We start from the raw sequence: 72,089 nt of genomic DNA on the forward strand, positions 1-72,089 counted from the left end.
TGGACAAAAGAGACGGATTAAAACACCAGGGGCCTCATGTATAAAACTGTGCGTAAGATCCATACCAAAAGTCTACTTGCGCATAAAAGCCAAAAATGGCATACACCAAAAAATATGAAGACTTCTAAAACAAAGCAATGTTCCCTTTATAAATCACAGATCACCTGCAAGTGTGCGTACATGAATCATCCTATTATCCCACCCTGCAAGCCCATTCTCCCATCAAGTTTGTTTTTTATAAATCACAACCTTTGCGTGGGAACTGGCGTACGCACATTTCCTGCCCCATTTTGTGCATACGCATGCTTTATACATAAGGCCCCAGATGTTAAGAAACATGCGTTTCTTGTTCACTTGTGATCCAATCTACCAATTCGCACCGTAATACCAGGTGTAAATGTGGTGCCGTACATTTCCAAAAATCTTATCAGTTTCCCTCATTAGCACTGCACTTTAATGTACTCATCACTGATTTTCAGAAGAAAAGTAGTGCATACTAATTTCAACCGGTGAGTGTTTACAAGCGCGCTTCTCCAACAGATGCTTGACCAAATCAAGTCGTCTTTGTGGAGCAGAACATGTGCGCTCACTTAAAAGTACAAAAGACGGCTTGAAAGCAAATCGAGAGAGCACCTTTGTCTAGTTAGAAGTCAAAACAATGGCCAACATTCTCTTTGAGAGATGACGCTGTCGCATCAGTTTCACTGTTGTGGGGCTGCACTATGAAAAGAGTTTCTTTACAAGCATGCCGTTTGACCTCTGACCTCCTGCACTTATGACCTCAGGCTTACAGCATCCGACAAGTTCAGGATCTGAATGTCCTATTGAAAGATTCGGAGGCATTTCCAACAAAGAGCTTTTGAGGTTTAACTAGTGCTGGTTAAATGACACATCTAAAAACCCAGTCGTATCCCGAAGAGACCATTTGACAGCGCGAAACGTTATGCTCTCGTTTTGGATCCCCATTTGATGTTTTCAGCATATCTCGTTCCAATTTCTTTGGTGAAGCAGATGCACAGATTGAATAGGGATGGATCGCGACCAAGCGCAGCCAAAAATGAAAAACCGTTGACAGAGGACAGAATACAGGTATCCCTGCTACCGATTTAGTTGTGCTTTATGAGAAAGGTTATTTTTAGAGCTCAATACACCGCTCAAACAAAAAATATTTAATAACACGATTTTTCCCTAGTTGACCTGGAGTTATAACTAAAGTACCATCTACAAATTTGATTCAACACTTACAAAAAAAACTATAATACAGTGTCAGAAAGAAATGGTTCCTAACCATCACTTGGGTGATACCCTTTCAAAAAGTACACATTTTCATCTAAAGAGTACAAAGTATTGGTATCTCAGAGGTTCATATTGGAACCAAATGTATACACATGTATATGTACCTAAATACCGTATTTTTCGAACTATAAGTCGCTCCGGAGTATAAGTCGTATTATTCAAAAATGCATCATGAAGACGAAATAACATATATAAGTCGCAGTGGACTATACGTCGCATTTATTTAGAAAATTATTTCACAAAATACAAGCCGAAGAACAGACATTTAATCTGGAAAAGCAAGTTATTTAACTAAACAATAGCACACAGAACAGCAGGCTGAATAGGTGTCTGTACATTAACGTAATATTATCAGTTATTTACACGATACACAATAGCCTACAGAACATGAAAGGTTCAGGGTTTCCCGCAGTATATTTCAGTTAAGGCGGCCCGCCTAAGCTTGGAAACCCTATCACCTTAACTAGATTGTCCAAAAAATAAATAAATAAAATAAAAAAAAATCGCTGCACAAAAGGCCGTCAAGTGCATAGCAGAGAATAGCACGTACGCGCATCAAACCGCGAGCGGGGACGCGCGCCACACGGCCGAAATGAGAAAGACGTGGTCCGGACCGTCACTGTCTGGAGGATAAAGCCAGTTGATAAAACATTTCGGAGAATAGCGCAGACGCGCTACACACCGCGAGCATGCACGCGAGCCACATGGCCAAAATGAGAAAGACGTGGTCCGGACCGTCATTGTCTGGAGGATAAAGCCAGTTGATAAAACATCTCGGAGAATAGCGCAGACGCGCTACACACCGCAAAATTTTATTTATTTATTTTATTAAAATATTTTAATTTTCATCATGACGCATATGCCCCGCCCATTTGATTGTCACGCCCTTGGCCCCGCCCACCCTCACAACCCTACCACCTTAACTAACAAATTTTCTGCGGGAAACCCTGAGGTTGAATAGGCTAAATTAACCGAACAAGCCAACGATCATAAAGTTCGCAGGCTCGTCATTCCACATCACTGAATTCATTGAATTACATAAATACAGTAGCAGCATATGGCGGACTCTCGCGGCTGTAGACGGTAATGTTGTCTCTTGCCTCATACATGTCAAAATTAATTCATACTGACTTATAAGGCGCACCTGACTATAAGACGCAGCACCAGCCAAATTATGAAAAAAAATTGTGACTTAAGACCTTTTTAACTGTTTGCCCAGAAATCAGCTGTAATTGGAGTGTAATTAAATTGTTTAGTTGGTCTCAAGTCCCATTGAATAACATGGGGAGGCGGGGTTTATGACCTATACTGGGACCAGTCACTGGGGGGCGATCGCGACGTTTTGGCTTCACTTTTCATGGCTTGTGCGGCACGCTTGGTTTTGATACATGAATCTGGCAACCCGGGGTGTGCGCTTGCGCAGTTGTTTAAACCGCATTATATACAATGTACATGTAAACGAACATTTTAATCAGATTGCAATGTTTAAGGTCACATAAACTGTATTGTCGTGACCTTTAATCAGTTGAATTTAGTCAAAATGTGTATGTAAACATGTCGCTGTTGAAGCAGTCTAGATTATTCAGTGATGATAAGCTCATAGATTTGTATGCCAGGGAGAACAGATGCTAAAAGAAATGCATACCTGAATGCACTGTGCGTCTGTAAGCATAACATACAGCATTAATACCAACAAACCCATGTCTATAAGAAACTATGTTTCGGCTAACAACCAACATCTTAATGTCTCGAATATATCCATAAATATGACAATTACCAACAAACAAGAACTAAGCCATCTCTCATATCTGAGGTGTACTGTTCTAATCTTCAACAAAGCTATAAGACTCCGGTTCCTAAGCAACAGGCGCTCTGCAATAACGTCGAACGATTGCAGTCGTATCTGCAGTCCAGACACACAGGTGCATATTCACATGACAGTTTCTTCTGCAAGCCCTCCACGAGCAAAATACCTGCACTGCCTGCCATGCCATGCTTTACACACGACTAATCCAAGCTAAGAAATGCATCCGATCGAGCACGTGTATAATGTGGGTACAAGATATATTTCTCGGTTTATAATTGCCATCGGCAGGGTGTCGATTTGGAAATGTCAACCTGCAGAAGTCTTACAAATTTTCATTTGGTTGAGGGCCAAAAGGTTGTAGGAATACACACGACAAGAAATGATGAAACAAGCACGTTGAGGATGGGCATTTGTGCTGCTTATGACAAAACAAAGCATATGCAAATTTCACAAGCACCAATTTTCTTCTCTCCCAGCACGTCTTCCTTCACTGAAAGAGGAAGACACCATTTGTACAAAGCAGCACAAATAATTTGCAATATTAACAAGCTGAATAAAAATTCCTTGTGTCTCTAATCATGGCATAGAGGTTGATGAAAAACAACTTAAATCCCAAAAAATACAGAGGTTTTATCATTGAAAAACAACAGCAATTAAAAAAATACATTGCATTGATCAAATATTTACATGCATGCATCCCCTTTACATTAGCAGATCTTTACATTGCATTCAAAATGCACTGCTTTTTATTAGATTGTGGATTAAACCCATGACCTTTGAGTTGCTAACACAGCCCTCCCAATTGAGCAACATATCATTCCATTACTACAAAATCTGTTTTTCTAGCATACGTTAATTTTTAACAATAAGATAATGAGATATATCTGCATTCATTGCCTAAGATTTTTGCTTAAAGGGACAGCTCACCCAAAAATGGAAATAAAAAGATTCTGTAATCATTAACTCATTCACTTTTTTATTTTAATGAACACAAAAGAAGATATTTTGATAGATAATCGTAAGCACACAGTTAATGGTACCCATTCAATTCCATCATACTTGTTTTTCCTACTATGGAAGTCAATGGTTACAATCAGCTGTGTGCTTACTATCAGAACAAAGAAATTCATACAGATGTGGATGAGGATGAGAAAATTGTGACAGACTTTAAATTATTTTGTGCCTGGACAAGCAGGTGCACAACTAAGATCAGACACCACCAGTATTATACAATTTTAAGACATTATTACCCAAAAACCTTGTGAGTTGGATTACATTTTCCGCTATGCTTTCAGACGGACGTCTATGACATTCAATTCAGAGTTCTGAATACATCAAACATCTGTTGAAGGTCATTCGTTTTTTTTCACACAAATACTAAAATTCACTGCTACAAAGTAAACGCAGAATGAAAAGAAACAACATTTTCATTGTCATGTGAACATAGTGCGATTTAAAAAAGTGCGGGGTATGAGCAATAGCAAGCTACATCCCAATTATTACGCGTGTGGTCCTACGTGCTTTTAACTTTCCAGGGAATGGAGTCAAAATTGGGGCAGGATTATTAAAATAACATGTAAATACTTTAACCGAACGAGCGTGATGGGTTGAAAGAGTACGAAAAGAAAACGAATAACTATCTGCCTGCAGGCTCCTTGTATTGAAGTGTGTAATTGCCGTGATGAATAGCTGATAAGCCTTATCAGTACTGAAAAGAAAAACAGAATTACAGTAACATGCTCGCTTACAAAACACGCTCTATCATATTAACTTTCTGTACTCTAATGACTCTAAAAGGCATAAATAAAAGATACAAGGGGACGTAACAGATGGAGGTAGATTTTTAATTCCCACAACAGAATGCACATCATAACCGAACCGGTCTCTCCGAACGTTTCCTACTCATTAAAGTGCGGCTAAACTCTTTGAAGCCAAGGTTAAATCAACTATTTGACTAGTTTCCAAATCAAAATTCTGTACCACCAGTAATGATTTTTTAATAGAATATCACCCTTTAAGGACTGAAATTCTTAAAGTTTTGTATACACTAAATGCGGCCTATGATGACAATGTATTATGCAATAAATAAGCATTTCAATGTGTAGTATTCTATACCGTTGTTGCACGATCTATAATTAACTATACGTCATAATGGCAGATAAAAGCAATTTTTTCCACTTTCAGACATTGGCTGATTGTTCAAAAAAAGAAACAAGGGTTGCAGTTGGTACGCTCTGCCCTTCTAGGATTTCATTACATAATCATTTGAAACAAGCAGGAAAAGCAAAACTATCGGTAGCAGGGCTACATAAAAAATACTCGCAACTAATCGCTTGCAGAATAAAAGTTTTTGTTTACATCATATATGTGTGTGTATTGTGTATAATAATTATGTGTATATAAATACACACACACACACAAGCAGGTATGTAGATGGTTTCAGCAGTAACAACATAAACAAGCGGCTTCGTGGTCAACACGTAACTTCCGGTAAACTCCCCTAAGAAAAAATAACAACAAAACTACTTTAAACTTTTTTATTTATATAACAAGCAAAATAAACAGCACGATAACCTAGGAAACCAAAACATGTTATATATATGTTGTTATTTTCAATGAGGTATTTGTTTAAGAGTTCAGTTTAGCAACTAATCAGACCATTAAAAAATGTGAACCCGGAAGTAAAGTTCACCGCATGTGCGTCCGATGAAACGTTTATATTTCAAAAATATTTACATATTATATATACATTTATATATACAAATGTTTATATTTATATGTTAGTTATAGTATATATATTTTTTTTAAATATATACATGCATGTGTGTGTCCGTGCGTAATTATTATAGACAGTACACACACATGTGAGGTAAACAAAAAACTTTTATTCTGCAAACGATTAGTTACCATTACAAGATGTTATTCCAAGTAATCGTATATCAGTTTCGACAAAGATATTTTTTATCGGTGCATTCCAATTTATTTGGCTTTTTTGCTCCAATTTTGTCTTAAAATTGCTGGGTTCGGAAATGCTGGGTTTGTATTTGCTCTGCAGTTTAATGTGAGATCTTAGTTCCTGCCACTGGTGCATTAAGTCTGTGGGCGTAGCTAAATCTTTCTTAACGCGCAAAAATTTTCCGATTCACGATTTTATATTTCCTTTGGTGTGTAAGTGTGTATTAGTACATGTTAACGATATGCAAAAGGTACAAACCCCAAAGTAAACAATGACGTGAGTTATCTTCTTCAACGTAAATCTCTTTTCTACAACAAACACACAGATTGTAGGCAACAGTTTAATTCCTGGGATTGGTGATGTAGTAAAGACCGACATTATCATAATTCCTCCCGCTTTGGCCTCACAGCCTGTAAGTTAACTCCTGTTAGCATTGCATTGTGACTGAATCTTTCAAACATGGTAAGAAGCAACACATTTCCTGCTGACGTCAGAGGTATTCAGGCCAATCACAACGTACAGATTAGCTGGCCAATCAGGGACACAGTGCTTTTCAAATCTGTGCGTATCAGGAAGAGAGTCAAATCTGGAGCTAAAAAAATTACGGAAAATAATGTGATTTTTGTTAACCATAAACCATGCAAACACACTGTATTATACCAAATACACAAAATAACGTTGTTTTTTAGCAATGAAATAGGTGCCCTTTAAAACAACAACACTAAAACAAGTCCGAATTTTGGCCTGATTCTAGTTTATCACATAACCACCGGATTTGCATGATGCAAAGACAATTACGCTCGTATCAACTGGTGCCAGAAAACTCAATATTTTTCCTGTCATGAGCTCTTGATTGCCAAAATATGATTTATGACAGTCGATACAACACTAGTAGTCAAGGGCACAGCTGATGTCACATCGCTAATGCAAATGTTGTGGACTAATAAATAGTTTCCATCTGCTGATAGATTCAAACCAATAGAAAATCCGTTACTGTCACATGAGGACAAATTTTCCACACTTGCCATAACCGCGGGTCAATAAGCTGGAAATCAATAACATATTACGTTGCTGTCACGTAAGCTAGACATTTTGCAAGTGATGCATCATGATAATGTTTACCATGGCAACAGCTGGTAAGCTTACACACAGGCTATGTAAAGATTTCGGATGAATCGGCATCAATCAAAGGTGATTGACACTGACATTTAGTGTTTGTTTCAGGGACTAGATAACGAATATAAATGACTCATCTGTTAAGCTCAACCACATTTAGTTAAAATCACCAATGTGCTGGTCGAAAGCCAGGGTGCTCACTCCTCATCCCTAAGTGAGGTAAAGACGATTAGTTGGATAATACCGCTAATACAGATTATTCACACCCTCAACATCACAAGATGTAAAGCTAGACTAATTACCTGAGATAAACATTACATACATAGATGTACAGGCTAACCACTGATAGTAATACTTTCAAAACAATGCTTCTGACCTACAATTCAACCAACACCCATCACACCTGTCAATGCTGCTGCCCACATAGTCGCCCCCTCAAAAGGGTGCACGCTCTTCTAGAAATTTCTGCATTTCCATTTTTCTATAACGGAGTGCCAGCCAAAACAAGATAAAAAGAAACCAGACTAAACCACCTTTAGGATTTATAATAAACTATTATCATAAACAATGAACTTTACTCAGGCGTTACATCAATACACTGACCGGCAATGCACATCACAGCCAATTTTGACGTTAAGATATTTAGAAGAGATTTTAAGTATCAGCTGAGACTATTTAATCTAAATCTCTGTCAAAAGCGTTCCCATTTCTCTGAATAAAACTTAATAATGATGAAAAATCAATGCATTCTCTTCCAGAAAATACTCCAATAGTTTCCACTGGCTTAATGTGAGTGCTGCAGACATGTCAGGATTTTACATCTTAATAATAAAAACACGGAGAAGAATAAAAATGCACATGAGGAAGATGCTGTAATATCCTGCAGTTCTGTCTTTCTTTTAGCAGTAAAGAGTCTTGATTTGCATATAAATAACCTGTGACTAAAGCCCATCTAATGTGAACTCTCACCCTGACCATTAATATGGAAGTGAAAGGGTCGAGCCAGTTGTCGAACTGGAAGTCAGTCTCAATTTCTTGGACACAATGACATTTAATAAAGCTAAAAATTGCCTTCGTTCACCGAACAACTGGTGCTGAAAAACAGTAAACGAGGCAATCTAAAGAAAATTGACTTTCTGACACCACATATTCTGACACTTTCCTAGATAAAAAACATTCAATTCCGCCTTAAAATCCACAGCGAGAATTATCACCTCCTCCTAGCGTGGTAAAGTGAAGACAAAGTGCCACAAATCACTGATGTGATTTTTCCATCTTCAGCTCTATTACAACTGAGGAGCTGTTCTGGAAGCTTGCATGTTATGTAAGAACCTCATCTCTTTCTTTTTCTCATTCCCAAACAATCTGAGTGAGGAAAGTTGCCTGCTTCTGTAATTTATTAAATCTTTTCAATTTAATGCAAATAAAGACAGAATTTGCATTAGTAATCATTTCATGAAACTAAAGCTTCCTCATTCATTTTAACAGTACTCAGTTATTAATAAGCAACTAAAATGCAATGCAATTAATACATTTTCTTGCACGTGTTTAATAACAATGCATGGGTTATAGATTGCATAAGACTCATTTGTGGTTACAGATTTAATGCACAATCTGGTTTTGCATCACCTGATAATGCAATGTTACAATGCATCAATCAAATGTAGCGGCCTCGCGCTTACCTTCAATAGAGATCACATGCTCGCGGATCTGGTTCTGAAGGGCCAGGTCATCGATGCGCTCGATCAGGTCGTATATTGCATAAATGTTCGGGTGGACGGATTCGAACCGATGGATCTCGCCTCTGATGGCTGCTGAGTTGGACAAAACGGACTGCGCCGCAGGGCCCGATACGGTTCCCGAGCCGAACTGACCCGCCCCGGAGCTTCCGGACGATCCTGACCCGAACTGAGCCGGGATGTTTTGGGGAACCGGTGCGGGTACTGTACCCGGGGTGGGCATGGCGGGTTGGGACTGCTGGGAAATACCGGACACTGACACCGAGACCGGGACGCTCGATTGGTAATTCATCGTTGTGGACGGAAGAGGAAGGCTCTGGGAATAACACCGATACCCGTTATGCGCTTTTGGGGGATTGTTTTGAGAGCGCACGAGGAATCCGCACTGCAACCTCTGATCGGATGATAAATTGTAACAACTATTTGTGACGCATCAAAGGGTCTCCGGCGATCCGCGCGTCTTGCTCATAATACCCAAACTTCAGTCTGGATCATTGTTTCCAGCGACGCGTGTCCTGGTGTCCTGTCCCCTTCTCAGAATGAATGCCTTTCAATTGGACACACCTTTGTTTTGGGCGATCTGCGCTGTCTTCTGGACCGAATCTCTCAGTTTTGCTTCCCAGCCTGAAGCGCGCACAATGTGGCCGGTAATCGCAATGCGCCCGAGTCCATTGACTGACTGAATGCGACGGTTCTACTCTAAAGTCATAAACACATTTGAATCCCTTTTGGTCCAATAAGTCCCTCCCAGACCCCCACCTCCATCTACTAGCACTGGGAAGTTTGAATCAACTAAGAGAATCGGTTCGTTCGAGCGACACGTTCCAAAGAATCGTTGTTTTGCGTTATAAGGTTCACAAAAGTTCATGTGCTTATTTAATACTGTAAAATGCTGCTTAGAGCTACACTTTTTTCAGGGTAGTTACCTTATAATTTAAGACCAATAAAAATATTATTTTACTATTATATTATTTATTATTACGGATCAAATGTGTTGTTTATAGCTCCAACAAAACTTAATTCATGATATTATTTCCAATAATATTTATATCATTAATTGCATTAGGCTATTTATACTATAATACGATCTATGTTATTTATTAATTATACGATTATTAATAATAGTTATTATAAATGTTTATTTTCTTAAAATCTCTTATATCTCCAACATTGCGAATGTACATAACATTGATGATAATAGTTATAATAAGATAGTTAGAATGTAATATAGTTATAATAAAATATATTTTATTAAAAAATCATTATTAAGTATTTAATTATTTAATGTGTTGCTAAAATTAATAGTAGGCCTAATATCTATTATAAATGACAATTATTAAAAATAATACATAATATGTTTAACTTCCAAACAAATTCTTGCAATCCAGTGTTTACAAAGGCTTTGCCAATCGGTTCGACCGAATCATTTATAAAGATCCGGTTCAAAAGAACGAGTCCTTTTGTAAATAGAATCGGACATCGCTGCCATCCACTGTGACGTCAGACATCACGTAATTGTACATGAAATGGGGGAGTTGGGGGCGGGGTGGTGTAGATACACAGCCACTGATGCTTCATAATTATGTAACCAGATATTTTACTTGACAGTTTAATGCTTATAATTGCTCACTTCTTCATAGACGTACACATTCAGTGACTACTGTTCTTATCATGGGTTACAGTCACAGATAAAGACCATCATTTACAACAGCTATAATATACATTTCAAGGTTGGCAGCAATTGTTGGGTTTACTTTATAAAAATCTTTTCAGATTTTATGCGTACGCACTCCAAAAGCAATATTAGGGAACTGAAACTAACAAAGAAATACATATTCTTATTATTTAGCCTCAAATACTGTTGCGTAGCAATGGTATCAGATGTTGATGTTGATGGTTTTCTTTTCTTTTTTTTTGAAGATTACTTCCATGCTGTTTTGCTGAATGGTCTTACTGAGTCATTTGTTCAGGCTTCTTAGTCTCATATTTTCTTTCTTTGCTCACCACAAATAGTTTTTGTTCCTTAATATGTTTCATGACTTCACAGCTGAGTTTATACATTGTTATTCACAATGTGGTGTCCTTGAGAAATATACCATTATAAAAGATTTTCAAAACTGATATTTTATGCACCCGAATGATAAAGAAGAGTTGCTATTATATTAATTTAATTTAATTTAGTTTAGGTATTTTAAATAGCAGACATTTAAACTGCATTAAATGTGGCATTCCCAATCAGCTACATTTGTAATATTTTGGATTAAAATTGACAAACCCAACCATTCAATTTAACCAATGGTGGGTTGTTGTAACACATATACACCATCTCTGGCTTAAAGGGATAGTTCACCTTAAAATGAAAATTCTGTCATCTTTTACTCATCCTCATGTTGTTCTAAACCTGTATAAATGTATTTTTTACTGATGAACACAAAAGAAGATATTTTGAGAAATGATGGTAAACACACAGCAGATAGTGACCATTGACTTCCATAGTAGTAATAAAAAATATGATGAAATTTCAGCGCTGGGTAAAAAAAAGAAAATATCTAATACAATATTTATAAAGAGACAATGCTATATATATATAATATAAAAAAACACTATAAAAATGATGGGTTATTTTCAACCCAGCATTGGGACAAAAAGGGACGCACCCAACTCATTGGGTTAAATTATCCCAGAAAATGTCTATATTTGACCCAACAATAGATTAAAACAACAGTATAGGTTAAAGTACAATCCAATGGGTTGGGTTTGTCCCTTTTTGACCCATCGCTGGGTTAAATGCTGGGTTAAATGGTGGATTAATGTCAACCCACCATTGGGTCAAAACGAGTCCAGCCGTTGGGTTAAATTATCCCAGAAAATGTTTATATTTGACCCAATAATGGCTTAAAACAACCCAGCATAGGTTAAATTCATTCCTTTTTGACCCAACGTTGGGTTGAAAATAACCCAGCATTTTTTAGAGACACTTAGAAGTTTGTAGTTTTATTTAAACTCATTTAAACTTATAAATCCATTTATCTGACAGGATGATTTGGCTTTATAAGCCCTGTAATAATGATGTGAAATGAGAACATTCCTAAAATGACCTAAACTCCCTTTTGATTCTCATTAAAGGCTCACCTAGGAAATAAGTTATAGCCCAGTGGCCTTTATTAAAAGACATTGGGTTACTCCAGAGAGACAAATTATGCTAATACAGGTTTTAAATTATGCTGTATTCAAATTTAACACTTCTGAAATATATTCGGGCTTAATCTCTTTAGAAACCATCAAGAAGAGAAGAGAAAGGCAATGACATTTGTAGAGCCACATTGGAGCTTGGTGTCCAGAGACAGTATGATTGAAGTTCACAGATAGCAATGACTAACAGGCTTAGGCTTAATTGTGATTTTAAGTAACATGTCTCCATCTACTGGTCAAATGTGGAACTGGTATTTCGTGCCACAAAACTAGCATAAAACAAACAATATGGCAAAAAATAACACAAAAAAATGAACAGTACAGTTCTTGCAATTGGCTTTATGCCCAGTTGCACTACACCTGGATTAATCAGTTTGTCCAATAATGGCAGACAGGAAACAAGGAGCTGGCTGAAGTTCAGGAAGTTGTGCAGCTGGGCATAAAGCCTATAGCCGACTCACCACTATTTTACTAGGAAAAATTATTTTGGTAGATCTTAATTTGTTTGTAAATAAAACCTAATTATTATTATTATAATCTTATTATTGGGCATGTTTGTTGACATAACACATTAAAACATCCTTTTGTTTCTTAAAATATTTATATTATCTCTACTCAATATGGTTTGTATTATTTGTCTATAAAACTTGTTGTGATATAAAGTCTAGCATCTTAATTCAACAGTATTGCTTTTGAAATCAACTCAGCCCTGTGCGTCAGTTTATTGTGGTTCACTATATCTGTTTTGCAGTGAGATTGGCCCCTAAAGTGTGTTTAGATTGTCTGGATAACACAATAGAAAAGTTTTGTGCAAATATTAACTCTCCAAACTTTCATATTTATCCTGTGCGTTTAACTTTGTGTCTCAGAACAAGCGATTTTGAATTTGTCAAAAGCATTATTTTGTGGTTCCTGCGTGCCTGTGTGTCTTAAACACTTTTTTTTGGTCTCTCTGACAGTTTTCTCAGTTGCTATCTCTGTTTCCTGGCTTTTGATAGAGATACGTTTCAACAAAGGGAGGGGATTAAAAAAAAAAAAATATATATATATATATATATATATATTAGGGCCGGGCATAGATTAATCTAGATTAATCTCATACAAAATAAAAGTAATTTTTTGCATAATATATGAGTTTGTGATATGTGTAAATATTATGTATATTCAAACACACACACACACATACATATATATACATTTAAGAAATGTTTTATTTAAATATAATTTTTTTATTTATATATAATTTAGAATATATAAAAATATAAATAAATATATATACACATGTAAATGTTTCTTAAATAATTACATGAATGTGTGTGTATTTATATATACATAAAAATTACACACAGCACAAACTCATATGTTATGCAAAAATAACTTTTATTTTGTATGAGATTAATCTAGATTAATCTATGCCCAGCTCTAATATATATATATATATATAAAAAAACAATATATATAAAATAAATGTTCTCTATACTTTCAGTTTATTACCATTGTTTCAAAATGTTTTTTGTTTTATATACATATGCAGATTTCTTCTAAAAGCATTTTTTTGTATAACCTCTTTCTCATGCACCTGTCCATACAGTACATAAATGGATGTGATGTAATAGCTGACTAACTTTGGTCCATCAAGTGCTTTGTTGTATAAAGTCTCCAGCATATTGTGTTCATGTGCAATCTTGTGGTTAACCCAAGCACATATGTGACCCACTTTGTGAAAGCGAGGCCAAAGTCTTATAATTGATTTGGAGCATCAAAGTTTGATTGCAAAAATTTATTTCACATTGATATTAATCTTTGACATGACCTTATTCAAGGTTTTTTTTACATAATGTTCTTTATGTAAGACAATTTTAACAGTAAATCACACACAAAAAGAGTTTTCACATGACATTTGCCATAATCAGACATTTAGCCGTCTGCACTAACTAGACACCAGTAAGCATATCAGGAAACACAACAGCAAATATTTGACATTGATTATGAATGTTCTGCCTGCTACAAACTCTTGGTGCTCTGAATACAAAGCAATGGCTCACGGGTCCTCATCACTCTTCAAATGGCTTCCATCCTGTTCTTTTGCCCAGAAGCCTGAGGCAAACAGATTTGCCATGAATATGATATTATATAATCCTGTGGGTGTTAGCTTTGTGGAGCAAAAGACCTAAAGGCCCAGTGCTTAAATATTAAACATTTCTACAGAATATTCGGTATAGTTAGAATATTCATAAGTTTAATCAGTTCATCTGAAATTAAAATAAATTTTGTCCATTGTCCTTCTCATTTAAAGTATAATGAGCATCTAACATACAGGGGTAATGCGAGATAATTTGATATGTCAACCGATGTACTCAGTCAACATCCCACATTTAAGCCAACATCCCTTACAATAATGTATGATAATATCTGTCTCATGATGTCATACAGTACCTGCTGATAAAACACCATAGTTAAAAATTGGAGAAACTAACCTGTGTCCTGATTAACTTGTGTATTAATTAACCAGTTCTCGCCATGAATATAGCCATAGATGCTGAAAAAGTGTAAAGAATAAAAAAAAAAAGAAAGAAAGAAAGAAAAAGAAACACCATAGATGAGGATAATGGTAGCAGATGGTAGCCTATTAAAGGGATAGTTCACCCAAATGTGAAAATTTTGTAATCATTTTCTTTTATTTTGTAACAAACATGTATGAATTTATTTTGTTCTGATGAATATGAAGGAAGTTATTTTTAGTGATGGGAGAAACTGAGATTTTCTACGCTTCGAATCAATTGAACCAATTGCTTAAAAAAAAATTCACTGTTTCGAAGCGCCACCTGCTGGTAAAAATGGTGTAAAAGCAACAAGATCTCAGTCCAAACATTTTATGCTTATTACAAAATAATTGCACGTTTTCTAAAAATATGTTTTTAAGAAGAGTACATTATTTTACTTAACTAAGCCATTAAGTAAAATTATAATCTGTATTGTAAGTTTTATTTAGGGCAAATGGATCATTAACTCCATATTTAATTTTGCACATGTTTGTCATTAAATCTGTCTATAAACAAAATTTAGGCAAACTGTAGTGTTATCAATCAGAAGAATGAATGTTTTATTAACTTGCATAATAAAACTGACCCGATTACCATATTAGACACAGGTCAATGGGTTCACTTTAGTGATTAACTCCCCCTAGTGGTAAACCATTGGATTTTCGAAACGTTTCCAAACAGTTATGATGTAATGAAGCCTCTTTTGCTAAAATCACGTGACTTGGCCAGTTTGAACATGCTTTAAACCACTGATTTGAAACAAAAGATTCGTAAAAATCAAATAGCCCATCATTTGATATTTGAAGTAATGTTTGTAATGCAATCATGAGCCCCATTCACTTACATAGTAGAACTAGAGAATTGTATGGAAGTAAATGGGGTTCATGAATGGTTTGGTTACAAACAATTTCTCACAATATCTTCCTTTGTGTTCATCAGAAATTATACAGGTTTGTAACAATATGAGAGTGAGTAAATGATGACAGAATTTTCATTTTTGGGTGAACTATCCCTTTAAGTGCATTTTCTTAGATATAAGTTTGGCATGTACAGGACAATTATGACCCAGGGGAAAAAGTACACTTTCTATAATGTACTTAAATGAATGGTTTCAAGGACAGGGCTTATCCTAGTCCCAGACTAAAATGCATGTTTGAGCTGTCTTAATTTAAAAACATCTTGTACTGACATATCTTAACATATATTAGTGACATTGATGCACATCATAGTCTTAAGATGCACATCATAGTTTTTTTTTTAGTAAGGTTTATTTGTAAAACCTACCTGAATGAATGTCCTATTCAAACTAAGGCCTCGACCTGGATAAATCTAAACCCTGTCCAGGAAACCACCCAAAAATGTACTTTTACAAAATAAGTGCGCAAAAAAAGAGCACTTTAAGTAGGCCTAGATTATAAGATTGTACTACTTTTTCACCTGGGGATGCATTATATTACTGAATAAAATAAAAATCATGTAAAGGGCTTTTTGATGTAGCTAAGATGGGCCCTATTGTATGTTTTTTTTTACAGAAAATATAATACACATCTGATCTAAAATATCAAATAAATAATTCATTTCATAGTTTTAAAGGGACTGAATCAAATACAAAAACTGTATTATAATACCGAATCGTGTTCACAGGCCATAACAAACACAAAGACAAACATTTCGGGCTTAGCCCATCATCAGTGTCACAACTTCCTTTCTTTTTTACCATTATATTCATTTCCCTTGGAGTTACGCACCGGGCATATAATATAGACATTAGGCGCAGACGCCACTTTTTCTCACATAGTTTTAAAGGGGACATTTCACAAGACTTTTTTAAGATAAAATAAAAATAATAAATACACTTTTGGTGTTTCCAGAGTGCGTATGTGAAGTTTAAGCTCAAAATATCATATAGATCATTTATTATGTTAAAATTGCCACTTTGTAGGGGTGAGCAAAAATGTGCCGTTTTTGTGTGTGTCCGTTTAAATGCAAATAAGTTGATCTCAGCACTATATGGCAGTGCCGTGGTTGGATAGTGCAGATTAAGGGGCGCTATTATCCCTTTCTGACATCATAAGGGGAGCCAAATTTCAATGATCTATTTTTTTCCACATGCTTGCAGAGAATGGTTTACCAAAAACTAAGTTACTGGGTTATGATTTTTCACATTTTCTAGGTTGATAGAAGCACTGGGGTTCCAATTATAGCACTTAAACAAGGAAAAAGTCAGATTTTCATGATACTGTATGTCCCCTTTAAGACAACATTGATTTCATATGTGATCTTGTCTGTGAAATCCAGGATAACGTTTCATGATCTAATAAGTTTAGAAGCATTAAAGTTTGATTTCAATCATTGATTTTACAAATCAGAATTAAAGATATCAATGTTATATTTTTACAATTTTTTTACATTATGAAAGATGATTTTAGGTAGAAATCAGTATATCACAAGAAAATGACTTTAGCTTGGTCTGCACAGGCAGGGTCACATAATATGGTAAAATTAAGTTGAACATTATTAAATTGATTTTACATATTGTTCAAGTTTTAAAACAACCTAAAGGTCTCTTGAAAGCCCAAAGCTCACATAACAAAAACAACAACAGCAACATAATAATAATAATATAAAAGTAATAGTAATAATAATAATAATATTAAAAATTATTGTTATTTATTATTATTATTATTTATTAAATACTATTAATTATTATTATGTATTAATTGTTATTATTAGTATTATTTATTGATTATTATTAGTAGTATTATCTATATTCGTATGTTGGATTTGTCAAACCAATGTAATTGCAAAATCTGTGTTAATTTTATTTTAATTACAAATTAGGATTCAAGGAGATTCTTTTATTTTTTACTGTTTACAAGTAAATAATATGAAAACTTCGTTGAAAACCTAAGCCACGAGATTTTCATTTATTTTAAGGAAAACCGTCTTCACATTATGATACATTTTTTCCGAAAGCTTTTCATAACACCCCTCAGTTTCCCATTGACTGATTTCAGACCATCTCGTCTCTTTTCTACCAACGGTTCAGAACGACAAACGGGCCGTTCTTCATCTGATCTCAGATCAGTTCGTCCTGCGTGCTCGCTCTCAGTCGCCCTTCCCAGAATTCAGCGCAGTGACGACAATAACAAAACACAGCAGCAGAAGCGCTAGCGCAACCCAGCGAGACAAAAACTCGATGACAAAACTCGCATCTCATTACCAGCCATCCTAAATTAGATTTATTAACAGATGAACTACTCGTGAATTCACACGAGCTTATTTTGGATGGATTCGTGCGCTTTATTGGATTTAAAAATAAAGGCCCGTGTTTGGAGTGATGAGCGTTAGCCAGTTAGCACGACAGCTTCAACCTCTAGCTGACAGAAACCGTCACATTTCAGCCAAAAATAACCAAATATTCCGCACTGACGCGGAGAATGGACTGAAGAGAGCTCAGGTAAGATTGTCTTATACGAATCTGGCTTTATGTATTGTGAAAAGTTGATTTAGTATCAAATATTGATCAGTTTAAGTCACCTAAAAGGAAATGTATATATAACGTTAAACAGTTTGTAAGTTAATGAAAACGAAAACAGCCGAAGTAAGTTAGATGAGGGTTTAGTGGGTCGTTAGATCTCATGTCAAGATATATTTTCAGAGGATTGGTTGTCTTGGCGACGTTGTGACAGATATTTGTAAATAGTGTCACCCTGCTTAAAGAGAGACTAGGGTTTTAACGACCAAATGAAGACCTTGATGTTTCAGTAATCGCGTATGGTCTCTGGGAACCTTTTATCTATATTTAACGATAAGCATATGTTAAGAATATAGGGTGTTTGAGAGATCATGTTATCACAAAGGATAACGTTTCAACTGCACATTCAAGGGGAAACCCAACAATCAATATTAACACACAAAGAGTTATGACTAACATAAGTTATGGTCTACATTATATTTGGTTTACACGGAATCGTTTGCCCTTTCAGCCCGTCACCCTTCATTACAAAGCATTGGCAGTTACCCTTATGGTCCACACAAAGCAGGCAAACACACACCACGTGTTATTTCCTCCTTCCACAATAACTATCTACAGTTACGAAGTATACTGTTAAAGTTTTACATTTGTTCATGGGATATTGGGACACAAAGAGCCTTTTAACTGTGGTGATATTTACCCAGAGGCAACAACATGACTCAGCCTGAAAATGTCCACATGTCCGTGCTAATCGGTGTCCAGTTTTATGCACAATATAAGATCACAAAGAACCTGAATGTTTTGCATAGCACTTGTGTTATAATCTTAATAATGTTTCTTTTATGTCCCGGTCTGGAATGAATTCCCTGAAGACGGTGATTTAGCCTGTTAGCATTGTATAGGGCTTTCCAGGTTATTATCTAATGACAGTCTTGTATGTCATCATACATCTTGTTGCTTTTACAAACTTTGAGTGGTTGGCGTAACCAGTTAAACATTGTGGGGTGGTTTCCCGGCCAGGGCTAAATGCATGTTTGAGCTGCCTTAATTATAAAATATCTTGCACTGACTCATCTTAACATTCATCAGTGTTATTGTTTTGTCTCAAGATGTGTACCAGTATTGTTTTTTTGTAGGGTATGTTTGTAAAAATGACTTAACCACCGGTTTCACAGACAAGGCTTAAAGGGGACAGAAAATGAAAAACCATTTTTACCTTGTCTTTGTTGAATAATGGTAGTCTACCCGCATTCACGATCATACAAAAAGTCCTAGACATTCTAAACATCTCAGTCTCATAGACATTCCTCTTTTAGAAACGGCCCAATCTGAAAAACTGATGCTTATGACATCACAGGCATCTCACTGCCCCTCCACTTTAAAATAATTGGCTACATTTTTTGAGTGGCAGCAAAGTCAGCCAATCAGTAATGAGATTGCAAGTTAAGCCAGTAGGGGGAGCCAAATAGGTGCAAAACCACTTGTTTAAAATCCCCCACCCTAATAGAGCTATATGAGGGAGGTTTTTAGGAAGCTTCTAAGGCATTACAGAACCAAACAAAAATGTTTTTGTCTACATGTCACATCACAGAACAAGGATAAATACTAGTGATGCACCGATGTATCGGCCGCCAATATGTATCGGCCGATTTTTGATGAATTTGAAACCATCGGCATATCGGCAATAGAACGAGAAAGGCCGATACCGATTGTTTATTAATTAACTGCATAAAGAAATCCATTATATGTAAAAAAAAAATTAGTTAATGTTGTTAATAAAATAAATGCTGAATAGCAAAAACCACCTTGGAAGGTTGTCATGTTGTCTTATTATATTTGTTTTAGCTTAGTTTGTGCCTCTCTTTTTATGTTTGTCAGTTGAATGTTAATTAGATCCAATCCATGTTCAGTAAAATTATTTGATGCAGAAATAAACTAGCTAATAGACCAACTGTATTGTATTAGTATTGTATTCAAGTGTTTAATATCGGTATCAGCATCGGTATCGGCCAGAAGTTGTCTGTTTAAATCGGTATCGGCCCAAAAAAATCCTATCGGTGCATCCCTAATAAATACCCCGTTCAATCATTCTATGTCACCTTTAAGAGAGTCCTAGACTAAAACACATGTTTGAGCCGTCAATGGAAAATAACTTGCACTGACAGATGTTAAAATAAGCCAGTGCCATTGATTTTGAAAGATACACACCAGTAACATCTTTTTCTAAGGCATGTGTATAAAAGATGCTAAAACGCCTTAATTTACCTAAGGCTTAGTCCTGGCTTTAGCTAAGCCTTGACTGTGAAAGCAGGCCTAAATGTCCTGATATAACTAAGGGCTAGTCCTGGATTAATCGAAACCCTTTCCCGGAAACCGCCCCTAGATCTTACAGATCCAGAGTTGGGCATTTTGGGGCGGTTTCCCGGACAGGGTTTAGTTTAAGCCAGGACTAGGCCTTTGTTATATTAGTACCTGGTTTCACAGACAAGGCTTAAAGGGACACTCCACTTGAGTGCATGAGGTGCAATGATGTTACGCACTGCCTGAAAATAGTCCCCTTGGTAACTTTCAATAGCAGGGGACTATTTTCGGGCACTGCGTGATATCAATGCGCCTACTGCAGCCATGTTACGGCAGCAAAGAGCTTTATTATTATGCTAGAATGAGAGTATAGTTCCTAGCCATAACTGCCTAGAAAATCGCAACTTTTAATTTTCCGACGGTCTTCGTGCACGATGTAACTACAGAAGAGTCAAGTTTTAAATAGGAAAAATATCCAAACTCTTTGGTTATTTTTTTGCGCGATGCTAATGGTCTAATCAGATTCAATGGATTAGGCTAAGCTATGCTAAAAGTGGTACCGCCAGACCCCGAGATCTGCTGAATAGATTCCAAAATGGTAAAAATCAAATGTTTAACTCTAGGGGAGCTGGAAAATGAGCATATTTTCAAAAAAGTGGAATGTCCCTTTAAGGCTAGTCCTAGACTAATGCATGTTTATAAAAGATGCTTAAACATCTTAATTTAACTAAGGCCTAGTCTTGGCTTTAGCTAAGCCTTGTCGTTCGTTTTGTTTTCTTTGCGCACAAAAGTGTTCTTGTCGCTTCATAAAATTATTATTGAACGACTGATGGCACATGGACCTTTTTGGCGATGTCTTTCATTCTTTTCTGGGGAAAAGAATTGTGAACTGAAGTCAATCTGACAGTCACAAGCCTCCCGGTTTTCATCAAAAATATCTAAAAATGTGTTATGAAGACAATCAGAGCACTTATTGTTTAGAACAACATAGGGGTAAGTGATTTATGATAAAATTATCATTTTGGGGTGAACTATTCCTTTAAGTCGTTTTTTTCAAACATAGCTTACAAAAACAATACTGTGTGCATCTTGAGACAAAACAATGGCAGTGATATATGTTAAGAGTACAAGATGCTTTTAAATTAAGGCAGCTTAAACATGCATTTTAGTCTGGGACTAGGATAAACCCAGTACGCGAAACCGCCACTTTGTGTTTTTGTATATCATAGGCTTCAATTAAAGTCTAAGCATTGAAAAAGAAAAGTTATTTTTGTGGAGACACATCTTTTGTCATCTTTACTTAAATAAGCTTATCCCCAATCTGATTTTGTTTTGTGTTTTTGTCTGTGTGTTTTTTATTTTGGTTTGGACAGCCATAATTGACTAGATGAACAACTCAAGCTGGAGTCAGACTCAGCGGAGAATTCATCATGAAGTTGTATGTGTTTCAAGTCAACAATGGAAGCACGTTAACGTTTGACACTGAACTTGCCGTCCAAACGTAAGAGCTCAACTTTTTTGAAACAATGAGTGTTTGAATTTGATGTCTTAAAGGCACAATATGTACAGGGCTCCAGACTAACTTTTTTCACTAGGAGCACAGTGGCCCCCAACTGAAAATTTTAGGGGCTCAACGAGAAAATTTAGGGGCACACACCGTAAATCAACATGCTAACCAAATATTCACCTTTCTACTAAGTAATACACTGTATTACTAATAAATACTTTGATGATAGATGCAGAAAGTACAATGTGCTGTTTTAAATTCAGTGTCACATCACAAAAAAAGGTCAAATTTACTGGTCGCACAACATGTGCGACAAGATGTAAAATTCAGTGGCACACTCTCAAATTTTGGTGGCAAAATGCAACCATTTGGTAGCAGTCTGGAGCCCTGATGTAAGATTTTTCTAATGAAATATCCAAAAAGCACTTGCACAGTAGGGTGGGGGAAAAGATGATTCTTAGATGCATTGTGATGCAGACGATTCTGAACTAATTCACAAATGTCAAAAAGCGGTGACAGTTTAGAGATCACATGAGCACAAATACGAAGTAATAACAAATGTGCTAATTAGTAGTACGTCAAGAATCGATTCTGAATTGAATCGGGACCCTAAGAATCAATTCTTAATCGATTCATAAGAGTCCAGACAATTCCCACCCCTATTGCACAGTGTGATTTATTACATGCAGTTTATTACAATCGCAAAATTATTTTTTTTTTATTTTTAAAAAAATACTGTAAATGTTCTAATGTTATTGTTAGTATGTTTTTGTAATTATGAATTGTAAATTCTGTCCAGGGACAACGAATGAAAAATAGCCATTGGCTAATTCTGGTGCATTTACAGAAATGTTTTATTAATGTGCAATATCCCTGATAACTAAATAAATAAAATAAGTTCGGCATGTCTATACTTTTCGTTTATGTTGTGGCATAATTTGTTTTGCTGATACTGTTTTTAATTTTACACTCTTCATAGTGTTTTGGACCTTAAACATGCCATTCAGGCCAAATATAAGATTGCGATCCAGCACCAGGTGCTGGTGGTCAATGGAGGGGAATGTATGGTGGCAGAGAGGCGCGTGTGCAGCTACAGCGCTGGGACGGTGAGTGACCATTAGATTTACTCCGAAACACTGTGTGTAAAATCATCTATGTGAGAAACAAATTTTTCATGTTGCTTTCTGCCACATGCTACATTTATTATTTATTACAAAGACTTTGAATATGAAAATTACCTTGAAATACTAGGAGTCACATTGTAAGGTGGAATTATCTTGAATCCTGATTTGTTTTTTGTCCATTTTTCTCAGGACACCAATCCGATTTTCTTGTTTAACAAAGAGATGATCCTGTGCGACCGAGCTCCAACCATCCCTAAAACGACCTTCTCTATAGAGAATGAGATGGAGCTGAAGGTGGAGGAGTCGCTCATGATGCCCGCTGTCTTTCACACGGTCGCCTCCCGCACACAGCTGGCTGTGGTAAACTCATGATATTGATCAGACTCATCCTTATGCTACGTACCCACCAAACACGGGCATAGCTCTAGATTACTCGCGGGATTTAACATTGTGTCATGCAAATATTTTCAACTTGGGCAAAGACGCGTTTGAGGCGAATAGCGTGTGTTTTCGCGGCAAACGCGCCACCCATATCGCGTCTTTCGCATCGCCCCACGCAGGACGCATCTGGTGTGAACCCACAGTTACAGTTATATCACTTTCTGTATCAAAACTATCCAAAGTTTTATCAGAAGTCCCTTTTAGTTAAAATTGGATGACCTGAAAAGTGGTCCACAATTAAATAGGGAAGGCAAGTTTATTTATATAGCACATTTCATACAAAATGGTATTAAGACACATACGAATTTGAAATAACATTAAAAAGGAAACTTATTAGAAACAGCCAGTATCAGCTGCTATATGTTATTTATTAATAATTTAATAGCAATGTTAAACAAGTTATAAATGTAATGTCGGCTTATAACTAATGTTATATATGTTTTGACATCCGTTTACTGTTTTTTCAACTTTAAGAAGTATTGTTACACTGTAGTTACCATAAATGTTAACAAAAAATTCAACAATTCATTTTGAAAGTCCCCTCACCCACTTCTGTGTGGGGAAACGGCTAAAACTATTAATGCAAATTAAAGTCAAAGTAACACAGGCGTTTTTGTAAATGAAAGAGGCTTGCTTGGAATTGGGTTACCTGTACATGTCCAATCGGATGCAAATTACTTAAAGGAACAGTATGTAAGAAATTTTTATCAATTAATCATAAAATGGCCCTGATATGTCACTAGACATTAAGAAATCATTTTCATTTCAAATACTTATATCACTGACAACAGGGGTCTGGCCAGGATATTGTCATTTAAAAAGTGGAGTTGCAGCCCTCAACTGATGTTTATGTTGTCTTGTTGTGTATTGGCCACCAGTTGTGTGATTGCAGTACCAGTTTTGGCCACAAGTTTTGTGATTGCAATACAAGTTTTGGCCACAATTCTACATACTGTTCCTTTAAATTACGTTTTTTTTTTTTTAAGGAAATGTATGAGGTTGCCAAGAAGCTCTGCTCCTTTTGTGAGCGACTGGTCCATGATGAACACCTTCAGCACCAGGGATGGGCGGCCATCATGGCTAACCTGGATGACTGCACCCTGTCCTACCAGAAATTGCTCCTGAAGTTCGACACTGCTTATATAAATTATCAACAGGACTTTGAGGACATCAAATTAAAACTTACAAAGTAAATCTCTTCAACTATACAGATTTTTATCAAAGCTATATAGATAGTGTGATCAGGTTCTGGCTAGAGGGGATACAGCTACAGACAAATCTTGTGAGATGCTGGGTTTAGGGCTGGCAAGATGTAGCTGTATCCCTTCTAGCCACAACCTGTGTTATCAGGGTAACTTCATCGACTTGTGGGTTGGCAAGTTGAATAAAACTTTCTATTGGGAGTATGCAAGCACTTAAATTGTGTGGTATGAAAATTGTAGCCCTTCTATCAGACATTATAAAATGTAAGACGAATCACTAATTCTGCTTTCATTTTTCAGGCTGGGCACTGCTGTCTCAGTCATGGCCAAGATTCCTCTACTTGAATGTTTGACTCGACACAGCTACAAAGAAAGCTTGGAGAAATCCAGCACCCCAAACCCGAAAACCACTGATGAAGAGGATGAAAACGAGGGCGAAGGAGAAACGTCCACCCGGTCCACTATACATTGCCCCGCAGACTCGCAGAAGAATCTGAAATCGCCTTCACCGGTCTCTTGCGCAGGAGAGACATCATCCCAAGCATCATCCTCTCCTCAAGACAGATTAAAGAGCAGCTGTAGCCTAAAAGCAGCACTACAGGAAGAGGAGGAGTCTCCTGAGAGGGAACCCATGCCCTTTTTTAATGTCACGTTGTTGGATTGGATCAATGTGCAGGACAGACCCAATGACGTGGAGTCGGTAGTTAGAAAGTGTTTTGACTCAATCAACAGGGTGAGTGATAAACTAGATCTGCCATGTTGTAACATGTTTGTCATGTGTTGCTGGTTGTTTTTATGTCTTCAAACTATTTTATTGCATATTTTTTATAGCATCATTTAACATTATCGCATATTGCATTTGCATTAATACCCTGAAGCCCTAACAGGATCTGCCCTAAATCAGTCAGGACAGTAAAGAACTTGTTCTTAAAGCAACACTATGTAGTTTTTTTACCTTTAAATAATGTCTCTAAAATTATTTCAGTGATAGAACAACTTTTAACTGGACAAATTGTACTGTTGCTGCAACCTGAGCAACCTCCTAGCTGCTACAAGCACACTCTGAAAGTGGCGGTGGAGGGTAGGAAACACAGCCCCGCCCCTCCCCCTGCCTGCAGAAGAGTGTCTGATACCAGGCACTGTTGCGCTTTTCAACCACATGGGGGAGCTGTAAGTCATTTTTACAAGGAAACTACATAGTGTTGCTTTAAGGGTTGACCTGGATTGTAGATTTTCATAATTTCATCGCACATAGCATCACTGCATTCACATGACACAACTGGTCCCTGTGCATTTCTGTGCATTTACAGCTTGATCCACGAATAATCCAGCCGTTTCTAACTGAATGCCGTGAGACGATTACCAAACTGGATAATCAGAACATGAAGGCCATCAAAGGTCTTGAGGACAGACTGTATGCACTTGACCAAATGATAGCAAGCTGTAAGAAGTTGGTCAACGAACAGAAGGAACTTGCTCAGGTATATAGTTTTTATTGTAATTGTTTAGAAATGCTGCTAAAGTCGGTCAAGCCGTCTTAGTTTCACACGATTATTCCCCATCTCTAGGGATTTCTTGCCAACCAGAAGAGGGCAGAAAACCTGAAGGACACCTCAGTTCTGCCCGATCTGTGTTTGAGTCACGCCAACCAGCTGATGATCATGTTGACCAACCACAGGAAGTTGTTAGACATCAAGCAGAAGTGTACCACTGCCAAACAGGAGCTCGCCAACAACCTTCAAGTTCGTCTCAAGTAAGACTTTTATTTCTTTTTTCATTCACAAAAGTAGCATAGACTGTAAAAAAAAGATGGAAGGCGGCCGTTCGTTCTCTTCCATTGGTGAAAAGTGAAGCCGCCAGTGTCCCGATATGGCGCTGACATCTTGGGTTTTGAGTCTGCGTAGTAGCGATTTCGGGACCAGTCCTGCGCAGTAGGGAGCAGGAAGTAATGCCGCGAATCTCTCGCAGAATGCGCATATCACAACTGTCAATCATGACATCACACCACCATTTTTATAGCATTATATAGCTAACCAAAAACAAACTTATTTTAAAAACAAACACTTGAATTTACATCAGCGTGATAAAAACTACAAAATAGTTTAGTTGGTCTCAAGTCCCATTGAATAACATGGGAAAGGCGGGGTTTAAGACCTATACTGGGACCAGTCACTAGGGGGCGATTGAGACGTTTTGGCTTCACTTTTCAGGGCTTGTGCTGCACGCTTGGAAAGTAGTTTTAGGGTTTATGTTAAAAGGTTTAAAGGGCACATTTTATGCCCATTTTTACAAGATGTAATATAAGTCTCAGTTGTGCCTAGAATGTAAAGTTTTAGCTCAAAATACCTCACATATCATTTGTTATAACGTGTCCAAAATGCCCCTATTTGGGTGTGAGCATATAAGCGCTATTTTCGTGTTTGTACCTTTAAATGCAAATGAGCTACAGCTCCTCACTCCCTTACTAACAGACAGTAAGCACTTTCAGTGAAAAATATCTGATTCCTGTGAATACAGAGACAATAGTATGTTTAGCCAGATTATCTCTCCAATGTACTAAGAAAGAAACATTTAGAAAAGCTTTTGGATAAAATAAACCATTTATTAAGTGGTTGTGGGCGTGGCTTTGTTTGTGTGATGTCACATTAACAAGAGAATCAAACCAGCATGTCTAATGAAACTGCTTTGGTTTAATGGGGTTTAAAAAGAAAGGTGGATTTTTTTTAATTGTATGGTGGTGGTGTTCACACACTGCCAACACACATTTACGTCCAAACACCATGGATTTTGCATAACAGGTGCCCATTAATGAGGCTTGTTTTTAGTTTAGTTTACGTCTAGCTTAAAATGAGAATCAGAATTGTTGACTTTACCTGTAATATCGCTTTGCGTAAGCTTTACTTCTGCGTCCCCTCCATCAGATGGTGCTGCTACGTGATGCTTCACGCCGATCAGGATGGAGAGAAGCTGCAGGCTCTCCTGAGGCTTCTGACGGAGCTGCTGGAGCGAGTGAGGGTTGTGGAGGCTCTCAGCACCGTTCCACAGATGTACTGTCTCGCCGTTGTGGAGGTGGTCAGGCGAAAAATGTTTATAGGACACTACAGACAAGTGAGAAAAAGCTACTATAATATATGAAATTTGACTCAGGAGGAGCTGTTTGGCAGAACGTTAACCGTTTCTTCTTGTGTTTTTTGTTGTCAGTGGGCTAATGCTCTTGTCAAAGATGGAAAAAACCTCTATGAGGCGGAAAAGGTAAAAAGGGAAACGTTCGGGAAGCTTTTCAGTAAGTAAATTCTTCGTACTTTGTTTAACCATAGGGCTGCATAATGATTAAGTGCAACTAATCGTTTGCAGAATAAAGTTTGTGTTTACATCATGTGTGTGTGTGTGTGTACTTTGTGTAATAATTATTTATATATAAATACACACACGCATGTATATATTTAAGAAATGTGTGTATATAATTTATATTATATATAAATACTTATAGGGACACTCCACTTTTTTAAAAATAGGCTCGTTTTTCAGCTCCCCTAGAGTTAAACATTACATTTTTACCGTTTTGGAATCCATTCAGCTCATCTCCTGGTCTGGTGGTACCACTTTTAGCATAGCTTAGCATAATCCATTGAATCTGATTAGACCATTAGCATCGCGATAATTTTACACACTGTCCGAAAATAGTTCCCTGGATAACTTTCAATAGCAGGGGATTATTTCCGGGCACTGTGTAATATCATTGCGCCCCCTGCAGCCATGTTACAGCAGCAAAGTCCTCGATTATTACACCAGAATGAGAGTATATCGCAACTTTTAATTTTCTGTCGGTCTTAGTACATGATGTAACTACAGAAGAGTCAAGTTTTAAATGGGAAAAATATCGAAAATCTTTGGTTATTTTTTAGCGCAATGCTAATGGTCTAATCAGATTCAATGGATTATGCTAAGCTATGCTAAAAGTGGTACCGCCAGACCAGGAGATCAGCTGAATGAATTCCAAAACTGTAAAAATCAAATGTTTAACTCTAGAGGAGCTGGAAAATGAGCATTTAAAAAAATAAATAAACACAAACTTTTATTCTGCAAACGATTAGTTGCGATTAATCGTTATGCAACATTTGAGACTCACTGATGGCTTGAGGAGAGGGCTTCATATGTTTTTGTTTGTTTCAGGAAAATCATTTCTCAGAAATCGCCTGTTTCGTGGGTTGGATTCATGGCCACCCTCTTCATTTTGTGTGAGTCTTTAAACATTTTGTTTTTATACGAAATAAAACTTTGTTTGCAAGCTTGCTAATTTATATGTACGTTTTTTTTGTAATGCATTCTTGCATACATTTTTGGAGTTTTATACATTTTTGGTTTATACATTTAGACCCGAAAGCCTAGAAAGTTCGACTTTGAGCTTCCAGATATTTCTCTGAGTGACCTGCAGTATCTCAAGTCATGTTGTCCTTCCGAGGTTCAACCTTACCTCAGGTAAATCACATCATTGTATCAGTGTTACCACCTTCAGCCATATGATTATGAGTGTCATATATGTGCACACGGGGGTTCATTTCATCTAACAGTATGGTGGGAAAATAAACTTAAAGTTTCTACACAGCAATTTTTGACGGGGACACAAATAATACAGCCAAAATTGTACTTGTAAGGATTTGTTTACACCAAGAAAAGCCAATGGACCAAACCACTGTGTTTCTTACTTTTAAAACTTTTTTGCATTTGTATTGTTTTACTGCTTACACACAATTATTTAAACTGTATATGTTTATATGATTTATGTGTTTTTTAATGATAATTTTAGGAGGGGACAACCCTCAGATGGGGGGACCTTCCCCCCCAACCACCCTGGGATTTCTGCCTATGTATACACATTATCTGAATCAAATGCTTCTAATAAAGTTTTTGATGATACATAAAATTCAAAGTACAATCACTGCTTAAATATTAAGTCTTTGCCTAATAATCTTTCTTTTTCCTTATTAGGGTCCCAACACTGTGTGACTTTCAGCCACTGAACCATCATGTGGAAGTTCTCCAACAGCTGGTTCAGGCTGCTCAAAGTGTGGATGAGATGTCACAAACAATTACAGACCTACTAAATGAACAAAAGGTGCTTCACATTTGCTTTCATTCGTATGACAATTGATGTCTTGGACTATAGTGTAACTTGTATAAGCAATGTCATGATTATAGTCCAATAGAGTGCCGCAAGGATGACGTATTTTTGTAGTCTAACCCGGACATTAACGGGGTACTGGTTCTCTCACAATTTTAGATTTTCACAAAAAATAAGGTACGTGTTGAACAAAAGTTTATGACACTTAAACGTTTTGTCCAACAAGTTAGTCTTCATGGATAAACACAACTTTTATGACTTTTAAAGTCAAAATTTAGCTTTCTGTATTTCTGGGAAATGCATTTACAATTCAAAATTCATGAACTTTGCATTAATCTGTGAAGATTAACTTGTAAATGGCATAAACTTTTGTTATTTTCCATAATCCAATTTTTATATAATCCAAAAGTCTATGTGAAAAATGATTGAGCTTTCTGGCAAGAGAACCAGTGTCCCGCTAACTTCCAGGTTCGCCTACAAAAATACATCATCACTAAGCACTCTATGGCTGAAAGTTTTTATAGATTATGTGAAATATTTAACAAATTAACAATAAATATAAAATTGCATTTAGAACAGCTGTTATAAAATGTGTAGCTGTTGCAATATATTTTATGATAACGTGTATCGCCTGAATGCATTGTAGGTGTTGTTGGATAAATGCTGGATGCATTGAATCATTTGACTACTATTGTTATCATACAGTTTAAACTTGTCATATCGATCACATAGGTTTCCTGTAGCCACAGTGCTCACAGATCCAACGTGTTTACACCCAGATCTGAAAGCACAACTCCAATCACCTCTACCTCCACCAAAACATTGTCCACTCTCAGTCTAAAAGCATCAGACTGCCAACCCTTGAGTCTTCCTGGTCCATTGGAGGACTTATCACCAGACAGCATAGATGCCCAGACTTTCGATTTTGAAACCATTGGACACCCCAATATGGATACTGTATTACAGCAAGCCTCTTTGGACTTGGACTCCTTGGGAGGAAGTCCAGAGTCGGATTTTATGTCTGCAGTTAACGAATTTGTTATAGAGGGAAATTTGATGTCACCTAATCCTATCAGTGATCCCACAAGTCCAGAGATGATGGTGGAATCTCTTTACTCTTCTGTCATAAATGCAATCGACAGCAAGCGCATCCAGGACACTACTACGCTCCAGAAGGAAAACTCAAAGATTGCAACTCTCAAGCTGTCCGTGGATCAGTATCGTTCCGCTGCGGAAGAGTCCAAGAACAATTTAAGGAAAGTTAAAGAAGATCTTTACCACTTTCGGGGACTTGTTTTGAAGGAACAACGAGACTTCGGGTTTGCCCTGAAAACAACAACCATTGAGGTCCGAAATGTTCTTAACAATATCAAAGACCGCCACGAAGAGAATCTAAGAGAAACGCAACAAACCAATCTGCAGAGTCTGAAGGAAGATCACGAAAAGCAGTTACTTACCCTTACGGAAGAGCTAGAGGGCAATCGGAAAATTGTCAGAGATGTCCAGAGAGCGATGCTGGATCTTGAGGGACTTGTGGAGCGCAAGGAAAAGGAAATATCTCAGCTGGAGAACGAGAAGGAACGTGCTATGCAAGAGGTGCAGAACCTTCACAAACAGGCCTTGCAAGACCTTGAGGTGAAGATCTTGAAGCAAAGCGAAGAGCTGAAAGCTGCGTTGTTGTCCAAGGATGAACTTGCCAGACAGCTGGAGAACCTTCACTTTGAGATTGAGCGTGGCCAACAGAGAATCAAACAGGAGATGGAGAACGCAGAGAAGATTCACCTTCAAGAACTGGAGGATCAGTTGAAGCAACAACATGAAGCAGAACTGAAATCTATGAGACTGGAGAAACAAAGTGCACTTGACAACCTTGCCCAGGAGAACCAGGTGAAGCTTAGCGAGGTGATGGAGACCCACTCGGCCGAACTCAAGGAACGTGAGGGACGCCTAAAAGATTTAGATGCCCGTGTCACAGAACTTGCAGATGCCCGCTGCAAACTAGAAGTAGAGTTGGCGCTTAAGGATGCAGAGACCGAAGACATGAGAATGCAGTACGAGGAAGTCAAAAGTTCCCAGGAGGATGCTTTGAAAGCAGAGTTGGATGCTCAAACAACCGCCTTGCAGACGCAAATCGATACGCTAAATCAGCAGCTCCAGCAGAAGAACGAAGAGTACGAGTTGGGCCAAGCCAACCTTCGAGCCCTCATGAGATTAGAAAAGGACCACTGCATCTCTGAACTCGTGGATCGACACGAAAAGGAGAGCACCTTGCTCCGTCACGAGTTTTCAGCGCTCAAGCAGAAGTCACAGGATGCGGAGAAAGACTGCGAGGAACGAATTCAGAAGATCCAGGAGGACTTTGATGGCCAGCTCGATGCCTTACGGAGGGAAAAGGAGGAGAAGCAGAAGGCTTTTAAAGAGACAGAACAAGATCTGAGGACCGTTATCGGTGACCTGCAAGCAGAAAACGCCCTGCTGTCTGGAAGATTGGAACAGGAGAGGATTGAAGCCAAGCAAAGGGCGGAGGAGCAGAAAGAGGAGGCGGTTAAATCTGCATTACAAGAGGCCTTAAGAGACGTTCAACTCCAAAAAGAGGAGATTGAGAGCAGACTGTTAGGAAAAATTGAACTACTTGAAATTCAGCTTAAAGAGAGACAATCCACTGAGATGTAAGTACTATCAAAAGCTTTATTCTTGTTCTTTATTTTGCTAGCTTTGCAGATGTTTACTAGAAAGAAAAGTTTGGTGGTCTTAGGGAATGCAAGACCCCGCAAGAAGCGAGACACATTTGTGACCCAAATAAATTTTTTAATGATGAATTACGAGTAAGACATCATCTATTAAGATACATTTTCAAACCTTCTTCTACATTTCAGGGTGGCATCTTCTGTAGAGCAGACTGAGGTTGGTGTTGATGCCTGCACTGGGTTTCCCCTGCACAGCGGTGAGTGGACAGAGGAGAGGGCGTCTCTCTTGGCCAAAATGGAGCTCTTGGAACGCACAAAAAATGAAGAGATGCAAAACCTGAAGACCTCGCTCATTGCTGAGCAGCAGGTGGGGGCTCAAACATGATTTATAGGTCTGCGTCGCACCCATAGACTGTAAAAAAAAGGACGACACGATGTCGCCTCCGTCCATTGTAATGAATTGAAGCCAAAAATGTCCGACCATGTTACGTAAAAACGTTGTCCGTGGAGCCGCGGTATCAAACCTCGCACGCCCAATTCAACCACGCTAATCATAATGACACGCCCGTTTCTATAGCATCAAATTACTAGCCAAAATAACACTTATCACAAAATGAGCAATTGACCAGCGTGATAACAAGTACCTTAAAGGACCACCTTTCAGAAAAATTTATTGGAAGTGTAAATAATTGTTTTATTTAGAGCAGAGTCCCATTCGTTTGCATGGAGAGGGCGGGGTTTTCCTGAAACGCACGGATTTGAAAAGCTCTTTGTCCCTCATTGGCCAGCTAATCTGTACATTGTGATTGGCCTGAATACCTCTGACGTCAGCAGGAAATGTGACGTTCCTTACCATCTTTGAAAGATTCGGTTGCTAACGGGAGTTAACTTGCAGGCTGTGAGTCTAAAGCGGGAGGAATTATGATAATGTCGGTCTTGTCTACATCTCCAATCCCAGGAAGTAAACTGTTGCCTACAATCTGTGTGCTTGTTGTAGTCCAAGAAAAGAGACTTACGTTGGATGTTCACTTTGGGCTTTGCACCTTTTGCATATCGTTAACATGTCAACTAATACACATTTACACATCAAAGTAAATTTAAAAACATGAATCGGACAATAGGTGCTCTTTAAATATTGCTCCCCATCCTGGTCTATTTTTGTTTCGTTAAGTCGTTGAAAGAGGAAATGCATATAAGCCTGGAAACACGTCAGGCTACACCGTGCAACGCCAAAGGTCTGACGCAGAAGTATAAATCAGGCATAAATATTGTGACACAAAAAACCTAACATTTTTAACCTTCTTCTTGAATATAATTTTATTGTTGTGTTTATCCCCAGACCAACTTTAACACTGTTCTGACAAGAGAAAAGGTGAAGAAAGAGCAAATCATCAATGAACTGACCGAGAAGCTCAACAGCGTCATGCAGCAACAAGAAAAAGATAAAGGTTCAGGAAATAATTGAGCTTTTCTACATGTTTGTCACGTTTTTGAACAGCACTAAGATCTCAGCGTCACACACTGATAAATGTTTACGACATTTCACTCCATCTCTGGTTTTCCTCAAGGTCTGATTGAGACGCTTTCTGAGGACCGCGCCACCATCCTTCAAGAGAAGAAACAGCTGGAGGAGGAGCTTAACCGCATGCGAAACACCGTCCTAGTCTCCTCGTCCTTCTTTCCACCAAATCCCGCACCTGTCGTCACAGAAGCCCACGGCGCCTGTGGGCCTGCCCATCCTGAAATCCTCTCCCCTTTTGCCTCCGACCCGGAGAGGCTGGCATCCATGGCTGCGTTCAAGGATGAGGAGAGGGTGGAGTCAGCCGTGGAGGCCAGCATGATGACAGTGCAGTAAGTGGCCTCGCGATGAAGACTACATACATAATAAAAGTCACATGAAATGCAGTCTGATGTTCTGTATAGATATGTCTAAGTGTAGAGTTAAGAGTTACAGATCTTTGGATCCTCTGTGCTGAAAGATCTACCAACCATGGATGATTATCAAAACTTGATGGCAGGCAGTAAACGACCAACTTCAATATGTGTGAAGTAACTTTTCAACGACAGGTAGATAGAAAGGGACAAGACCATGAAGTTATTTTATGAGGAATGAGAAGATTTTTGTAGGCTACTTTAGCTTGTAGATGAGTTGTATATTATGCAAAAATAGTCAGAGTTTTAAGCTTTGTAAGTATTGGAATGGAAAATTTAATCGTAATTATTATTTAACAATATTTATATTTGTAGTTTCTAACATTTATTTTGCATATTTGATTTTAGTGACAACCCTATGCTATCTGAAGAAAAACAACGCATTTTGATTTTGGAAAGGGTAATTCACATTTAATTTTTTTATATTAATGCATTGGATGTAGATTTTTGTTGATGTTTTGATCATTACTCTTTGTATGGTACTGTAAGTCATTTATTATTGTGTTACAGACCTTACATATGAAGGAGGAAGAGAACAAAAGACTGAGTCAAAGACTGGTAAATGTCTTTCTTTCTGTGTGTGTGTATACACATTTAATGCTCATTCTGTCTTATGTCTGATATCTTGTGATAATTGTATGAGAACATCATTTAAATTGATCGTTTGTATTTGTGTCCTTTGTGCTCGTCTTGTATTCATAATTGACCACTTGAACAAGCGCAGCAGTAATTAGTGATGGTAATTAAAACAATACAGTGTTTACTCAATTACACAAGTCAAATATTAACACACAAACATACATTTGGGGGTAAAGAATGACAAGAAATCATATTTGCCAACTCGATATTAAAGTCGCAATGAAATTTAAATGAAAAACTTTTGTTTTGGAATATTGTTTTTTTTTTTTTTTTACAAATTAACTATCCGTGAGCTTCATTATATATAAAAAAAAATGGTATGTACCCCTCAACATCTTTAATCAAAAATGCAAATCTCCTCCCCTCCTCGAAACGATTTCTGTTTACATACAGTCGTATGGTATGGCAGGTGGGCGGGGTCCAGGAAAAGATTGCAGCAAATAGCAACATGACCCAACTTCAAACGAAGTTTGAATTCATGATGGATAAATTCCAGCCCTACACTTTTTTCAATTCAGAAGCTGAAATAAAAATAAGGCAATTGCTACTTCGTTTCATGCCGACTTTAAGCAAAAATCTGTATAGATTACTTTTTCTTTAAAGAAACATGCCGACTTTTTGGGACTTTAGTTTATTCACCATATCCCCCAGAGTTAGCCGTCCATACATACCCTTTACGTCTTCGTGCATCCCGTAACCCCGTCTGACGCACCCACCGTTAGCCTAGCTTAGCACAAAGACTGGAAGTAAATGGCTCCAGCTAGAATACTGCTCCGAATAAGTGACAAAATAGCTCAGACTATACAAATCACAACATATAAATAGAAAAATATTGGTGTTATTTTGTCACTTATTGGGAGCAGTATGCTATCTGGAGCCATTTACTTCCAGTCTTTGTGCTAAGCTAGGCTAGCGGTGGATGCGTGAGACAGAGTTACGACATGCAAGGAAATGATAAAGGTATGTATGGACCTATCTAAATCTGGGGGTTACGGTGAATAAGCTAAAGTCCCAGAAAGTCGGTGTGTTCCTTTTAAATAATTATACAAATGTGACCCCATCTGTAAAAACGGCCAGCTTAAGTAATTTTTTGTGATTTACACATAATGTAAAGAACATTTTGAATATTGATTTAATATTGACTGAGTAATATCATATATGATTTGATTGAGACTTTAACCTGTATTTCACAGGTATAAATATTTATATGCATAATACGACAGTGATATAATTTAATTACAAATATTATAAAATGAACACATGATCGCGCATGAGAGCAATGCAGCTTATGAGAGTCCTAACAGCTCAGATCATATTTGTGACCCCGGACCACAAAGGGTTAATTTTTTTAAATAGATTTATACATCAAATGTACATATTTGTCCGAAACACAACTATTTGAAAATCTGGAATCTGAATATCAAAATATTGATAAAATCGCCTTTAAAGTTGTCCAAGTGATGTCCTTAGCAACACATAATAATAAATACATTTTTGATGTATTTATGGTAGGAAATGTATAAAATATCTTTTTGGGAAGATGATTTTTACTTAATATTCTAATGATTTTTGGCATAAAAACTGTATTGTTGGGTACAAATATACCTGTTTAACTTATGACTGGTTGGTTTTGTGGTCCAGGGTCCAATATACCGTACAAATATATCTTAAAATCCTTATGTATCATCTCATTATGATCCATTTTGAGAAGCAAATCGCTGTTGTGGTTGTTTACTGTTAACTAAATGCATGCAAATCAGTGGGCTGTTTTAACTCCCTACCACTAGATGGCAGGCTTATCGCATTTGTTTACAGTACACATTATTTCTTGCAAGCATAATATGTGTTTTTTGTAGAAAGCAACTATTGGATTGTACAATGACTTAAATGTATTTAATTCGCAATATAACAATTTCAGTTTGTGATGGTCGTGAAAATGTATGCATAATTTCAAATCCAAACATTGTCTCTAGTGCAAAAATCGTATTTAATTTTTTTATAGATGTCACAGAGTATGTCGTCCGTATCATCAAGGCACTCAGAGAAGATCGCCATTCGAGAGTAAGCATTGTCACAAATTAATGTTAATGATCTGCTATTTTCCACATCATTTTGAAAGCCTCTCCTTGTTCTGTAGTTTTCAGGTGGGCGACTTGGTTCTCATCATTTTGGACGAGAGGCACGATAATTATGTTCTCTTCACGGTCGGACCCACCCTTTATTTCCTGCATTCAGAGTCTCTTACAGCTTTGGACCTCAAGCCAGGTCAGTCACACATGCACACGCCTGCTGTATTTAACAGAGAGATGCATTTGCCACACATTTTTTGCGTATTTTTGCATGTTCTTGCCCAAAGTGCATGCTTAAATGTGTTATAAATAATAAACAAAGGTGTTGTTACCTTGGAATTGATTTTCTGTATGCTTGCAGTACTTAATTAATTTTAGACGACATGCATGATCACAGAAGAAGAGACTGATAGTAATAGTAGTATTTGTTATTGTTATTTGACAACATATTTACATTTTTTTCTCAATAATTCAGCGACCGGAGCCACACGGCGGCCGTGGGTTTTAGGAAAAGTCATGGAGAAGGAATATTGCCAAGCCAAAAAGGTATTACTATGTTATTTCACATGTCTGCCTTTAATGTAGTGACTTTTATTATTTTATGTAGATTGACTTGAGATCAGAAATTGTTATACATTTTAAAAACCGACACCGTTTTAATCAATCACTTTTTGTTTTATTTTGGTTAATATGCGGGTTGTGTATTTAAACAATTCAAAAACACTTTAAATGTTGATTACATTTTTTTTAATCAGTTTCTTAAGGTTGTTTTCATAATCATTAAAGCAGGCACTTTTTAAATGTTTTTTTTGGTGTTGTTACTTAAATTTAAATATATGTCTTATTTATTATTGTTTCTCTCTAGGCTCAAAATCGGTTCAAAGTTCCTCTTGGCACCAAATTCTACAGAGTAAAAGCCGTACCGTGGAATAAGAAAGTGTAATCTTGTAAAATTATCATATTGTAATGAGCTCACTGTTTTTATTGTTTTGTTTTTTAAACAGACTCGCTCATCTTTAACAAAACCATTTTCCGCCTGATTGTTTTGCCTCTGTTGCAGCCCGTTTTATCTCATTTTTTTTATACGCAGAGGATTTGTAAATGTGGACCAAATGATAATAACTTTATCAGCGTATGATGGCACGAGAGCCATTGCGAAAAGTCTGTAAAGCTAAAACGAAGCATATTTGGATGTTATATATATATTAGTTCATCATCATTATCAATATATTGGGGGGGTGGGACACTATCACGATCCGCTTAATTATTAAGAAGGTTATGAAAATATACATTTATTGTAAATGTTAACAGAGGAATGGTCATGGCATGCATATAGATATATTTTCTTTAATTTTCTCGTCTGGATATGCGTTGTAGTCGGACGAATCGGTATAAAAATATAACTGCTGATTGTCACTCACAGCACAGTATGACCCGCCTGTTTATTATGAAGTACGTTTGGACGGCCCGGCAGAGGCCAGATCTCGCAATCCTTCAGATGCACTTTCAAAAAAAGATGACGTTTTGTTGATTTTAAAAGGGAGGCGTTTGTGCTGTCAAAAACAAGCGTTTGGATGGATGAAAAACAGCACATATCTTCTCTGTTGTAGGACGTTGAGATATAGAAAGTAATATTTCATGTTTGTGAATGTGTGTCTTTATTGAATTTAACGATGACATTGTATATTATCCATTACACCAGTAACGAAAACATGACTGTATTGTAAAAGAATTTAGAGTTTTCAAAACAATAAAGGTTTGATCCCAAACTCCTCGCTTTGAAGTGCATTTCCCACAATTCAGCGTCAGATTTATTCTGCCGTACGTTGGGGAAGTGTTTGCTTGCGTAAATAAAATAAACACGTATGCTTTTAATTGTGGTGAATGATTTTTATTTGAACAATTTGTATCAAGGGATGGATTGATAAACTAACATAAAAAATCTGCCAATGGTGTAAGCAAATATTTATTGAATTTAGTGTTTAAGAAAAATGTTCAAGATTTTTTGCTTGTTCTTTTATGCACAAAATCACTTAAATTTTATATTTTTGGTCTAAAAACAAGCTTTTTTTCTTGGGTCGTTTTGCTCATCAAGAAAAAGCATCTTAATTTACAAATTTTAGATATTTTTACTGAAAACAAGACTGAAAAAAATGAAATATTTTTTTTCCTGAATATAATTTTTTGCAGTGTGGGTTTTAAATATTGCTGTTTTTTTTTAAAAACAAGCACTACACTGAAAAAATGATTTTCAAGAAAAAAAATTCTTAGTATTTTTGTTTTGATTTCAGTAAAAATATCTAAAAATTCTTAAATTAAGATGATTTTTCTTTATGAGCAAAACGACCCAAGAAAATAAGTCTAGTTTTAAGACCAAAAATATCAAATTTAAGTGATTTTGTGCATAATACAAGTGAAAGAAAATCTGCCAATGGTGTAAGCAAATATTTATTGAATTTAGTGTTTAAGAAAAATGTTCAAGATTTTTTGCTTGTTCTTTTATGCACAAAATCACTTAAATTTTATATTTTTGGTCTAAAAACAAGCTTTTTTTCTTGGGTCGTTTTGCTCATCAAGAAAAAGCATCTTAATTTACAAATTTTAGATATTTTTACTGAAAACAAGACTGAAAAAAAATGAAATATTTTTTTTTCCTGAATACAATTTTTTGCAGTGTGGGTTTTAAATATTGCTGTTTTTTTTTAAAACAAGCACTACACTGAAAAAAAGATTTTCAAGAAAAAAATTCTTAGTATTTTTGTCTTGTTTTCAGTTAAAATATCTAAAAATTCCTAAATTAAGATGCTTTTTCTTGATGAGCAAACGACCCCAGAAAATACGTCTAGTTTTTAGTCCAAAAAACCCAAATTTAAGTGATTTTGTGCATAAAACAAACAAAAAAAATCTGCCAATGGGGTAAGCAAAAAAATCTTGAACATTAAATTCAAGAAAAATTCAAGACAAATTTGCTTGCCCCATTGGCAGATTTTTTGCTTATTTTATGCACAAAATCATTTAAATTTGATATTTTTGGTCTTAAAACTAGACTTATTTTCTTGGGTCGTTTTGCTCATCAAGAAAAAGCATCTTAATTTAAGAATTTTTATATAATTTTACTGAAAACAAGACAAAAATACAAAGAAATGTTTTCTTGAAAATCATTTTTTGTAGTGTACACAAGTTGCGCCGTGCATCAAACCCATTTTAAAGTGCTTTTCGAGTTGGGTTTTACGCATTGGAGGCCTGTTAAACCTCTAAAAACGGTTAATAGATTTTCTTGCCAAAAATATTCCCGAATTTAGTTTCCCCTCCCGTGCAACTGCATGAACCGCTATGATCATATGTACTTGTTTACATACGTTTTGCAATCATCGTCTATTGATGCTCTTGAGTCACTGGCAAGACTTCCAACCGAGCAGAACGGAAGATTTTTAAAAAATTATGCCTCTATTGTGTCAACTAAACTAACAAACACCAAACAAGTCTGTACATGTCAGGAATTAATGGGATCCATTTATTGCCATTGTCTATTGCTTATGTAACACGATCCGTCTAAAATTAAACCTCCGGTGCTGAGGTATCGAGGTTGAAGGAATTATTCCCAACTTAGACACGTTTCTTTGTCGCACAGTCCTCGTCGTTGGCTTTTGTTGGGGGCATTAGCTACTGTCGTGTGCTAATGTTGGCATGCTCACGCAGGCAACAGACTTCAAAAGGGCTTCAATCAGGCCCTGGGAACGGTAGTACCCTCATGGAGGAACACGGCGCACCAACATCACTTTCCCAGTTCACAGCGGGGAGCATAGCAGCTCTCCGGCGAGTCTTCGGTACCATGTGGGCCTAGGGGTGTTTCGGCAATGTTTTGCTTTATTTGCTCCGTTTAGCATAAGTCGGCTGTCACATTTGGATGGCGTTTTCATAAATTGATGGTGTGATTCGTAGTATCTCGGGACAGGATTGAATGACTAAACGCGAGATGCTGAGGTTGCTGGTGAGGAAGAACCATGTGGAATGGACAGCCTCTCAGTGTAAATGTTTACAGCCCCCCACTGTGGAGCCGGGACGTATCCATACCAGACAAAACGGAGCTCGGCGCTGGCGTTACATCATTCCAAATCATCTTTGCTTTGCAAAAAAACAGATACTACATCAAAGTTAACAATCTGACGATCTTGTGTGTGTCTTTGCATTACTATAATTGTTTTTTTACCTTAGGCGTTTTTGTTATTGTTATTTAAAAGGAACGTGGACAAGATGTGAAATTATAGGAGGTGGGGATAAGTCCAGACTTAAACTCACTTGGACCTGTTTATTTTTTAAGGTGCTTAACCCATTCCCCTCCAGCCTTTTTTTTTTTTTTTTTTTTGAAAAGTTGCCTGCCAGCCTTTTTGTGATTTTCACAAAAGAAATGCCTTCCAGAAAAATTTTCTTCTAAAAATGTATAAACATACAAATATATTAAATTAAAGAACAGACCCTCTGCTTTCAAACTAACAACAAACAAACAAACTGGGGAAAAACATTTAATCCTATCCATAGCTTATAAACTCTTAAATAGGGGAATTTTTCTTCAAAAATATATATTTTTTTAGCAAAAAGCTGAAATTATTGCATTTTTGTGAAAGAATTTTGTTAGAGATCAGATTCAAAATGACAGTGTTGGGGAAAGTTACTTTTAAAAGTAATGCATTACAATATTAAGTTACTCCCCAAAAAAGTAACTAATTGCGTTAACTAGTTACTTTTCATGGAAAGTAATGCTTGCATTACTTTTAAGTTACTTTTGTGTTACTTTTTCTTACTTGGCTAAGGCTTGATCTCTTTCAGGCCTTGCAGGTGTTTTTTATGATCGCAAAAATGTCAAACTCAGGCCTGCCATCATCGTTTCTGACTCAAACTGTTTCCGCTCAGTCGCACAGAGTGCGTAATTCTACGTTAATATGTTCAATTTAATTCAGTCCATTATTTTATTTTTAAATTGAATGAATTAAACTGAAAAGTAACTCACATTACTTTTTTAAAAAAGTAACTCAAATATTAATGTGTACATTTATAAAGTAATGCGTTATTTTACTTGTTACTTCAGAAAAGTAATATTATTACGTAATGAACGTTACTTGTAATGCGTTACCCCCAATACTGCATATAACCATAAAAACTCATCAGGAATAAGTTTTTTCATGCAAATGTTTCTTTTAATTGACGAGATAACTCGTCAATGGCGGCGTAAGAGTTAAAAGTGTATAATTTATCAATTACATCCTATCAAACCTTTTTATTTTCATTTAAATGACTGTAACAGCAGTTAATTCTGCTATAAATGTAAAGAGTTTGTGAACTAAATTTGCAATTTAATGAAGCTGTCATTTTATAATTGTACGGTATCTTATTCTTTTGCAAAGCCATACCTTGAAAGTAGACGATCAATCTGTATCCTGCAAGGTTATATTCGACATGCGGCTATCACATAAATAAACATTTATATAGCGTAGATGTATAAGCTGCTTTTAGGTCGTGGATTTCATAAATGTAAATGGGTGACTTTACTGCACTTGTATCTCGACTGATTTCAAGAGGATGGAGATTTGACTTCGGCAGTCCTCTTTAAATCTGATGCCTATAATAACATATTACAAAACTATGTAAAAACGCTAATATTCAGCCATTGTTGGTTGATAAAGGAGTGGGAAATGATCTCGGCCATGTGTGTCAACAGATCAAAATAAAGAAATTAAACGACATTCTTTACATGAGAGGACCCTGTACAGTGAATAGCCGTAATTCCATCAGATTTCTTTCTTTGTGTCGGAAAATTGAGCAACAGATTTTGGCTTTCCAATAAACTGCCTATCCAAAGACCTTTTATTGACACCAACCTTCAAGGCAAACATGTTTCATTTGCTTTGAGAGCCATAGACAACAAGATGAAGGATTGCAGAGAGAGGATTCAGTTCTTGTGTGATGATATAATGTTGAGTTCATTTAAATTGCATATTAAAAACACCTTTATGTCATCTTTGAATGTTTCAGGATGTGATGACAGACTTTTAGTTAAGTAACATTAGTCTAGATTAATCCCACCATGCATAAGTATTTACTGCCATATAAACTTTAACCCTAATCACCTTACATTACAATAGCTCTTAGCTTCTCGCAATCCTTATTTTATTACATCTATTTTGCCAACCGTACTGTTTATGAAGGAGTTCTGGCATATTTGCAAAAAAATAATAAAAACTTGTATACAGAATTGGTGGTCTTGCGGTCAGTACCTTCATAATTACCATCCCAGACAGCAGATGACTCCGGGCCGGAGCCGAACCGGATCCGCTGACTTTGACTCTGATCAGATGCAGATCCGGCATGTAGTTGTAGTTGTCTGCTGTCTGGCATGGACCTACAGCTCAGGGGTTCTCAAACTTTTTCGCCGTGCATCCCTTCAAAGAAAATTTATGACATCATAATGTTTTTAATAAAAATAAAAATTTGAATTAAACAAAAACATATTACATTATACATTTTAGTGCTCTTGGTTAGAAGCCTTATTTTTTTAATTACTCAGAATTTATGATAAATTAATTTCTTTTATTAAATGTCATTAAACTGGGGCCCCCCTGGCATCATCTTAGGCCCCCAGTTTGAGAACCACAGCTATGGGTTGGATTTCCAGGGATCATGCTTACGGATAATGTATGCTTGAATGCACTGATTTTGGATAAAAGCTATGCTAAATGCAGTAATGTGAATGTCGTATACCATGGTAAAAGAATGAAAGTATATTATTCTGCTACTAAATATCAAAGTATTGTTTTGTAGTCATGACCCCAATTTAAATATTGAATCGAGTGTGATGTCTGAAAATGTTAAAAGTGATTCAACGTGCTATGTTGAGCTCAACGTTAGCACCGCTGTTGGTCACAGATGCCACATGTTTCTCACCTTTTGCGTCTTGTGTGAATGTGGCTTATGGCCACATGATGACAGAAGGTGTAATACTTCAGCCTGTAATGATATATAATTACAGTTTGCTCTGCAAATGTTGCAGTACGTGCCACAAATATTTATAATTTTGCTTAAGATTCAGTAAACAGCTATTTCAGATGTAGCATTGAAGGTGTTTGCATTAAGATACTTTTTTCTTCTTGAAGAGAAAGATCACTGTGTGTGTGTGTGTGTGTGTGTGTGTGTGTGTGTGTGTGTGTGTGTGTGTGTGTGTGTGTGCGCGTGTGTTTGTGTGTGTCAGCCAGATTGACAGACAGTAGGATGTAACTTGATATTCAGTGCCATGGAAGAGAATAAAATATATATTCACACCACACCAGATGATTCACTTAAAACTATCAAAAAAAACTCAGTGTTGTTTGGCAGCCAGAGAGAGTTTTGTTTTAGTACATTATTATTTATTTTACTACTTTATTGTGTAATATTGTAACATTTGTTTTGTGATTTCACTTTATAGAGAAAAATAGTATTAGGGTTTATTTCTCAGAGGTTTCACTTTTATAACTCGGCAGACTTAACATAGCTATCAGTTTCTTGTAAGACTCAGCCTGGTTTTTGTTGCTTTTCTTAAAGGAAAACACCACTGGTTTTCAATATTTTACAATGTTCTTACCTCAATTTAGACAAATTAATACATCCCTATCTTTTTTCAATGCGTGCACTTAATCTTTGTACAGCGCCTTGTGAATGTGTTAGCATTTAGCCTAGCCCCATTCATTCCTTAGGATCCAAACAGGGATGAAACACCAAACACTTCCATGTTTTTCCTATTTAAAGACTGTTGCATGAGTAAGTATGGTGACACAAAATAAAACTTTTGTTTGGGGCCATAGGAAGGAATGGGGCTAGGCTAAATGCAACCACATTCAAGAAGCACTGTACGGAGATTAAAAGTGCATGCATTGAAAAAAGATAAGTATGTATTCATTCATCTAAGTTGAAGTAAGAACATAGTAAAACATTGAAAAACTGTGGTGTTTTCCTTTAAAGGTCCCTAGGAAATTAAATTCATAAAATATAAATCAAAAGAAATGAAAAGACAAATCAGCATAGTTTGGATTTTTTATGTATTTGAAAATCTGAGCATTGTTGAGCTCTCTTCTAAAACTTTACAGGAGACAATTGAGATTTTTTATTTTCCATTTTTAGTTTGGAAGAAAACCAGAGATTACTTCATGTAAGCTTGGTGTCTGATAACAACTGAGATATATGTATTTTCCACTGTGGAAACATAAATGTGCTTTTTACCTTTTTTTTTTCTACAGCCTAAAATGAATACTGACCATCAATACTGTAGTAGCCTAACACTTATCGTTTACTATAGTAAAATTCCTAGATATTGTAATGTCTTTTTTAAAGCTTACCATAGTAAATGTAAGGAATAATTGAGGGCAGGCCGTTGAATTATAAGAAAATAATGCTTAATTAATTTTCGAATAACTCAAAGGACCGGAGTCAATTATTACCACTTATACCACGGTTACCACAAACATTGCTCTGGTGCTAATTTTTAAGACATTTGACAGGTTAGGTGTGCGGTTATTGAAAAATAATCAACACCCATGGAACATTCCTCAACCAATCAGAATAAAGCATTTAACAGCCCCGTGGTATAAATTAAAATATACTACAGTATTTACTACGCAATTTAAAAAATGCTGGGTTATTTTCATCCCAGCATTGGGTCAAAAAAGGGACGAACCCGTTGTGTTGTTTTAACCTATTGTTGGGTCACATATAAACATTTTCTAGGTTAATTTAACCCAACATTTGTCCCTTTCGACCCAATGCTGGGTGAAAAATAACCAGGGTTCACTTCCCACCCCTTAGTTAACTTCAAATTCAAGGACCTTTCAAAGACTTTCCAGGTCTAATACCCTCAAATTCAAGGCCTAAATGTGGGGACACATTTCAAGTGAGAGCAAGATTACATCGTGTTACCTTTTAAGATACATTGTTACAGTTCCCTTTCGAGGGAGCTCGCGCTGCGTCACTGCGGTGAAACTTTGGTGAATCCCCCTCCAGGGGTAAGTGCGTCTGAATGTGGGGGTAAAATTCAACCAATGGTGAGGCTTAACGACAAAGACAGGGTGACGTGAGAGCCAGGAAGTATATCGCTATCTGAAATATTGCCAAAGACGGCGTTACAGGGCCCAAGAAGTATGGCAAGGGAGACCCGGCGTCTCGTTCCCTTCTCAGTGAACAACAGTTACATACGTAACCCGAAACGTTTTCATGTGTCAAACACAACTATGCAAAAAAGCTTTTTGATATGAATCAACATTCGCATACAGAAGATATAAGCATTTAAAAAGATCCGTTTGGCACGTGTGCCTAAAAAGTCTAGAATTTTTTTGATATTATCCTACACTACACAGGGAATAATATAGATTTTTTTCCAGAAAACTGCATAAAATAGATTCAAGCACTTTCAATGACCTGTATCTATGTATGTATATTTTCAAAAACTTCCCAGGGCCTTTAATTTTTCCCCCCAGATTCACAAACTTTCAAGGATTTTAAGGACCCATTGGAACCCTGAATAACCCAGTGCAGTTTACTACAGAATACAATAATATACATTAACAAAATGCAGTATTTACTGTACTACACCTGTGGCCAAAAGTTTTGAGGAAGAAAAATATTTATTTTAAACAAAGTGTGCTGCTTCAGTGTTTTTAGATCGTTTGTCAGATGTAACTATGGTATACTGAAATATAATTACATGCATTTCATAAGCGTCAAAGGCTTTTTATATTAACTTTAATGCTGGGTTGTTTTTAAACCAGGGCTGGGTCACTTTTGGACAGAACAGACTGCTGGGTTACTGTCAATCAACCATGTTGAAACAACTCAGCAGTTGAGTTAAAACAACCCAGCAGTCCAATAGTGACCCAGCCCTGGGTTAAAAACAGCCCAGCATTATTTAAGAGTCAATGTTTGCAGTGTTGACCCTACTTTTTCAAGACCTCTGGAATTCACCCTGGCCTGCTGTCAATCAACATGTGGGCCATATCCTAACCAATGGCAGCTCAGTTTTTGCATAGTCAATCACAGTTTGTCAGAATTTGTGGGTTTTTGTTTGTCCTTTTGAGGATTGACCACAAGTTCTCAATTGGATTGAGGTCTGGGCGTTTCCTGACCACAGACCCAAAATTTTGATGTTTTGTTCCACGAGCCACTTAATTATCATTTTTGCTTTTAGCAAGGTGCTCCATAATGCTGGAAAAGGGCATTGTTTGTCACCAAACTGTTCTTGGATAATTGGGAAAAGTTGCTCTTGGATGAAGCTTTTGTTCTTAGGCAAAATTGTGAGTGAGCCTACATCCTCGGCTGAGAAGCAACCACACACATGAATGGTCTTAGGATGCTTAACCGTTGCCATTACACGGGACTGATGGTTGCGCTCACCTTTTCTTCTCCGGACAACCTTTTATCCGGATGCCCCAAACAATCCGTAAGGGTATTCATCAGAAAAAATGACTTTACCCCAATCCTCAGCAGCCCAATGTCCTTATCCCTGATTTTTTTCCTGGAAAGAAGTGGCTTCTCTGCTGCCCTTCTTGACACCAAGCCATCCTCCAAAAGTCTTCGCCTCACTGTGCGTGCAGATGGTGGTGCCAAGATCCCACAGCTGAATCAACTTTAGGAGACACTCCTGGCACTTGCTGGACTTTCTGGGGAAACAACTGAACCTCTCTCCTTGAAGTTCTTAATGATTTTAACAATTTAAGAGGAATAGGAATCTGTGTTAATCTCTACTGCTCTTTGACAAATATTGGATAACAGTTTCGCATAATTACCAGCGGCAAAAAATGGACGTTTGCACCTGCGCAGGAGAAATGACAGGGTCTCTGATGGACTGTATGTTTTTTTATGATGAGCCTCTTTATGCCGCTTGCAGCTCCATTATGGCATTGTTGGATAGCTTGTTTACCTGCTGATAACATACACGGGTGGATTGAGGAGCGCCGATCCAACACGCACTGCCAGAATCACTCAAGTCTCATTGTATAGCGCGCGGAGAAGAATGGCACGTTCACATGAGGGGGGCTGCAAATGCTAAATGTGAAATCAAACTATAGGAGCAATAAGAGATGGGCACAACTTTGCCAAGTTTTTATTTTTAGCCGCTGGGTTGCTTACACACACTGAGGTGGATGCGCGCCTCCAACGGTTCTTGTTTTACAGTCGTTTCATCTGTATATGTTGACAGTTTGTCAGGCTTATCAAATGTTTAATTGAAATCGCAAATGTGATTAAAACGCACACTGGTTGAACCGTTGTGTTTTAATAAAATACAGCACAGGCCAGGAGGATTTCAGAGGACATGACATGTTTTGTGTTCGTGGTAGAAATAGAATTTAATACTCGGGTATGAAATGCGATCATGCTCGACCGGAGATGCTCGCAATTTAAAAAAAATAATTTTTCTTAAGAAAAAAAATGCTTTAATGACAAACAAAGCCAATTAATAATCCACTAATTTAATTTGGGTGTTAAAATGAGAATTTTCACCTAAAATTTAGAGCCAAATTATAGGGGGTGAAAATGACTTTTTAAAGATGGCAGCGTTTTTATTTTATTTTTACTCAGGGATTGAAAGGTCTTTTAGTAATATCTGTTCACTTTAGCAATGTTGGATTAATGGTGAAAAGTCAAAAATGAGAAAAAGCAAAGTTTGCATGCCTGTTACTCAATGAATTCAATATATTTGAATATACTTTTAGATTCTGGTTCTAAACTTTTTATCTACCCTAAACTATAACAAAAATTCTGGGTTATTTTCAACCCAGCTTTGAGTCAGGGACAAACACAGCCGTTGTGTTACTGTAAATCAATCCAGAAAATGTTTATAGCCTATTTGACCCAACAATGGGTTAAAACAACCCAGCATTTTGGGTTGATAAAACATACATAGGTTAACGTACAACCCAGATGGTTGGGTTTGTACCTTTTGATCCAACATTGGGTTAATAAACAGCATTTTTTCAAGTATTTTGATATAATTCAGCCTGACCTCAATGTTAATATTAATACGTAACTTTTAAAAACACAAAACATACTTTTTTGTACGTTTAAAAAGATTCTAAAGCGTACAATGTAGGCGAATTTGCAACATTTAATCGTAGCATTATTATGCTTTTACAGCTACATAACGTAAAACATTTCAAATTTTTCATACCATAAAGATTGCTGTATAATTTCCCTTTAACCATTTTATCGATAATGTGATCCCCTAACCCTACCCCAAAACCTGATCCTAAACCCAAACCATTTTTTATACAAAATCTTTAAAATATGTAATGTATACTTTTTATATTGTGCAACATAACGGAAAGAAATTTGTAGGAAAATTTTAGTAATTTAAAAGATATTTTAAGTCGCTAATACAGTCCTACCCCTAAACCTAAGGCAGTTAATTAAAATCATGTACTGTTAGAAATAAAAAGCATAACAGAAAGACAATTGTAATCACAATAATTTCTTTATTGCGAATTTCCAAAAAAAGTACCAAAATGACGATGTGCTGCAGCCGTGCATGGCCATCTCTTGAGTATAGTTAGTACAGAAAAGTATTCAAGTTATTAATCCACCATAACGTTAATCCAGCTTCTCTCTGTCAAGGCACGCATTTCAAATTTCAAACTTACATCGACTAATAGACGGCAATGTCACAAATCTGTGACGTTACACGCAAAAGCCAATAAACGTTTGATATCACTGCCGTAAAGCAATGTGTCGTAAAGCTTCTTGAGGCACAATATTTGAATTCAAATTCATAACGAATGCGAGATTTGACGTTTATGCTCGCTGATGAGAACTAGGATCAAGATCGCTGGATAAAGGGCTGAACTTGGATCTGTTTCTTGCAATTTTAAGAATTTTAAAGAGGTGGATTACAGCGAATGAATAAAATTAACATCTTTTGTGAATTTATGTTGTGTTTGGTGTAATTGCTGCATAGAACAAAACATAGCAAATTAAAGGGGCAATAAGTAGGATTTACCCCCATCTAGTGGTAGAATTGTATTTTGCATTCAAACGAACAGTCCTCTCTTGCTCCTCCCCTTTCCAAATGCGTGTTGCAACTACCGTAGCCGTTTTGTAATCGCTGATCTCCTTGTCCGTTTCAGCTAGTTCACATGTTCTGAATGAAAACGCGTTGGTAGGCTAGTGCGTTTTGTCCCTCTTTGCGATTATAGTTTATCAATATGGAGGAACGATATGGATGCCTCCTTGGACTTACCCGTTCAATGTAAGTAAAGAGGAGAAATTCTAAGCTTACAAAGAAAAGTCAGATCACTGGCAGAGGTCATTTGACACCAACGAGGACATATTTATGAATAAAGACATTGATTTTGATTAATAAAACACTTAAAACCCTACTTACTGTCCCTTTAAATATTACAAAATGGTTAAATGATTACAGAAATTTTACTCATTTTAAGGTTTTAAAATGTAGTCTTATTTAATATTGGGATATTCCATGAAAGTCATGAACAAGTCAGAAAATACGTCTGAAAACGGTCATTAATATGAGTAAGAAACACATGACCGCGATTTTAATATTTATGAATAGGGACCAACATTTTCAACAAACCCGTCCGCAACTCGGACCGCAAAAAAATATATATACTGTACACGACCCGCTTCCTGGCCCGCATTTTTTAAAAGTAGTAATAGTTATTGGCATCTTTATTTCAAACGACCCGACAGACTGCGACCAAAATATCATTAAAATTATTTCAGGATGACTCGTAAGCGCGGGCTCATTTTGGATCAACCCGCACATCACTGTTTTACACGTTTCTGTGTGTATTAAAACATAAGTAAATGTACATGTGGTACAACCACACTTAATAAAAATGCACACGTATTCTCATGAGATAACGTTGAATTAGGGATGCTAAACAATTAATCGCGATTAATCGTTAGCAGAATAAAAGTTTTTGTTTACATCACATATGTGTGTAAACTGTGTATAATAAATATGTATATATATAAATATGAACACATTCATGTATAATTTTAAGAATTTTTTTTTATATATTAAGTATTTATATTTATATACAATATAAATTATACATAAATATACAAATGTATATACACATGTAAACATTTCTAAAACATATACATGCATGTGTGTACATTTATTTATACAAATTTATTATACACAGTTCACACACATATATGATGTAAACAAAAACTTTTATTCTGCTAACGATTAATCGTGATTAATCGTTAAGCATCCCTACGTTGAATTCAATGTTTTGGACGCTTGTATCCAAAGTGACTTTTTACATTTTTATACATTTTTATCAGTATGTGTGTTCTCTGGGTTCAAAGTCAAACCCATGACCCTAACGTAATACAGTATGGCTCCATGTGCAAATTGTAACTGTGCAACCAATGTGGTTCCCTTTGCACTATCTAAAATCAAAATTATTAGCTGGGGAACGTCAAAATTTTGTTTATGTTTGAAAATTAAACCTCAAAAAGTCAACTTTGGCACCCCAAGCCATTTCGCTTAATGTGACTCGGCTAAATAGCATATCATATGAAAATAATTTAAATAAAGGTCATGTGGTTGACAAAACATTCAGCGATTGTGTAAAACAAAATGCTAGTGAAATAAAAAGTTTAAGTAATTAAATAAATGTAACATTCATGTAAAAAATACAAGAACAGTGCATTGAAAAGTAAGAGGGACTTGACATTAGCAGGAAGGGAAAGTTGATTCAGAGACGAGGCATGAGCAAAGATTAGAAAAACAAGAATTGTTTTCTCTTCTTCATAAGTTTGTGGCCCAAAGGATTTATTTGATCAGAAACTTTGAGATTAACTTTTATTTCCCAAAATGACATTTGCAAAGTGTCAATTACTAACTTTATGGTCACCGTTTTAAATGACATTTATGCATTTGGCAGATGCTTTTTTCCAAAGCAACTTTCAGTGCATTACAAGGTATGCATTTTTTTATTTTCCAAAACTGTACCCAAAAGCAGTTTCAGTTTGTGTTAGTGGACTTCACAGTAAGGTAGTTCCCTATTACTGTAAACCAAGATTTTTTTTTTTACAATAAACTGAGACCAAGACTAAAGTCAATTGCATTGTTTTATACACGAGACCTGAGCAGTGTTATAGGACGACCTGTGGCTTTTTCTGTCACTTGAGATCAGAGTGGAGAAACCGAACATGTTTAGGGGTGTGTGTGTGTGAGAGAGAGAGAGAGAGAGAGAGAGAGAGAGAGAGAGAGAGTGTGAGTGTGGGGCTGTTGATGGCAGCTGCTACTGCTTTGGATGTAGAAACGGACAGATTGTGCGTTGTGTTGGTACAGCCAGTTCGCCACCTGGCACGCTGTTTCTTGTTAGAACTTCTTGCTGTTTCTGTTCTGCTCAGAGAGACACGGATGCGAGCGGTGACAACTTTTGTTGCATGCCACGTTCAAACCGGCACCACAATTAAGGCCAAAGGGACTTTGCACAAAAAAAATCACAACTACTATACTGGAATAATTCAACTTTCAATGCAGAGAAGAGCTCACTGGGGATCCAGACAATGCACGCAAATTCACACAGAACGATTATGGAGATTTTTGGAACTGGATGTCTAGGAAGAAAACTTGTGGCCGTTGTTAATTAGACGTGGTTGCTAAGGAAAGCATCACTGTTACTACACTATTACCAGAAATGGTCTACACTCCATGTATGGTTCCTCAAAGAACCTTTCAGCCAAAAGACCATTTCTTTCATACCTTTTAATGATCTAAAGAACCCCTTTTCACCACCAAGAACCTTTTTTAAAATAGATGTTAAAGGTTCTTCATAGAACCATTTAGCCAAAAAAATGGTTCTTCAATGGTATCACTGTGAGGAACCATTTTGAAACCTTTATTTTTAAGATTATATCATTTTGAACAATCCTAAAATAATTTGATTTGAGCCAGTAAGCAACCACCTAGCAACGCCTTGGCAACCACTCAGAACACTATGGGAATGGATTAGCATTTTTTAAATAAAATGATAAAATTCGTTTCATGTGTGATATTGAATCTGATATTCACAATTCTCGTCTTTGTGTAAATGATAATTGTTTAGACACCCCCACGCCCCAGCCGTCCAGCCCACCCAAATGCAAACCCCCGCATCCCGGGATGTGATTGACAGCTAGAGTGCTAATGTCTCTCTCTGCTAACAGACCGACGCATCCTTCTTATTAGTTAGTCATTCCACACTATCGCACCCAGAATCTGTATCTGTTATTTCACATTTTAGCCCTGCTATGCATATGCACAGCGCCCAGACCGACACTCTCGTTTCCTACATATATACACGACCAAAAAAAGGAAAAAAAATTATTTTTAAATTCGCTTTCCTGGTCTTTTTTTTAGTATTACTTATTACTTAATCCTGTGAATTATTTTGGGTCTTGCATTGTGCCGTGCTTTAATGTATTTGTGTAATTGATGCTTTGAGATTGAAGATTTGGGAAAGAACAAATATAAATTTTTACATTACAACCTGCTATTAGTTTATTTTATCATACCCTTCTGTGAATTTTAGATTGGATAAGTTTTATTAGTATAGTATACAAAGTCCTAAAGTAAAAAATCATTAAGAGAATAGTTTTAGGTCATCATATATTCATTATTAAATATCTTTTTTTTATGTTATTTGCATTATTACACTATGTATTTAGGTCAGTATCATATACACAATGTGACCCCGGGCCATAAAACCGATCATAAGTCGCACTGGGTATATTTTTAGCAATAGCATTGTATGGGTCAAAATTGTCAATTTTTACGCCAAAAATATTTTGGATATTAATTAAAGATCATGTTCCTTAAAGATGTTTTGTACATTTCCTACTGTAAATATATAAAAATATATTTATCATTAGTAATATGTGTTGCCAAGGACTTCATTTGAATAATTTTAAATGCAATTTTCCTCAATATTTAGATTTTTTATTGGCACTTAAGACTAGTTTTGTGGTCCAGGGTCACATATATTTTGAGTTATGTGAAGCTTTTTAATGAAATAATAAAGATTATAAAGTGGGCCATGCTATGCTATACTATACTATACTACATTTCTTTATGTTGTAAGTAAACTAGACTTGTGTTTGATGTGTCTAAATGTTTACCCAACAAACTATTTGCAATATTCAAAGACATTATATCCAACAAATTAGGTAATAAAAGTTTTTTATGCGATTTGTTTAGCAAAAATCAAAAGACTTTATTAGTTAACTAAATTGTGTAACATTAATGCTTTACATTTAATTTTTGCTAACTTTTGCTAACTTTTTAGGAAACGCTTGGCCCTGTTGATTGATTATGATTATATCTATAATTGCATTGTTCAGGCCAATAATCTCATCTGTGGGTATGAGAAGTAAGCCATTTTATTTACTCGAAAACTTTACATTTCCAGAAGACAGTAAAGCGTTTATATCCCTTTAAACTGCGCGGAAACAGAATCTGTGAAACGCTGGGAAAGTTTGTAGCCGCTGGGTAAAAAAACATAGTTGTAAAAGACAAACTTCTTCTTTGGATGACATGAAGGCACAAGAGTTATTCTGTTGAGAATGAGTGGCTTGGTGTCGCTCAGTGCCAGTGCGACTGTGCCATCATGACCCCTCTTTTTCACTGCCGCCCCGCCTCATTTCAATGGACAGCGTTTTCTATTGTGTTCTCCATCAAAACAGAGGACAAAGTTAGTCAGCAAGTTGCATAGCATTCCTGCATTCAGATTTCTCAAGCCTCTTTTGGAAAATGTTTGACAATGACAGCTCGACCCGGCCGGACCACCGGAGGTACGTAAACTATATTGTTTTTTAATCATTGCCTGGTTTATGTTGAGTAAACATATACAGTATCAGTGTAAAGTTTGGACACAGTGAGTTTATGTTTCTCTAAATCTTTCAAATTGATCGATTGATCTAAAGTAGTGGTTCTCACATTTTTGGTGTGCGCCCCACCTGTGCATGCCTTCACGACCCCCAAAGAAAATTCATGCCATAAAACAAATCTCAAATGTATAATTTAAAACAAACATATTAAATTATACAATTTAGTGCTGTTGGTTAGTAACCTTATTTTTCTGAGGTTTAATTTACGATAAATTAGTGTATTTTATAAATTGTCAAAAACTGGGGTCCCCCTGGCACTATTTCGCGATCCTCAAGTTTGAGAAACACTGATATAAAGCCACCTTACTTAGGGCCTGAAATGCTCAAGGGTGAAAATGTACAAATATTTTATTGGATGTGCCTTTTGTTTACACGGTGACAGCGTTTTTGTGGCTTAAAAACGCTCCAAAGTGGAAAGCTCCACCCTCCAGAGTGGAAATCTTAAAAACGATCTACCCTCACGTTCCCGTCTAAAGGGTAAAGACGCAAAAGTCTGCTCACGGTGGGTCTCGTCGCGTACCCGTTTACGTCACAGGTAGGAAAATAACAACAAACATGTCAAATTATTTCCATACAACGGACCTTCAAGTTGCCATAGATATAAACATACAAGAGTCTTTCTAGCAGTTGTACGAAATATTCACAGCTAGTATTTCTGATCAGAGAAGGCGCATTAATTACCTCGCCAATTCATCGGAGGCAAACCAGACGGCATTGGACGAGACATGGGAGAACAAGGAAGAAGGTTGCACGCAGGCGTGCGGACTTGGTGTTGTTGTGTATTAGTGCTTCATATCGCCACCTAGCCGCCTGGAGTGCATACTACATCAAATATCACACACTTTTGCTTCACCATATGCACGCAGATTTCCTCCTCAAACGCTTGTATAAACGCGGAATAAAAAGTGATAATGCAACGCCACTTTTGTGGTTTCTTTTCAGATCGTATAACCTTAAATTTAAACTAAAGTTTAACATTTCTATTATATGAGTGAACAGAGAAGCATACACAGGAACTGTTTAATAAAGCAATAAGCCCCGAGAAGCAGTGGGTTACCAGTGCATTTTATAACAGCTAAGGGGCGTTGTTAGGCACAACGCGAAGCGGAGTATAAAATGCACTGTAACCTCACTGCTTTGCGGGGCTTATTGCTTTTATAAAACGGTTACTTCATATGCATAACGTTAGCAGGATTTCATAAAATAAAACACAAATAAGTTGTTATTATACTAGTACAAATATTACTCTTCCGCCAAACAAAGTAGTTCCTCAGAATCAAGTGTGACTGAAACAGAGCGCAGTTCCCAACCAACACAGACGCAGCAAAGACACAATGAAAATATGATTTAAGACTGTGGTGTTTATTTGATAAATCACCATTCATCTAATTTATACATTAACATTAATATCATGCAACTGTTGAAGTGATAATTAAATATGCGTGGAAGCATGCTTAACTTTAACTCTTTCCCCGTCAGCGCTTTTTTTTTTAAGTTGCCACGCAGTTTTAGTTTAATGCCTTACAGAAAAATTATCTTCTTTAAATAAACATAAAATATATCAAATGAAAGATCAGACGCTCTGCTTTAAAAAAAAAAAACTGTTTCATCCTACCTTCATTTGTTCTCTTAACTCTAAGTGGAGATAATTCAATTTTTGTGAAGAACTTTTGTAAGAGATCACATTCAGAGCACAGTTTTCAGTGTTGGGTGAATGCGTCAGTGTTTAAGTTGGGTAAGATCGCCACCTAGTGGAAAATAGCAGACCTATGAATTTAAGGTAGAAACTCCTCAGAGAATGTTTTCTCAACAAAGGTAACTCAACAATTATTGACAGCTATCTGGATATCGCCATTAATTGTGCAATTGTAGACAAATTAAAAATATGATTAAAGACTGTGGTGTTTATTTTCATAAATCAGTACGCAGCAACAGTGGTGCAGTGATACTTATGTAATGTGGTCTGAACCGTGGGGTTACCGGGGTATTTTATCACGGCTTAGAACACGTTTTAACCAATCAGAATGAAGATCCAGAACGGGCCTTTTTATAATATCCCATAATGCACTGTGATTTAAACAATTGGTGACAAAAAGCTAAAATATAAGATTTTGTTATGAAATATTTGCCATACAATACATTATTGACTTAAACGTGTACAATATTTATAAAGAATCTGTAAATGTGTCCAAACATTGACTGGGTATTGTAAGATATACTCGGATCTGTTAACTCAGCCGTGCACTTTAAATCACTAAACACATTATTTCATCTGATCGCAATATGATTAAATCAAGGAGTGCATCCTTGTACATTCCTGGCACTTTTACCTAAACTACCTAAAGGCAAACGGTAGAGATTTAAACAAGTTATTTACAACAGGAGCCCAGGCATGGCTCTGAAAACTAGGCTGCAGATCAAAGGATTGTTTTGATGTCTGCTTAGCATATTTGTTTAACCTACCCAGTGATTCTGCAAAGTGCACAAGCTTTTTGGTGATATGCAGAGTACTCCTTTATCCCCCTTTCTCTTGTGTTAGCTCCGGATTTAAGTACTTTCTGTATTTAGGAGACAACTGGATTTGCCAGCTTTTGAAATTTAGTTGCCCACTGCTTGCAGTCTTGGCACTCGGAAATAGATAACTAGGTATGTAGCAGAGCTAATCCTGATCGGCCTTGTAATAGTATTTGTGGACTACACGGCACCCAATTAGGGCATAATGTGTTATTTTTGTTTCTGCTAAGTTGGATTAAATATGAAAATGTGGTTGTTTTTCCTTCTCTTTCACGAATGTTTACTTTTTTTAATCTGCATATTTATTTTTCCCGTTCACCCCCACCCGCCCTTGTTTTTCAGTTCGCGGCCAAATTCGGGGTGAGATGCATTCAGCTATAGTTAGTGGTTGTGTGCGTGTCAATCGAGAAGTGAGAAAGCGCTCGATGACGAATAGCCATGTACAGTAGAGGAAAAATAAGATGAGCTGAGGAGGAAAAGGAACGGCGCGCATAATTCTCTTTTACTTTAGTTTGGCGAGATGAGCGTAGGTTTAGTGGCAGGAGGAAGAGAAAGGGGTTAGATGGCTCACAAGAGGGATAAACCTGGAGAGTCATGCTGTAAATGTGTTTTACAGAACACAATGAAAAGAGAGGACAAAGCCATTGTGCCAAACTCCTTTGGAAAATGGTGAAGCGGCTCTCCAAGGTCCAAGACCGTGGAGAATCCGGATGAGCCTTCGGAAGTGGCAGAGGAGGCGAGTCTTTCCAGGAGCGCACCTGAGAAATGGCCACCCTATCCTTTCCTATCTCGTGCGCAAACTTCACCCCGCGACGTATTTTTTGGGATTCTGCCTCCCGCGGTAAACACGCAAACATCATTGTTAGTGCCGAGAATTCCGTTTGAAAGAAAGTGTTTCCCTAATGATAGAGCCCTGCCAAAAAAGAGAGAGGGAGAGACAGACAAAGGCCGAAAAAATGGAAAAACACAAAAACAGTCACAGGTGCTCGGGGAAAGAGAAAACAGTGTGAATGGTCACCGAAATCCTGCGGGAGGCCTTTCAACGAAAGCCAGTATGGTGGGTGGACTCTGTGACAAGGACGTGCGTTGCGAGCCAGGTGGAGCAGTTTACCGAGCGCGCTTCCGTAAGCCGCATTCACATGGTAATGCAGCTGCGATGTAACTTTTATTTGTCTCAGTCTGGTGCCGAGAGCAATAATTATAGGGCACTTTTGCCAACGTCAAAACCGACAACATCGGCAGATCGAACAAATTTATCATTTCATTCCATTTATCGTGTGCTTATGAACATAAGAGTATGTTGCTGTTGATGATATATTTTAGAGAGAAAATATTTATTCAGCCAGCAGTGCCTTTTATCTGGGTAGTATTGTTTTAACGTCAGCTGTCTGTGTATTAGCGTCAACTCAAATGCCAACTGGCAAGTGTCACATAGTTTAGCATTTTCTAAAGCTAACAATGAGAGTGTGTGTAATTGATTGTACTGGACAATAAAGCAGTAGTTTACACCCAAAATGAAATTTAGCCCATATTATACTCACCAACTTCGATTGGTTTTTGTAATGAGGCCGGGTCAGAGGTCAGCCTTCCTCATGACCTCTCGTGAACATGCGTACCGTCGTAGATTGAAATATAAATGTTTCCTTACGTTTCACTTCAAAAGAAATTTAACGGATTCGTTTTGGATCGATGGATTCACTTTTTGGTTTCTATTAAAATGGGGCACTATCCAATGCCATTATAAAGCTGAAAGAGACAGGATATTATTTAGTATAACTGTAACTGTGTAAGACTGAAAGAATAAAGTCATACACCAAGGAGGGCTTTAGGGAAAGTAAAATATGATCATTTTCATTTTTAGACAAAATTTTTATTAAAACCGGGTGTGCCTCATAAGTCTTGAAAAGTGAAGCCTCTGGCTCTTTGATCGCCCCCCGGTGGCTGGCTGCAGTACAAGTCATAAACCCCACCCTCTTTATTCAAACGAATGGGACTCTGCTCTAAATAAAAAATTATTTACACAATAGGTAGTTGATATCACGCTGATATATGTTCAAGTATTCATTTTTGTGATACGTTTCATTTTAGCTAGTAATGAAAATGCTATAAAGATGGGGCGTGTCGTTATGATTGGGCGCGTGAGCGCTTGGGCGGAAGTTTGGTACTGCGGCTCAGCCTTTGGCTCCACGGACGGTTCCTTCATCAGATGCCTTGGCTCCAAACTGACGTTTTTACGTAACATGGCGGCGACCATGGTTGAACATTTTTAGCTTCAATTCATTACAATGGAGGGAGGCGACATCGTCCATCTTTTTTTACAGTCTATGGTTAAAACACATGTCCTACAAAACATGTATATGTGTGTGGAGATCTTAATATTTATTCCTTAATGTTAATTAATTATTGCTTTAGGGTAATTGCACTATAATCACACTTTTCTTCTCCTTCACAGTTTTTGAAAATAAAATTAGCAGTGTTTTACGCCATCAAAAACTTAGCCACTCTGAAATGTCTACAGTTAAAATATAGATGTTTTTCAGACTGATCTCACGGAAAGTCATGTTATAGACGGTTTCATCGGACGCACGTGCGGTGACGCGATACGCGTCTGGTCCGAACTTTACTTCCGGTTTCAGTTTTTTTAATGGTCTGACTAGTTGCTAAACTGAACTCTTGAACAAATACCTAATCGAAAATAACAAATGTTTAGGTAATATATGTGTTGTTTATTTTGCTTGTTATATAAATAAACTACGTTTAAAGTACTTTGTTGTTATTTATTCTTAGCAGAGTTTACCGGAAGTTACGTGTTGACCACGAAAGCCGCTTGTTTATGTTGTTACTACTGAAACGGTCAATAGTCACGCAAAATTTGATAAATTTGTTCGTGTCCATGGCATGAAATTCATTTTTTTTTAAATATTTATTTTAAAGGCCTTTTATGCCTTTATTTTTGGATAATGTAGTAGAGAGTTGACAGGAAAGTGTTGGGTGGAGATAGGGGAGCAGGACTGGCAAAGGATCACGGAGCGGGGAATTGAACTCGGGTCACTGTGAGCGCACTGGCGCTATATGTCTGCGCACTAACCACAGGGCTATTGGCGCTCACATGAAATTCAGTCTTTTTCATGACACTTTTTCATCCACAGCAGGGATTTATGATTTTTATTATGTCATTTTATGACGTCTTTTTCATACACAAATTTCTATAAATAGTTTCTCGTGTCCGTGGCACGACTTTTTTGTGTCATTTTATGTATTGTTTTCTCATTGTTTTTTCCTATTTTCTTACCATTGTCACTTGGGGTTAGAATCACTTTCTGTTACATTTCTAGACATCCTAACCCAAACTCCAACTCTAACCCCAACTCCAGGCGAGAATAGTTTTAAAAGCGGAAGAAAAACATGTAGAAACCAATACATAAAAGTACATCCTAACCCAAACCCCAAATCTAACCCCAACCGACAATGATTTAAAAATAGGGGGAAAAAGGAGAAAACAATTCATAAAATGACATGAAAAAGGTCTTGCCACGGACATGAAAAACTATTTTTAGAAATTTGTGCAAGTGTCACGAAAAAGACATTCGTGATCAAGGCAAAAAAAGCTGAATTTCGTGCCATGGACACAAATAAATTGATAACATTTTGCGTGAATATAACGTGACTTTCCATGAGATCATGTTGATTTTTTTACTTTAAGGAGGCTTGTATGCCAAGACATTTATGCCGGCGTTTATGGCTACATATGTTTTCAATTGTTTCCAATGAAAGCGCCGCACTTTTTAAAAAAACGAGTTGAAAAACATGCCAAGCGCTGACAGTCGATGTCTTTATGGCGTTTCAGCCGCTTTTGTGTACATGCCCGCTTAGTATAAATATGCTAGCTTTGAGGTTATCTATGAACTAGTGTGCTCCAAAATATTGACATTATAATTAAAACACGCATTTTGAAGATGAAAATCCACCAGCAGAGATTTATGATTTTTATGATGTTATTTTGCGCTACAGCTGCCCATCAGATCCCAGGCTGTGAGGTAAACAAAACGCTAGTGGCTATTTTAAAGGGGGAGGAGCCACTTAATTAGCCCCGCCCTAACTTCCTGTTTCATGGGAAATTACAACACTTCAAAACAAAGTTGCACATTTTAAAGCACTTCAGTGGGTTTTTAAGAAACTTAATTAGTTAGAATGAAAAGTTTATTTACTGTTACGTCCACAATGTTGCTTAATTTTGTCTCACTATCAAAATTATTGTCAGTATATTGTACATTTTCTGTATCGTCCATCAGGTTCATTGTTTACATGAACATCTAAATTAAATTAATTTCCAGATGCCCTTCTGAACTTTGGAAAGATGTATATGTGGTCCATCTCTTTATTTTCCCTTTTATTTTTATTTATACTCAAACTTTTATTGCCTTGGCTTCCGTACTGAAGTCCCTCCTATCACCTGGTTTGTATGTTTCTCTGAGGTCTTTCGAGCGACTCTGGGGAGTCCCGTTTCAATGCCTGGCTATCTGCTCTGCATAAATAGCAACAAAGCCATTGTCATCTGCACCTTTTGGATTGCCTTTCCGAGCCTATTGAAACCGGCTGTCCCTTGAGACAATGCTCCAGTCACTGCCATCACCCTGCGTTTCCAATTGTTCCAAAATGGTTCTTTCGGGAGAGTTGCCTGGATTATTCCTGGAATGGATGGCAAAAGTGAGCAAACCTTGTTTCTGTCAGGAAAAGATAATTTCTGAGAATTTAATAAACTGGACCATATGTGGACTTTTTGCACTGGTTGGAACTTTTGTATAAGAATAGCATTGTTTACGGCAGTAATTCCCAGCTGATGGGTCAAAGGTCAGCTCTTTTGTTTTTGCATTGTTTGAGGTTTTACTCGTCATATGTCGTGGTTAAGGTTGACGTGTGTCCAATCATAATTGTGCAAATAATGTAATGTCTAACTGTCTTCTGATAGGTTTCCAAAATATTCACCATCTTACACAAACAGGACACAAACAGATATAAAGACACGTCATTGTTAGAGTAAATGCCGTCATGTTGGGTTGCTGATGCACACAAACAGAGTAATGTTTAGCACTGTAAAAAAAAATGCATCAATTTTGTCAAATCAACATATATTTTTATGTTAACAAATTAAGTTTAACAATTTCAACTTGTTTTTATAAGTTATGTCAACTTTTTTTAGTCAAAACTTAAATAATAGGTTGAATTGACTTTGACAAGTTGTTTTAACTTCATGATGCATTTTTTTTTACAGTGGTGTGTTTACACTGTTAAGGGAAATTAATCTACAACTGATTTACCGTATTTTCCGGAATATAAGCCGCACCGGAATATGAGTTGCATCATTAAAAAATGCGTCATTAAGACGAAATAACATATATAAGTCACAGTGGACTATACGTCGCGTTTATTTAGAAAATTATTTCACAAAATCCAAGCCAAAGAACAGACATTTAATCTGAAAAGGCAAGTTATTCAACTAACAAATAGCAGACAGAACGGCTGAATAGATGTCTGTACGTTAAAGTAATATTATTAGTTATTTAACAATAAACCATAGCATACAGAACTTACTTGGAAAGTTGAATAGTCTAAATTAACCGAACAAGCCAACTAGCGTGAAGTTCGCAGACATGTCATTCCGCATCACTGAATCCGTTGAATTACATAAAAACAGGAGCAGCATATGGCGGACTCTCGCGGCTGTAGACGGTAATGTTGTCTCTTGCCTCATAAATGTCAAAATTAATTCAGGCGCACCTGACTATAAGACGCAGCACCATCCAAGTTATGAAAAAAAAACGTGGCTTATAGACCGAAAAATACGGTATTGAAAAAATATTTTAACATTCATTAATGTAATGTCAATTTTATTAATAGAGCACATTTAAATTCAGCTTACAATTACCAAAGTGCTAAACAAAAATATTACACAATCCATGAAAACAATGGAATAATAAAACTATAATAAATAAACCTACTCCAAAATTTTTTTAGATGTTTGACCTATGCAGTTTAGATACATGTTGGTCAGTTTAACCCCTTCAGACCCTGCATCAGCTGGAATGGACATCACGTTTTGTGGTTCAATAAAAATGCACGCTTTTACGGTTTGGTCCCTAATCAACCAATCAAAATAAAAAAAATCAGGGGCCTCATTTATAAAGCGTGCACTTGATCGTAAAGTGTGCGTACGCAAAAATTCACGGCAAAGTCCATATTTATAAAAACTGTATTTGACGTGGAAAAGTGCTTAGCGCCACATCAGGGTCTGAGCAGACGTACGCACTTTTGCTTGTCTGATTGCTGCAGGTTTTTGGAAATATAAGCATTCTTGCTGCTTGAAAAGGGTTTAAACATTGCCAAGTGCTATTTTATATGTCAATGACATTAATTATGCGTCGTTTAAAGGCAGAGATCTGAAACTGCTCCACAGTATAGATTTCACATCTGAAAGTATGCGCGTTTTCTGCGCGTATGTTTGGTTTATTAATTACACCTACGCATTTTTGATAAATGACCGTAAGATCAAATGTAGGATGGTTTCTATGCAGCATTTTATAAATGAGACCCCAGTTCTGAAGGGGTTAATAATTTAAAGGTGCAATGTGTCAATTTTGAGAAACGTGAGATTGCGTATTGCAACCTACGGCTCAGTCCACAACTCACCCCTCGTTTAAAGCATATAGAGAAGCTACTGTGGCAGACAGGACAAACATGTCATTGTCTGAAACGACGTAATGACAAAACGCGCCCTGAAAAGCAATTTGTCCATTTAGGGCTACTGTAGAAACATGGCAGCAACTTCCATGAAAGGGGACCCGCGGTGTATGTAGATAAAAACGTCTCATTCTAAGGTAATAAGAACAACCGTTCATTAGGTAAGGTCGTTATACACACCTTATAATATAGTTATGTATATTATATTGCATTTCCATCAACAGATCCTCATAAAATGTACACATTGCACCTTTAAGTAAGATATTAGTGTATGTTTGACTATTTAATGATGCATTTGGCAAATGCTTTTATCCATAGTGCATTACAAGGTATACATTTGATCATTATGTGTCTTTCCTGTGATCGAACATTTTGCACAACGTTCTACCATTGAGGAACACTTTAGGACTTTATTTTGGACTGTGTTGATTTCTAATGGCAACTCTGGCAATGGACGTTTTGTGTGGAAAACAAAGAAAGTTTCTTGTGAACTGCAGCATTGGTTAGCCTGGGTGGTGATTACCATAAAGTACACCAATCCAGTTTAGTGACTAGAATCGGTCTTACCCTACATCATTCAGAGTTAAATATTCACCAAACCAGAAGAAAGTCATGCCCTATAGTGATTCTGCAGTCGTAAGCCAGATACGATTGAGCCATCCGGCGGTGTGAAATCGTATCCGGTCCTGGCTCTGTAATCATTCTTTTTGACTCTTGTTAAATGGTTTACTAGCTACTTCTGGCGGCGTTTTCTGAAGATAGCAAGCGTATAAAGACTGGCCTTGATCGGATTAACCGCGCAACAGCATGATGTAACTTTTTGTTTGTGTGCTATGTGTACGTCACGGTTTAGTGTACCCACGGTATGACCAGTGTGCGATAAAGCTGAAGTGTTTTTGTTTGGTCTGTGTACAATACTTGAGATTACTGACACTTCCAGCTGCAGTGAAGCAAAATGTTGTTTGCTGGTGAATGGAAAGAAATAACATTGCTCTTTTAGAAATGCTCAGGAGATTTGGTGGAATTCATTGCGTTACAAAGTATCATTTTCGTCTTTAATGTTTCACTAAAGATGCTTCAGAGATCTAGAGGAGGATTCCTGGACAGCGCTTATTCAAGACTAAAATGCATCTTTGAGATGCCTTCATTTAAAAACATCTTGCACTGACATATCTTAAAATATATCAATGCCATTGTTTCATCTCACGATGGACACCACAGCAGTTTGTAAAGGCCTAGTCCTAGATTAATCTGAACCCTATTTGGGAAACCACCCCCCACAAATGGATATAAATAAGTTGCTGGAGTAAATTAACTCGTTTTTTTCATGATTTTCACAAAAGTTTAATGCCTTCCAGAAAATGTTCTTCTTAAAATATATAAACAAACAATATATCAAATGAAAGAACAGACCCTCTGCTTTCAAACAAAACACCTCCATTAGTTCTCTTTTATCACCCCTCAAAATGGGTAGGTTTCTTCAAAAACACCAAATTTTAAGCAAAAAGCATTTTTTTGAAACACTTTTGACCGAGATCAGATTCAGAGCAATCCTCAAAACTTACACGGACATACAGATGTTTGCCCTAGCCTAGGGCAATACTTCCGGGTTTTATAAGTTGCGCCACCTGGTGGATAATAGCGGTATTGATGAAAGCCAGAAATACTCGTCATTGGTAGGGAAGAGTTTTCTCTTAATTAACGAGTTAGCTCGTCATTGGCGTCATAAGGGGGCGTGCACACCAAGGCATTTAAACATTGTTGAAAACGCCAGACGGAAGCCCACTTGCCAACTTTTTTAGCGCTTTGGTTGCTATGATACTTCTGCTTTGTTTATCAGTCGTTAAACGATGTGGCGGGTGGTTGTTGTGATATTTGTCCCGCCCCTCCTTCACTGTGATTGGACGGCCGAGTGAGAAGTGACATTGACGAGCTGAGCGTTTCACCCAAAGTTAAACATTTTTCAACTATCGATGCTCAGCGCTGAGCGCAGAAAAAATGCAGAGTGCCATGCTCGTTAAAAAAAACCTGCCAGCTGGTTGCATTTTTGAAAAGCGCCACGCTTCCATTGAAAACAAATGAAAACATACACTTTTATGAAATATTTGGCCCGCCCCAACCCGCCCCGCACCACTGTATCTATTTTGACAACCCGCACCTGCGACCATTAAAATAGACATATTAGGCATTTTAATGTAAATTAAAAGAGAATTTATTTATCTTTACCCGAACCAACCCGACTAGTGTGCACCCTACTTAAGAGTACAGAGATATAAACCTACCTAAAACCTTACTGTAAATTTAAATTTATGTTATTTACTGGCAACAGTTTGTTCAAAGTTAAATGAACATTAAACATTTACATCAAGTCTTTGTCTACAGAATAAAACTATAAAATAACCAGAAATCCTCATCAACTTTTTCTGTTTTATATTTAAGATTTTGGTTCCCAGAATGCCTTGCACGAGGCTGCTATTTTCGTTTTATTCTGTAAAGCAGTGGTTCTCAAACTGGAGGCCGCGAGATGGTGCCAGGGGGGCCCCAGTTTGATGACATTTTATAAAATACATTAATTTATCATGAATTCTGTGTAATTAAACCAAAAAATAAGCCTGCTAACCAACAACACTACTTTGTATAACTTAATATGTTTTGTTTCATTAAAATGTTACATTTTAGAACTAGTTTTTGTCATAACTTCTCTTTGGGGGGCCGCGAAGGAATGCACTGTACACAAGGGGGGCCGCACGCTGAAAAAGTTTGAGAACCACTGCTGTAAAGATAAGACTTGTTAATGTTTAATGTTATTTTAACTTTAAACAAACAGATGCCAGTACATTTAAATCTACAGTAAGTTACTGGTAAACTGCCAGTAATACAGTAATTTCTACAGAAATTTTTTACAGTGTAATTTATAGCTACAATTTTCTGGTTTTAGTTAAATATCATGAGAAATGTTTGAGTTTATATTGAAATCTTTAATAATAATATTGACTTGATCAATACTGTATGTATGTTTTTTTTAAGTGAAATATCTAAAAGACAGCAACACTGTAAAATGTGCTGTAATTATGCAGCTGTTTGCCAGTAACTTACTGTAGAAGATAAAGACTGAAAATGTTTCATGTTCATTTAACTTTAAACAAACTGTTGCCAGTAAATAAAATAAATGTAAAATCTACAGTAAGTTACTGGCAGCTAGTTGCCAGTAATACAGTAATTTCTAGAGAAATGTTTTACAGTGAAGCATTAACTAAAGTTTCCATTTGCTCTGTATTTAATCTTATTGGTTTCTAGAAGATACAATTGAGATATTTAAGAGATGATTTGCATTTAATTTGCATATTTTTCCTTTCATTTATTATATGTGACCCTGTCTGTGAAATCTAGGTTAAAATCTCATAATCTGATTATAGGATTTGAAGCATCAAAGTTTCAATCTTTGACATGACCTTACTTTTACCTACAATGTTATATTTCACACAGTCTTTTTTACATAATATATGATGATTTTTTTTTGTAGAAAACAGCGAATCATAAATAATGACTTGAGCTTGGTTTTCAGAGAATGGGTCACAGGATCTCTTACTGTACATGAGAGCTACATCAAAGGTGTGGGGTTATTACTCAAAATACAGAATGCATCAACATCCATCAGCATCAGAAGTTTCAGCCGAACACGCGAGATGCTTCGGTTTATAATGCACGTTGTTGTGGGTTGACAGCTGTGACCACAGCGAGCCCTTTCTCGCCCGTATGTTTGGAAAGAAGCAGAAACGTCTGCATTTTACCGGAGGTTTAGATGCTTGTTTATCACTTTTAAATACCGTCATCTTTGCTGAAATCCCCTCTGAAAAGAACCTTTCACTTGCTGGAGTAAATTCAAATTAAAATTTAAATCCCTCTTTGCATTCCTTCAGCCTCTTTTAAAATAGCTGGCTCCTTTTAGAAAGCTGTTTATGTAGTGATCTGTTTATAATCCAGTTTGTTTCTCAACAGCGAAGAAAGAAAAAAAGGAACACTGAAATCATATTATCAGTGTCTTGGAGAGATGATGCGAGAAGTCAGAGAGTCGGTATCTGGCGGGGGGAGACTTTTCAAAAGTAGTAAATCTGTGAAACGTTGCAAATGCTCTTTGATGGAGTACTTTGATGCAACATGAGCATTTGACTTGCAAATACTAACAGAACATTGTATCGGCGAAACTCTTGATGTATCTCGCGCTTACTGCAAAAAATGCGACAATGCTTAAACAAACAGGTGAAATCTATCCGAGAACTCTTTAAGTACGTTTGTTCGCCTTGCACTGCGAACTGCCACCTCCAGTCACTTACGTTCCGTTCTTCTTTTCACCGTAGTTTTCACGTATCAGGCCCCATTCTGTTTGGAAATACTGTCGAAACGCATTTCAAACAAACAAATCAAGCCTGTCAGTCGACCGACCCGCTTTCCCCCCCTCTCTTCAGATGCATTCAGTTGGCTGTTGAAAGGACAAATAACATGAAAGACCTTATTAAGGTTTTCTTTGAGTACGCTAGATTGGATTTATTGTTAGCGAACAAATTATAATTGTATCTCCTGAAAAGTTAGCAAAGATCTAAACAAAGGGAAATCAATGGCACAGGCCGATTAATCACACCGAGCGAGCTACTTGTGCCGAAGAAACTTACCTCATAATCAATGTCTTTGTTTTGCTCAAAGGGCATTTGCATGCTGATTCACTGTGCCATATTGGATGCAATCAAAACATTGTCATCCACATTAATAAGAGGTTATTTGGACTCTCAAGTATGGCACTGAATTGCACACGCAAAGCGCGACATTATAGCGCTCTGGTATTAAAGACACGTCCGTGTGTGAGGGAAAGACAGTACTTAGGAGAGATCGGGGGTTTTGGCGTGTTTGTTTAATTCTTAAAATATCAAAGCGGATATTTAGATAGTTGTATGATGAATATAAACTGTTGTTCGATAGGGTTTGGTATGATTCATGGGTTCATATGCTTTATATGCGAGATTAACCTCTGTTATTCCAAAGTTTAAGAATCAGGAAAATAAATCCTACAGTAAAGAAAATCTTATCCCATCCCACACAGTAAACATCAAAGTATTCTCATTTACATTTGTTAATCCTTGACGTCCACCCTGTTAACATCCACTTGAGTTATTTTTGTGTTTAATATTCATTTCTTTGATATTGCAATAAAGGTTGTTACATTTCTTAAATTTTGACTTTAAAAACTTACTTTTTGGTTTATTTGTTGTCTTACAAACATGTTCGTTTAAACATTAAGGGGTGGTTTTCCGGACAGGGATTAGCTTAAATCAGGCCTTTGTTTAATTAGAAAACTACTTTAACAAACCTGCCTTACTAAATACATTACTTGTGTGCATTTTGAGGTGAAACGAAGGGCACTGATGTATTTTAAGATATGTCAGTGCAAGTTGTTTTCAGTTTGAACAGCTCGTCTAATCCCTGTCCAGGAAACCGCCTCTACTGCTGCGTTTACACCAACCGCGTTTCAGGTGTCAAAATCGCATCTACCGCGCCTAGTTTGCCGCTTGAACCGTTTGCATTTGACGCGCGTCAGAGGCGAAATCCGCTTCTTGTGGGAGGGGCAAGTGCTATGCGGTTGTCTGTTTGCAAGATGGCTGATGTTGATTGTGCATTTATCGAGAAAGTTACCGGTTTGTATTTGGTCACCTTACTATAGGGCAGGGGTTCTCAAAGTTTACATTCAAAGGTCCAAATCTGAATTCTCATCATTTTCATAGGTCCGGAAAAACTTTATGTAAATCATTTGTTTATATAACAAATTAACACAAATAGTTTGGGAAAAACATAAGTGTATTTTGCATTTAAAGTAAAAAAAATTTAAAACATAAGCAGAAGAAATATGCCAAAAGTAACCAGGTGCAAAATACAGAGCAACCTAATTAGAGAAATGGCACAGTGTGTTCTCCATCAGATGCAAAAACCGTGGCAAAAAAAGTGTGGTTGGTAGGCAGAGACACTGACCTAAATTAGGGGTGCGCCTATAAATTGGCTTATGATTCTTGCTATGCTTCTCAATGAATTACGTTGAAATGCCACTACATCCAAAAGCCAGGGGGCGCTCTCGTGCAGAAACTTAATATGCGCTGCAGACGAAGAACCAGACACACGCAGCTCCAGGAAATGTCTTAAGGATATATTTATATTGCTGTTCTTCAAGCCTTTTCAGGTATTTTCATGATAATAAAGAATAAAGATTTTGTTTGACGAGTGTTGCTTTTTCAAATGCATGTTTTAAACGAATCAAACCAACAGTGATTTCAGATTGATAAGGACTTACTGATCAAAAGCCGTAGTACATGAAGTAGCTGTGCATAATATCTGGGTGTGATGGCTACAGCGTCACACAGAAATTTTTTTAAATAACTTGTTTTATTTACGGACCAGGAATACTCTTAAATCTAAAAAGAAAAAAAACTAAACAAATGGTTTACAAGTTTAATATGCATTTGTAAAGTAGCAAATGCACACATTTAATAAATCACATAGAAATTAATGCACTTGTAATATGAAGTGGACGCGGGTCCAGATCAAGTTCCCATCGGGTCCGGATCCGGACCGAAGTCCGGACTTTGAGAACCCCTGCTATAGGGGAAAAAATAGTTTAAAAACGGCGGGGATGCCACGGGTCGATAAACGTCACGTGACTCAAAAGTGAAATGTCTATTTACAACTTAACAGGTTGCCCAAAGTCCTCACTGACACTCTTCCAAGTGAGGTCCTTTTTTTCCCTGTCTCTATAGAAATAAGAACTTGTGTCGTATAGCTCCGGGTGACTTCTCACGGACAATATCAAGCCTTCATGTTGAATGAGTGACTCCGGGCGGGGATGATGCCACAGCAGCAAGCAGGCTCCTAATTGGGTAACGTGGCGCGAAAATCGGGCGTCAGCCGCAAATTCGTGTCACAGCAAAATGCAAAAAATCACCATTCGCTCGTACCGTGCCAGACACTCAATTTGCGCCATTCAAACGAACTAGATGCGCGAATGAGGCGGAATCGCATTTACCGTGCCACGCTAAACGCCTCATTCGCGCCATGATTGTTTTGGTTTGGTCGGTAGTACAATTTCAGTACTGTTCGATCTTACAGAACTTATATTATGCCAAATATAATACACTAACTCCAAACAACAGCAAAATTTATAGTTTGAGGATTAAACAAAGTATTTGCTATCGTCATGTTTAACAGACTCGAAACAGAAACTATTTGGTGAGAGCCTGCTGAGCGCAAAGTATTCAGCATTTTCACTGTTAAATTTTTTTTCAACTTTGGGAAAAATGCAGGACTTGCCATTACTTTTCACTCAGCCGTCTAATCACAGTAGAAGTTTGTGAATCTGGGGGGGAAAATTCAAGGCCCTGGGAAGTTTTTGAAAATATACATAGATAGATACAAGTCATTGAAAGTGTTTGAATCTATTTTATGCTAGAAGTTTTCGGGGGAAAAATCCCTATTATTCACTGTGTAGTGTAGGATAATATAAAAAAATTCTAGACTTTTTAAGAACACGTCCTAAACTGTTTGCTTTAAATGCTTATATCTTCTGTATGCGAATGTTGATTCATAACCAAAAATGCTTTTTCGCATAGTTGTGTTTGACAAATGAAAACGTCTCTGGTTACGTATGTAACTGTTGTTCCCTGAGAAGGGAATGAGACGCTGCGTCTCCCTTGCCATACTTCCTGCGTCCCTGTAACTCCGTCTTTG

The 72,089-nt window shown here is 36.9% G+C and overlaps 1 protein-coding gene across 1 annotated transcript; it reads left to right on the top strand.

The window, feature by feature from the left end:
- Positions 1-17,781: 17,781 nt before the first annotated feature.
- rb1cc1 (RB1-inducible coiled-coil 1) lies at positions 17,782-39,026 on the top strand. The gene is made up of 23 exons (XM_065258616.1): positions 17,782-18,109; positions 21,802-21,929; positions 22,915-23,041; positions 23,249-23,419; positions 24,487-24,689; positions 25,003-25,435; positions 26,013-26,183; positions 26,271-26,455; positions 27,624-27,810; positions 27,904-27,985; positions 28,876-28,940; positions 29,078-29,181; positions 29,692-29,818; positions 30,557-32,493; positions 32,701-32,878; positions 33,851-33,959; positions 34,080-34,362; positions 34,792-34,843; positions 34,954-35,001; positions 37,085-37,143; positions 37,220-37,347; positions 37,627-37,697; positions 38,017-39,026. Exons 2-23 carry the CDS (start codon positions 21,859-21,861, stop codon positions 38,092-38,094), a joined length of 4,869 nt encoding a protein of 1,622 aa, XP_065114688.1. The 5' UTR covers positions 17,782-18,109; positions 21,802-21,858; the 3' UTR covers positions 38,095-39,026.
- The last annotated feature ends 33,063 nt before the right edge of the window (positions 39,027-72,089 follow it).

This window comes from Paramisgurnus dabryanus, chromosome 22 (genome assembly GCF_030506205.2).
Source record: "Paramisgurnus dabryanus chromosome 22, PD_genome_1.1, whole genome shotgun sequence".
In the NCBI taxonomy this organism is placed as follows: Eukaryota; Metazoa; Chordata; class Actinopteri; order Cypriniformes; family Cobitidae; genus Paramisgurnus; species Paramisgurnus dabryanus.

Bases quoted from the DNA above. Each gene is read 5' to 3' on its own strand.
- rb1cc1 (XM_065258616.1), top strand. From the start codon at position 21,859: ATGAAGTTGTATGTGTTTCAAGTCAACAATGGAAGCACGTTAACGTTT. The intron at 23,420-24,486 runs GTAAACTCATGA...TTTTTTTTTAAG, and splicing joins CCCGCACACAGCTGGCTGTG to GAAATGTATGAGGTTGCCAA. The intron at 37,144-37,219 runs GTAAGCATTGTC...CTTGTTCTGTAG, and splicing joins GAGAAGATCGCCATTCGAGA to TTTTCAGGTGGGCGACTTGG.